Source organism: Garra rufa, chromosome 9 (genome assembly GCF_049309525.1).
Source record: "Garra rufa chromosome 9, GarRuf1.0, whole genome shotgun sequence".
Lineage (NCBI taxonomy): Eukaryota > Metazoa > Chordata > Actinopteri > Cypriniformes > Cyprinidae > Garra > Garra rufa.
The window spans coordinates 11,244,654-11,316,112 of record NC_133369.1 but is presented as its reverse complement, the minus strand read 5'-3'; the positions used below and the strand labels follow the sequence as shown (position 1 = coordinate 11,316,112).

Genomic DNA, 71,459 nt, shown 5'->3' with positions numbered 1-71,459 from the left:
ATACCAGAGTTCGTTTGGAACCGGACCGAGACCACCTCTTCAGCTGGGTCTCAGTACGGTTGTTTGGTCCGCACCCTTAGGGTGTGTTTACACTTGTTATGTTTGGTTCGATTAAAACAAACTCTGGTGCAATCGCTCAGTTAGTGCGGTTCATTTGAGTAAGTGTGAACGCTGCCATTTGAACTCTGGTGCGGTTTGAATAAAATTTGAACGCAACATGGACCAAATACTTCTAAACGAATCAAAAACAGAAAGTAATGACAAGATGCGACGCTAATAATACCGCATATCACGCTACTGAGCCACTCAAAATTACCACAAGGAAAATCTATTTACCACGAATAGCCCTAAATGTAATTAAAGAAAACTAGTATGCATAGGCCACAAAGTGTTGGTGAAATAACACATTAGCGGATCTGAGGGAATAATATGGAATTTTTTCCAGAACACTTATTATATAAAATAAATTCAAGCACTTTCAAATACATGTATGTTCATTTCCAAAAACTTTCCAGGGCCTTGAATTTTTCTTTTTTTTTTTTAGATTAACAAATCCCTGGGGAACCCTGTATAAAATGCATTTTTGTAATAAGAACAGATTTTTTTTTCGTTTTGAAAATATATAACAAATTTCAGAGAATTAAATTTACGAAAAGTAAAAGTACAAATATATATAATGCTGTTCTTTTGAACTTCAAAGAATCCTTAAAAAAAAGCCACAGCAGTTTCCAACTAAATTATTAAGCAGCTCAACTGTCTTTAACATTGATAATAACCAGAAATGTTTCTTGAACTGCAAATCAGCACATTAGAATGATTTCTGAAGGTCATGTGACACTGAAGACTGGATTAATGATGCTGAAAATTCAACTTTGCATCATATATTATTTAGTTATTTCAAATTACTGTATTACTGTATACAAATAACTGTATCTCTGATCAAATAAGTGCACTGTACCTGGCGGTGACTCTTAGCAAATTCCAAACCGAACCCAGAGAGAGGAGGACCCCACAGTCCGGCTGGGCAGGGCTCACAGGTGAAACCTTTTGCTGTGTTGATACACGCACCTGGTGTATAACACGGCTGAGCCTCTGCACACTGATGGGGAGAGACAAGCTAATATGAAACAGGCTTAACAAACCAACACTCATGAATAAAAAATAAAGGCACTTTTATTCAAGACTCTTTGGAACACATAAACAGTCACAGCAGTTTCTAGACCAAAAAGAAGATAAAACCAGCGCTAAAAGCCTTCACCCACCTCATCTACATCCTGACAGTGTGTGCCGTTCCCTGTCATGCCCTCCGGACAGGGGCCACAGCGGTACCCTGGGAAATCGAACGTCTCCATGCAGGCCACACCCTTAAAGCAGGGGTTGGGCTGACAGCGTGAACGCGGCTCATGAAATCCTTCAAAACAAAGAGTCATATTATCATCACTTAGCTCAAGAAATCTAATTTCATGCAAATTATACATACACAAGAATCTAAAGCCTCTGTCTGGCTATATTTGTAATACAATACTAGCATACTGCTTCTTGCATACATAGTATACACTGTATCATGGTCAGAAATAAATTTCTCTGTTAAGGGGCATTATTTGCGTTTATTTCCAGTTATTACATTTGTGAGGGCCATTTTAGAATCACCTTATTATTATAAAAACCATATTATCTTGTCTTTAATGTCAAATAGGCCTACTTAAATTTACCCAATAACTTTAATCAATATTTTAAACTTTATACGCCTGCAATATTATGACAAAAATCATTATTGTAGATTATTGCTCTTTATATTGTAATGATGATTATTAAAGGAGTAGTTCACTTTCAGAACAAACATTTTCAGATAATGTACTCACCCCCTTGTCATCCAAGATGTTCATGTTTTTCTTTCTTCATTCTTCAAATTATGTTTTTTAGAAAAACATTTCAGGATTTCTCTCCATATAATGGGCTTCTATGGTGCCCCCGAGTTTGAACTTACAAAATGCAGCTTCAAAGGGCTCTAAACGATCACAGCCGAAGAAGAAAGGGTCTTATCAAAACTATGGGTTATTTAGAAAAATAAAATACAATTTATATACTTTTTAACCTCAAATGCTTGTCTTGTCTAGCTTGGCAAGACAAGCATTTGAGATTAAAAAGTATATAAATTGTAAATGTTTTTAGAAAATAATCGATCATTTTGCTAGATAAGACCCTTCTTCCTCGGCTGGGATCATTTAGAACCCTTTGAAACTGCATTTAAACTGCATTTTGGAAGTTCAAACTTAGAAGTCCATTATATGAAGAGAAATCCTGAAATGTTTTCCTCAATAAAACACCATTTCTTTACGACTGAAGAAAGAAAGACATGAACATCTTGGATGACAAGGGGGTGAGTACATTATCTGTACATTTTTGTTCTGAAAGTGAACTACTCCTTTAATAGCGATACAGAAAACAATATAAAATGTTTTTGCTTCGTTTTGGGTGCATCACTTTCTGGCTTCACAGACAAACATGCCGTCCATGATGTTAGCCAAGTCTAGCACAAGTTATGCAATAACTCCTGTGATAATCACTGAAACTACAAAATTAATCTTATATTTACATCAAATTTATTTGCAAGCATGCGCACTTAACAACAGCTCTGGCGTTTTCAGCGATGACTAATCTAAGTTCCTCTGACTGGCCAATGCACTCCTAAATTCACCAGAAATTTGATTGGTTATAAGGCTCAACAGTGCAAAAAACAGTGCGTAAAAGCAATCTGATGCAGTGTTAGCGAATCCAAATATAATGCCATTGTAATTCATATAATAATTCATATAATGAATTGACACTTTTCATTCATTTTCACATTTCATTTTAGTCGCAACAGTCGTAATACGTTGTTTATTTTTGCCCCTTTGTCTTGAATTTATGGAGAATTTTCGTTTATTTTGCTGGCATTCCTCTTTAATTTCCGACCCTGCACTGTATACTGCCTACTTGATGCTGCTACTCACCACACATCTGGCACTCCAGAATAGCGTTCCTGATGAGAGACATTTCTTTAACCTAAATAGTGCAAAACCACATAAATCAAACATGTTCAGAACACATTCCCTCATATAAATATACACTGACTCACTCATACCTGTTCTCTGATGTCCTCTCTCAGCTCTCCCAAAATCTGATTAAAGATTATTAGCTGGCCAATCAGAGCTTTAGTGTGGTCACCTGTACAAAAAGAGTCAAATAACTTCAAATTAAAATCAATAAATACAAAACAGAACAAAAACAAAAGTGTATATTATGACACCAATGTCAACTCACCTAGAATAGAATTGACCTCACCATTCACTGAAAAACAACGTTTAAACAAAAATATTTCAGACAAAGGTTTTGCAAGCAACCAAAAACCACATATTCAAGCTCCATGTACAATCTTGTGGTGATGTTGGCTAACCTATGTTATATGAAGAGGCGTCTCCCTGAAAGGGGCAGTCGGTAATGGCCCCAGCCTGGGCTACAGTGCCCCCTAGTGCCAGTTTAATATACTCCACTGCTCCCTGGGAGATAAATCATTTGATTATATTATACAATTTCAGGCAAAAGTTTTTGAACAGCAAGATTTTTAAAGTTTTTTTTTAAAAAAGTATCTTCTGCTCACCAAGCCTGCATTTGTTTGAAAGAAATACATTTTTGGAAAATATTCTACTCAGCTGTTTTCAACATAATAATAATAAATGTTTTTGAGCAGCAAAGCAGAATATTAGAATGATTTCTGAAGAATCATGTGACTGGAGTAATGATGCTAAAAATTCAGCTGTGAAATCACAGGAATAAATTACATTTTAAAATATTTTCAAACAGAAAATATTTATTTTAAATAGTAAAAATATTTCAAAATTTTACCGTTTTTGCTGTACTTTGTATCAAATAAATGCAAGCTTATTGAGCAGAAGAGACGTCTATAAAAAACATTACAAATCTTGGTAGTATATTCTGATATCTGGATTTCAGTTCTTAAACAATCATAACATCTAATCTCTTTTTTATTAAAAATGCTTTATTATTTCGGTGAAACTGAAAAAGGAAATTTACACAGTTCATATCATACTCACATTTCTATCTTCCATGGGGAAAAAAAATACACACTACTGTCTAAAATTCAAATTCTAGGGCCAAGAAGAGTATTTTTATTTAGCAAGAATGCATTATATTGATCAAAATAGTAAAGACTTATACATTATTATTTTTAGTTCAAATAAATGCTGTTCTTTTGAACTTCATTCATCAAAGAAAAAAAATGTATAACAGTTTTCACAAAAATATTATACAGCCCAACTGTAACATTTATCATCTTTTCTTGAGCACCAAATCCGCATATTAGAATGACTACTAAAGGATCATGTGACATCATTCTAAAGTATTGATGCTGAAAATCCAACGTTGCCATCACAGAACTAAATTAAATTTTAAAACGAAAAACTTTTAAATTAAAAAAGTATTCCACTTATTTTAAACTCAAAAAATATTTCATTGTTTTTACTGAATTTTTGATCAAATAAATGCAGTATTGGCATAAAATTTTTTTTACAAAATCATACAGACCCCAAACTTTTGATAGTGCAAGTGTTGTCACATCAAGATCGTATTATGTTGGTCTCACCTGCATCCGAGCGTATGCCTTGTGGCCATTACGAATCTCCACCAGCTCTGCATCTCTGGGCAAAGCGACCAATAGGGGCAGCCTCTGAGCGGAGTCAACCAGACGACAGTTCACATAGAGTTCGAGGCTCAGGTGCTCTCTGCGCAGGCCACCGACACGGAGAATAACAGACTGAGTCCGTCCATCTGCCAGATTTGGGCTCTGCATGTTTACTGTGTGCAGCTTCCCATCTTCACGAACATACCGGACCAGAACTAGAGTAAAACGAAAACCTTTTAGAGATGTTCTGACTAGACACCACATATGAAATCTCTTTGATGTGATGTACACTTCCAGTCAAAAGTATTTGAACAGTAAGATTTTTAATGTTTTCTAAAGAAGTCTCTTCTGCTCAAGCCTGTATTTATTTGTACAGCTAAAACAGTACAATTTTGAAATAGTTTTACTATTTAAAATAACCGTTTTCTATTTGAATATGTTTTAAAATATAATTTATTCCTGTGATTTCAAAGCTAAATTTTTAGCATCATTACTGCAGTGACAAGATCCTTCAGAAATCATTCTAATATTCTGATTTGCTGCTCAAAAAACATTATTATGTAACAGCCAAGTAGAATTTTTTCAGGCTTCTTTGATGAATAGAAAAACAGCAATTATCTGAAATAGAAATCTTTTGTAACATTATACATGTCTTTATCATTACTTTTGATCTTTTGAATTTAAAGCATGCTTGCTAAATAAAAGTATTAATTTCTATGCTTTCTTTCCCCCCCAAAAATTATAACTCCAAACATTTGAATGGTATAATTTTGTATGTGTGTATAATGTTACAAAAGCTTTTTATTTCAGATAAATGCTGATCGTTGGATCTTTCTATTCATCAAAGAATCCTGAAGAAAATGTTCTCAACTGTTTTAAATATTGATAATAATAATAATAATAATAATAATAATACTGCATGTTTCTTGAACAGCAAATCAGCATATTAGAATGATTTCTGAAGGATCATGTGACACTGCAGACTGGAATAATTATGCTGAAAATGTAGCTTTGATGACATGAATAAATTACATTTTATAATAAATATATTTAAATAGAAAACAGCTATTTTAAATAGTAAAAAATATTTCTAAATTTTCTTGGTTATGCTGTACTTCTTTAAAAAAAACATTAAAAGTCTTACTGTTCAAAATGATTGAATGGTTAAAAAGTGGGCATTCCATATCAAACTGGAGCCAAATCTGAATGTAAGTAGGTTGAAACAACAAGCAACAAGTTATTGGATGTTGGTCAACATTATACAATAGCCTACGCAGTGATGTCAATGGAAACCTGTTTCCGACAAAAAGCAAGTTTATTATGATTATAGGTTACAAAACAAAAACAAACATGGTCATTACCTTTGTTGATCTTGCTCATGATTGCAACCTCCAGGTATTTCTTGTTATCCTGCTTGTTGTAGAGACCCAGCAGAACTCCACCCAGTTTAGGAGGCAAACGGAAGGAAGACATCACATACACATCACTGAGAGTCTTCAGAGCTAAAGAGACCTTCTCCACCGCAGCCACGGTCTGCTTCACATCCTCCAAACTCAACACGTCTATCACTGAGAGAGAGAAACAGAGACAGAGAGGAATAATGGAACAGTAAATGAATACTGTCATGTTGTTCCAAATGCACATACTGTTATTTTCGCAGAGTATTTTACTCTTTTTTTTTGTACAATGCGGTTTATAGTGACCACAGCTGTCAAACTCTAATAAGAACCAAAACGACCAATAAAAAAAAAGCTATAAAAGCACCACAAAACCAGTGTATGTGACTCTTGCATGGTATTTAAAGTCAAAAGGTCTTTTTTTTTAAGTAATGAAAGAACATTTAATCCCATTATTTTATCTCAGTGATCTTACAATAGAAATCTTTTCTATTATGTGTCATTATCTTATTTACCATCTCTAATGTAATCCATGGCATTTATTTTTAATTATTCTTAATAGCGCTCATTCCACTCCCAGTTCATCTTAATCTTAAAGGAACACTCCACTTTTTTTGGAAATAGGCTCATTCTCCAAATCGAATCCTGAGTAATATCATTGGTCACATTTATTATGCTCTTGCCCTTTTTGTGCTCCACAGAAGTCAGTCAGTCATGCAGGTTTCGAACAATCAGACTAGGTTTGTGAAATGAATCAACTGATTCATTGAAAAAAATCTGACTTACACAAAAGTTTTCAATTGAATCCCAAGTAATATCCTTGGTCACATTTATTATGCTTTTGCCCTTTTTGTTCTCCACAGAAGTCAGTCAGTCTTGCAGGTTTGGAACAATCAAACTATGTTTGTGAAATTAATCAACTAATTCATTTAAAAAATCTGACTCACAAAAAAAAAAAGTTTTGAATCGAATCCCAAATAATATCCTTGGACACATTTATTATGCTTTTGGCCTTTTTGTTCTCCACAGAAGTCAGTCAGTCATGCAGGTTTGGAAAAATCATACTAGGTTTGAAAAATGTATCAACTGATTCATTAAAAAAATCTGACTCACCAAAAAAAAGTTTTAAATCGAATACCGAGTAATATCCTTGATCATGTTTATTATGCGTTTGGCCTTTTGTGCTCCACAGAATAAAGTCAGTCATACAGGTTCAGAACAATGAGACGAGCCTAAGTTCGTAAAAGGAATCAACCGATTTACTGAAAAAAATCTGACTCACACAAAAGTTTTAAATCGAATCCCGAGTAATATTCTAAGTCTCATTTATTATGCTTTTGCACTTTTTGTTCTCCACAGAAGTCAGTCAGTCATGCAGGTTTGGAAAAATCAGACTAGGTTTGGAAAATGTATCAACTGATTCATTAAAAAAATCTGACTCACAAAAAAAAAAAGTTTTAAATCGAATCCAGAGTAGTATCCTTGGTTACATTTATTATGACTTTTGGCCTTTTTGTGCTCCAAAGAATAAAGTCAGTCATACAGGTTCGGAACAATCAGACTAACCTAAGTTTGTAAAATGAATCAGCAGATTTACTGAAAAAATCTGACTCACACACACAAAAAGTTTTAAATCAAATCCCCAGTAATATTCTAAGTCTCGTTTATTATGCTTTTGCCCTTTTTGTTCTCCACAGAAGTCAGTCAGTCATGCAGGTTTGGAAAAATCAGACTAGGTTTGTGAAATGAAATCAACTGATTCATTTAAAAAAAAAATCTGACTCACACAAAAAAAGTTTTGAATCGAATCCTGAGTAATAACCTTGGACACATTTATTATGCTTTTGCCCTTTTCGCACTCCACAGAAGGAAGTCAGTCATACAGGTTTGGAAGAACATCTTGATGTATTTACTATAGCCTAGTAGTTACTAAAGTCTCCTGGAATAACCTGACTTATTTTTTTTCAGAGCTTTTATAAAACTTAACGAGGTGGAACGTTTCTCAAACATTCTCAAAACAGAGTGAATACGAATTAAAGACAGAAAAAAATGTGAGTGAGAATTAAAAAATCGAGAAATTATAACGTTAAAATATACAGGCCATTATATCGGAAACATATCTACCTGAGAGAGGTCGGTGTAAGTAATTATGAAAGATATGAAAGTTTGAAAAAAAAAATGGAATAATTACCCGGTACATCTTGTTTTTGTGCGCTCTCTGCGAACCAGACGAACATGGACACCAACAGACTGACCCAAACTTTCATATTTGCAAATAACACACGCAAAACTGATGCAGAAAATATACAGAACAGATTCTTCAGCGATGCATTGAAACACGAATATTTCCACTGGAACAAACCTGCGCTGTGCAGGGGACAGGGAGAGAGAAAGAAAGAGAGAGCTGCGTTTACAGAAAGAGAGAATGAGCTGATCTGAGAACTGAATCCGCCCTCCTCATCACCATACAACACATTAATCTAGTGTAAAACACACACGCAAGATTGATAGCACGAGTGGACTCAGGGGGCGTTCACAATGGAAGCGTTCAGCGTTCCAAAACAGAATAAACCGGAACGTTTTTAAAAGATTAACTTTGACAAGCCATCTTCAAATGTTTGACACTTGCGTACAGAAAATGTGGTGAAACAAAATATAAATAAATAAAAATGACCTCAGATTATGTAACGAGTGTCTGCTTTGGTCTTGGGGAAACTACAAATATCATAGCAAGGCCAAATTCTCAAAGTTTGTATTTGAACCCTTCCCAACAATGATTATATGATTTTGATATCAATCTTTTCACACTGAGGACAACTGATTCTGACTGCAACTGACTCATATGCAACTATTAGAGCCAGGGGTGAAAACTTTTGAACAGAATGAAGATGTGTGCATATTTTTTTTTTCATTTAGTACTGCCCTTCAGAAGCTACTTACATGTCCCAGCCCTGAAGGCAAAACAAGTTTCATTTACCCTGATCTTCAAATTCAAAGTTTTCACACCCGCCTCTTAATGCATCATGTTTTCTTCTGAAGCATCAGTGAGCGTTTGAACCTTCTGTAATAGTTGCGAATGAGTCCCTCAGTTGTCCTCAGTGTGAAAAGATGGATCTCAAAATCATACAGTCATTGTTGGAAAGGGTTAAAATACACAAAAATGCTGAAAAACCAAAGAATTTGTGGGACCTAAAGGACTTTTCTGAAGAACAGCAGGCAGTTTAACTATTCAGGACAAACAAGGGACTCATGAATAACTATCACTAAACTAAAAAACAGCTGTGGACCATTCAGGTAACAACACAGTATAAAGAATATTTTCACTTGTGGACTATATGTAAACATTTTTTTTATATGAAATATCTCATTCAGGTCAGTACTAAATTAAAAATAACATGCATTTTGTATGATCCCTCTTATTTTGGTAAAATAGTTAACCTTTTTGCAGATTCTGCAAGGTGTATGTAAACTTTTGACCTATGTAAACAGTTTAACCTTAAACTGAAATTTACTGGCAATTTCTGAGTGATAACTGTTTAGAAGTAAATCCTACACCGTTTTCAGTAGTCCATGATATAATACTTAAAATAACAGACATGGTAACACCATAAGAATTGTTGTAGTGTCAAAAGAACAAATGCAAACACTGGCTTTGGCCATCTATTTTTGCTCAAGTTCATAATTCCAGCGTCAGCTCTTGATTTTGTGCCAGTCTGCTTGCAAACACAATATTCTGGCATAAAGAAAGAAAATGCTGTTGACATTTTAAAGCAAAGCAGTACGAGGGCTGTTCAGTTTCAGCGCCCAGTCCCGGCAGTCTGTCCTGGGGTGATGTTTATTTTTCATTACCTCCGAGTTTCCCTAGAAACAGCTTTTAACAGCAGGTGTCGGGGGAACAGTTCTGTCATACTTGAGCTTTACTGGACCCTGCAAGCTGAAAAAAAAAAGGTTCAGCTTTTCGTACTACACACCATCCGAAAGCACTTTAAATGAGGAGCTTGTTAAACGGCCCTCTTCCCAGAAGGGAAAATATGAGTTTTGGGTAAAAATTTTCACAATGGAGTCATGAATCAAACTTTTACACCCTGAACAAAACCAGAACCAGTTTGGTCCATGACACATAGTTCAGAGCATAACCCCACCCGCCGCTTCCCCGTCTCAACCCCTGTGTGGAAAATGAGCACAATCCAAATGCATTTTTCCTTCTCAAACAGGAATTCTTTCCCAGATGATTCTTCTGAGGTCATTAAACGATGTCGTGCAGCTTCGGGGAGCTCCTGATTGCTCTGGATCTAGTGGTGGGAAGGGGTTCACTGTGTTTCCACATACAAATACAAGGAAACAAACAGGAGCCAGAGAGAGATTCCAGTCTGGTGCTGTAACACACAGCTGTGTCTCCCCAGGGCACTAATTCACACAGTCCTCGCTCAGTCGACTCTGATGCTCGGAAACACTGCCGGCAGGTAAACTGTGGCTTAAAGAGAATACCTTTCTCTCTTACAACCTCCAGCTCGCTCACAGTCCTCAGGGTCACTTGTTACAACAATGCACCAGATAAAATCAGCAACTCCATCTGTGTCAACGCAGCAGTGCATCTGCAGAAAATAAAGAAACCCACTACAGAATCAGGATCATTCAGGACCATTTATTTGCCCCTTAAATTATGAAAATAGAAATCCATAAGCAATAGATATTTACAGCCCGTAACACCTAGTGAAAAGAGATTAACTGACTTTTCAGCACATGAAAGAATACACACATATCAACACGTCAGTGAACTAGTTTTGAAGCTCTTTAGATGATGTTTAGGAGATGACTTCAAACTGTAAGTAACAATAGCCAAATCAGCCATATTCAATCCACTGTTTTAAACAGTTTAACTAGAGAAAAAAAATTCACTCTCATCTAATTTAACTGCAATGGACCTCATGGAAAGTTACAGAAAACGAAACATCTTGGCCAGTTTTGTGGTCTGTCAGCAGGATTCCTTTGGACAGTAACTTTTGGCTTTAAAAATCTGTTACTGTTATATATGCAAGTGTCATAATCCTCATTAATGTAAGAAAGTTTCTCTCTTTATCCTGTGCAGCAAGCTGACAAAGTTCAAAGCGTTCAATTATCAAAAAAATTTAAAAGCTGTTATCTTTAACTCACACTTGTGTTGTTGTAAACCTGTATGATTGTCACAAAAGAACAGATTTTGAATCATGTTTAAGAAAGTGTTTACACTTAAGACAGTGTGTCATTTGGTACAATATTCAAATGTGCAATCGACAAATTAGTGATGCCGAACGCTATTGGTCCTCACATATGATGTGAATATGCATTTGCATATTTGAATAAAAGACTACCAGTCAAAAGTTTTTTAACAGTTAGATTTTTACTGTTTTTTAAAGAAGTCTCTTTTGCTCACCAAGCCTGCATTTATTTGATCCGAAGTACAGCAAAAACAGTATATATTTCGAAATATTTTTACTACTTACAATAACTGTTTTCTGTTTATATTTAATATAACTGAATATATATAAAAAAAAATGTAATTTATTCCTATGATTTCAAAGCTAATTTTTTTTAGCATCATTACTCCAGTCTTGTTTCTCGAGAAATCATTCTAATAAAAATTCTCATTCTCAAAAAAACTATTATTATTACTATGTTGAAAACAGCAGAGTATAATTTTTTTCTTTGATGAATAGAAAGTTCAGAAGAGCAGCGTTTATCTGAAAAAGATTATAAATGTCTTTCTCATCACTTTTAATTAATTTTGAGCATCCTTGCCAAATTAAAGTATAAAAAAATGACACCGACTCCAAACTTTTAAATGGTATGGTGTATAATGTTACAAAAGCTTTTTACTTCAGATAAATGCTGATCTTTGGATCGTTCTATTCATCAAAGAATCCTGAAAAAATTTATTCAACTGTTTTAATTATTGATAATAATGTTTCTTAAAGAGCAAATCAGCATATTAGAATGATTTCTGAAGGATCTTGTGAAACTGAAGACTGGAGTAATGATGCTGAAAATTTAGCTTTGACCACAGGAATAAATTACATTTTAAAATATATTCAAACAGAAAGCAGTTGTTTTAAATAGTAAAGATATTTGACTGGTTTTGCTGTACTTACAATCAAATAAATGCAGGCTTGGTGAGCAAAAAAGACTTTAAAATGAACATTAAAAACTTTTGACTGGTAGTGTATATAGTGCAAATAAGCTCCAATAGCCAAGAGGGATATTTTTAGCATAAAACATATAGCATATAAACTAGCTCATGGCTGCGGAAGAAAGCAGTTCAAACTACTTTTTCACCTTTTTAAGCAAAAAATATGCACTTTAATTGTGAGGAAATAAAAGATTTAGCAAAATATGTCCTTTCGTATTTCACACAAGCAACCAAGTCGCACAGGTTTGGAATGAGACATGAAGAATAAATGATTTGCTTTTGATGATTAATGTCTTTAAGACTCTAAACTTGATTAAATATATAAATATAATAAGGTATTTTCCTATTTTACTCAACAGGATCATGTTAACATTAGTTAATCTCACAGCAGATCAATACTGACAGCAGAGCAGAGAAAATGATTGTTGCAGGTAGCAAATAAAATGCGCGTTAAAACAAGAAAACGCTGAGCTTTAAAACAAACAAGGCAATGGCACATAAGAGATGCAAATCTCTGAATCTCATTATCATAAAGCTATCAAAAGAGTTTAAAACCCTCAGTTGGTCCACATAATGAAAGTTGAGATGCGTGACGACGAAGTTTTAAGTGCTTTCTCATCTAAACTTAGCTTAACTTTAGTAGCTATGAACAGTTTTGCCTTTTATTTTTCTGTAAAAAAGGAAACACCGGTGAATATGCCCAGTCAAACGACTAAAGCAAACAAAGTAGTTTAACAAAAATACAAAACCAAAGATTATCATGCAATTAAAGCCTAAAGTCAAGGAATAAATAAGCCATTATGTTGTTCCTGTATGTTCCTCCACCAAGTAGACGTGACCATCCCACTGCAACTAAAAGTCCTACTTTCATTCACTCCTCCTCTTCTTCCTCGTGGGAGGGGCCTATGAGAGAGGCGGGGCCTATAGGCTCCTCCTCCTGCACATGCTCAATAGCGACTAAGCCGGTGAGGAGAGCGTAGCTCAACATCGCTGCTACTGCGACCAGCACTGACAGCAGCTGCTTGCGTCTCTTGTATGGCTCGTTGTCAAAGTCGCCCCCCTGCTGCGTGCCGGACACCGGACGACTGACGCCCTCTGCAAATAGAAAAGACACTAACATCAGGACTCAATGACTCTTATTCTACAGACAGAACAATGGATGTTTTGTCCTTTGCATGCACTTAATTGTGGTTGTTGGTTACCTTTACTCTCGCTGGGGAAGTACAAGCTCAAGATGTTAGAGCAAAATGTGTTCAAGTTGTCCAGATTCTTCAAGTTCTGCTGCAGGCGGCAGTTAGGCAGCCGGATTTTAACAAGCGGAGCTAAATGTCCAAACACATACGCATCTAGAGAAGATGGCCTTTCAATCACACACAAAGACATGAAATGTATATTAAACCTAACTCATAATCAACTGAGACAATGCTCAAAGATCAACCATCATGTGTAAAATACTTACGAATCTCCAAAGAAAAATTTGTTCGATCCCAGGCGCTGAGAAAGAAGATTCAGGCACTCCAAAGCATCATGGTAAAGCTAGAGAGAGTCAGAGAGAACAGAGACTGAGAGGATGTAGACAAAAACAACAAGATTTTCAATCTTATTTCCATGTAAGAGCGGGAGCAGCCATTTGTAAAGTTTATGGGTCTGGCTTCTGGTATCATCTGCTTCCAGCTATTTTTAGTTGTACAAAACAGGTTGTTTTGCTGCTTGATATTGTAAATTGCACATTTGCATCCAAACCAAAAGTCATAAAGACTTGAAACTTGGATCGATGGTAGTACTCACACTGCTGACAACGTCACCAAGGCTCACCCCAATCGGCGTGACGGGAGCGCTCCAAGGTATAAATACCGCTCATAACTTCTAAACCATCAGTCGCAGGCTCAAGGGTCTCATGTCGTTGAAAAGAACTTCCGAGAACTTTTCAGAACATTTCAAGGGAGTAAACGATTGTACATTGCATGTTTTTTCACACATACATGTGATATTCCTATCATACAATAGAATTCCTCATTCTGGACAACTTTGCCTCTAGTCTAGAACCACTGCTATCAATCAAATCATTTCTTAAATGATTGAGAAGATGTAAAAAAAACTACTTTTGCGAACTAGTCCTAGGTTTTTCGCTCAATTGGGGGGGAAAAACACTGCAGTACAATTCTCTGGACTCTCTAGGTCAATATTTATCAAAAAAAGTTGACATTTACCCTTTGGGAAGCTATAACGGGGGCATGTAGAAATGTAGCATGTCCAAACTAACCCAAAATCCAACAAAGCCTGAAGGAAAACATAGTGAGCACACGCTCATCGGTAATTCTAAACTAGCATGCAAAGTTTTAAGGAGATCGGACCACACATGGCGCTATAACAATTATTAACATTAAAAAACATAATATCTCTATGGTAAATTACCTGGATTTGCCAAAAATGCTTTTTTTTTTTTTTTTTTAAATCATTGATTCAGGTGGTTACAGGCTTGCTAAATAATATATTTTTTTATATGTGCTTAAATGTCTTAAATCGCTTGAACCCCAATAATCGCTGCTTGAAGCTATATTTCTTCTTGTTATTTCCCTATAGTGGCTAATATGCTGGTGATTAAGTATATTCTGTGAATAAGTCTTGCATTCATAGAAAATGGCTTAGTTCCATGTAAAAAAAAATAAGGTGAATAGATTCTTATCATTTCCTCTACTCATGTCAGTTATTATGTTTTATATCTCAGTATCTAGCCTTATTACTATCATATATCTCTTGCAAAAGCGTTTCGGTTCTAATTTATGTCCATTGTATGAGTCAATGAGAACCAAAACTGTCTGGTTACCAACATTGTTCAAAATACCTTATTTCAAGTTCTGTAGAAGAAAGTCACACAGATTTGAAAAGACACAGGGGGTAGAAAATTTTGACAGAATATATATTTTTTTGGTAGACTACTGCTTTAAAGGGGACATTGAATGGCCATTTTCAATAAGTTTGTATGATTGTTTAGGGTCTTCATGAAATGTCTGTGAAATACTTTGGTTAAAATTACTCAAGGATGTAAAACAACACCCTTTTTACCTTGTCAAAAACAGTTCTGTTCACAGCGAGCCATTTCGCTGCATGCCTCTTTAAATGATAATGAGCTACTGCTCACTCCGGCCTCATTTCTATTTATTGTGTATTTGGTTACCATCAAATACAAAACTAATCCACTGTATCCTTAGTGCCCCTGATGTCGGGAGAAAGTGAACACTCATTCACTTTTATATCCAACTACAAAACACCTGCACTGCTTATGAGACAATGTTGTCGCTACAGTGGCTCTAGCCTGGAAAAAGCCTGAAAATGGCAGACAGCGTACAACTGTCTGAGAGCGGAAATATGCTAATATGTCAGTCAGCAGCCAGGCCGGGGCCATCAGAAAATCAAAACAACTTGATAATTGAGACTGTTTAGGTTTTTTGGGGATTAAAAAAAGCAGTGAATGGATTTTTATCATTGTAGGGTGGCTGTGTCCACACACTTATATGCAAACACTATTTAAAAGTGAATTTAGCATCTAATGTCCCCTTTAACACTGCATTAAAAGTAATTTTTTTTTTTCAAAAGCAAGAATAACATTCAAGATATGAGCAACATATGAGATCACAAGCATGCACATTGTGACTCACAACAGTGTCATAAACAAGCAGAGTTGTTTCCCAACATCAGACCAGCAACTATCCAGAATAGAATTCTCTGCCAGAACGGAACTTCTGCTCTGTGTTTGAGCCCAGATTCCACACATCTGCTAGTTTATCAGTGTCCTCTTCAGGGACCAAAACACTGTTTCCTCTGGCTAACAGTCTAACAGCCGCCCTGGGGTCTTGAGGAGGGCGTTAGTGTCACAACAGACACCGCCCACCAAAACAAACACTATCAAGCACAGTATTCAGAATCCCACCAACCTCTTTCTCTGCCTCTTCTCCTGCCTCCAGCGAACTGTTTCCCCGGATCAGGCGGAGTCGCTCAAGCTGCCTGTTCTGCATGCAGCCCGGCATGAAGAAGTTGAGGGGGAAGGACATATTCTCTCCGTGCCAGCGGCGTGTCACCTGCACATAGTTTTTAGAATCGATCCATAAAGCGTAGATCTGCAGGAAGACAAGAGTTTGAGCATGTATCCAACAACATTTTTCTCATAGAGTTTAAGGTTTCGAATCTCACCAGCGCAGGTAACAGACGCTCCTCAAGCAGTGAAATAAAGGCCAGAGTGTCTGCGCCCTCTTTGGCTGAGAGATCATAGTCTGCATTGTATTTCTGAAACACAAATTGGCAGTATTACTATTACGTTTACTACTGTTAAAAAAAAAACAAACAGGTACAGGCAATCTCCCTAAACAGGAACAGGACATTATTGTAGAAAATATGCTTTGTGACCAACATAAGTTTATGATTCTTACAAATTTTGTTCAACAAGATAATCTTCATTAACAAAAACAAGATAAAAATTTGGAGGCTTAATACTAGAAACAGAAGTAAAATAATACCTACAAGTTGAGAAATCTGAGTTAGAGTAGTTTGCAAGTTTTCCTTTTTCTGACAACCTCCATTTTGCCACTTTTTAGCAACAGCTTTTTCCAAGCTTAAAAATGTCACAATATAGTATTACACGTGTATTTTAAGCTGTAGAATAAATTGTGAAAATATCTTGAGCTTGTGTTAACCTCAGACGTTATTCCAGGCATTTAACCAACAACCTATTTTAAAAAAACCATTGACTTTGGGAATATGGGTTTAAACCTGGAACTTATTTCCAGGTTTTTGGTCTCGGGCTGCAGGACTCTATAGGAAAAGGATTTTAGCATCCAAAAAGCTGTGTAGTGTTTTGTGAATAAAGCAGTAAGCATTGATCTGATCTGTGTTAGCTCCTGACTCTGGGTAGAACCACACTACTGCTGTAGAATAAGAAAGAGAATCTATAAACTTGTTCTAGAAAAGGTTTTAATTACGCACCTAATTAAAACCTTTCCTGAAAACACGTGTTTACTGTGTCTCATTCTATTTAAATTTAATGGATACCTTCATTGTGCAATCAAACATGATTAATGAGGAAATTAGGGGCGCTTTTATAATGGCAGCAGGCTTCACTGGAAAGGCTGTGGTAGTTAAACGAATGAAACTAAGCTTGTTTGGTACAAAATGAGCTCATGAAGGGTGAAATAAACAGGGACACTTGCGCTTGATGAAAACCAAAATGTGATCATGACAGTAGCAAGTTTTTGTGGGCGAGAGATAATCACCTGTTTCCTTAACTGAATGATGATCTGACTGGGTTGGGAACAGCTGCCTTCATCTTTGGTCCTTAGAGCAGGAAGTGAACCTTCAGAAAAGATAGCAGCATCAGTTAAAAAAATATTTGGTCAACGACAGTCCATTTAAGCTTTCAATTATTACTCTGGACATCAATAATAGAAATGCATGATCTTTAGAAAAACATACCAATATTGCATAACCAACAAACACTACAGTGTTTAAAAAGATGTTTTGAAAAAAGTCTCTTATGCTCACCAAAGATGTATTTACTTGATTAAAAATACAGTAAAATGGTAGTATTGTGAAATATTATTAAAATGTAAAATAACTGTTTTCTATTTCAATATGTTTTAAAATGTAATTTATTCCTGTGACACAAAGCTGAATTTTCAGCATCCATTACTACAGTCTTCAGTGTCACACGATCCTTCAGAAGTCATTCTCAAAAAACATTTATTATTATTACTAGTGTTAAAACAGTTGTGATACATTTTCTTCAGGATTCTTTGATAAATTTAGTGTAAAAGAACAGCTTTTGGAGATATAATATTTATAGTTACAATTTAAGTCTCTTTTGATTCATTTAATGCATGACTGCTTAATAAGTATACATTTTCCCCCAAAAAAATTTAACAAATAAAATGTTCTTCTAAATAAATAAGGCAATTAAGTAATTTGTTTATTTATTAAGGTTTTAGTAGCTGTGTCTGGTAAAATGTGATAAACAGGCTAGTTAAATGCAGTGCTTTCTTTATTTGTACTAATTTCTTTGTAAAGACTGACAATGTGAATTTTGTTCCTGTAAAGTCAAAAGGTCTACCCAGTATAAAACTGTTGAAGGAACATTGGTCTTCAATATTAAATTAGCTTTCAGGAGCCAAGGAAAATAATAATGGAGACAGACAAGAATGTGGAAAGATAAAACATACAGATGCAAGTTATCAGCAGCTCGGCAGGAAAGAGGAAGAGGCCTGTGAGCTTCAGTTAAAACACGCTAAACGTTCATCTTAATGAATGCGGAGTGTTTGCCAAGAAACAGATTGTTAAAACTGGGTCTGCTTACCTGTGGGGCTTCTCCAGGGGTTAGAAATCTTGTGGATTTTGAGCGGAGCTCCAGCGAAGCGAGCGTATGCCTGGAAAATGATATAAAACATCATTAATATGTACACTCATTTCATTTTAGAGCTCTGGTTAACTATGTTTAAACTTTCAAGTTTAGACATGAATCTGGTTAGTGTGTTGCAGGGTCAGAAACTAACGATGGCTTGTGGCAAAAATGCCACATAAATTCAAGACAAAGGGGCAAAAAATAGCTCTGCACAATTAAACGATGTATTACGGCTGTCACACTTAAAGTGAAAATTGTAAATGAATGAAAAGTGTCAATTTGCAAAATTACATTTAGATTTGCTCACACCGCATTGAATTGCGGATAACCAATCAAACACGTTTCTGTTGAATTTAGGAATGCATTGGCCAATCAGAGGCACGCACGCTCCCAAATTCCCCCATCATAAACAACACAGTGCAGATATGATGTAAATAAAAGAATAATTTCATAGTTTCTGTGATTATAACAGGCGTTTTTGCATAACTTGCGCTAGACTAGACTAACACCGTGGACCGACATGTTTGTCTGTGAAGCCAGAATGTGATGTGCCCAACCGCAGACACAAAAACATTTTCTATATCGAAATTAATAATCATTAGTATAATACAGTGGTGTGAAAAAGTGTTGGCCCCCTTCCTGATTTTTTATTTTTTTGCATGTTTGTCACACTTTAATGTTTCAGATCATCAAACAAATTTAAATATTAATCAAAGATAACACAAGTAAACACAACATGCAGTTTTTGAATAAAGTTTTTCATTATGAAGGGAAAACAAAATCCAAACCCACATGGCCCTGTGTGAAAAAGTGTTTGCCCCCTAAACTTGGTTGGGCCACCCTTAGCAGCAACAACCGCAATCAAGTGTTTGCGATTACTTGCAATGAGTCTGTTACAGCGCTGTGCAGGAATTTTGGCCCTCTCATCTTGGCAGAATTGTTGTAATTCAGCCACATTGGAGGGTTTTCGAGCATGAACTGCCTTTTTAAGGTCATGCCACAGCATCTCAATAGGATTTAGGTCAGGACTTTGACTAGGCCACTCCAAAGTCTTTATTTTGTTTTTCTTCAGCCATTCAGAGGTGGATTTGCTGGTGTGTTTTGGATCATTGTCCTGCTGCAGAACCCAAGTTTGCTTCAGCTTGAGGTCACGAACAAATGGCCAGACATTGACCTTCAGGATTTTTTGGTAGACAGGAGAATTCATGGTTCCATTTATCACCGCAAGTCTTCCAAGTCCAGAAGCAGCAAAACAGCCCCAGACCATCACACTACCACCACCATATTTTACTGTTGGTATGATGTTCTTTTCCTGAAATGCTGTGTTACTTTTACGCCAGATGTAATTGGACACACACCTTCCAAAATGTTCAACTTTTATCTCGTCAGTCCACAGTATTTTCCCAAAAGTCTTGGGATCGTCAAGATGTTTTCTGGCAAAACTGAGACGAGCCTTTATGTTCTTTTTGCTCAGCAGCGGATTTCGTCTTGGAACTCATGCAGACCATTTTTGCCCAGTCTCTTTCTTATGGTGGAGTCATGAACACTGACCATAACTAAGGCAAGAGAGGCCTGCAGACTTCCACTTCCAGCCTTTCCAGACTGATAGATTTCAATTACTTTCTTTCTCATTTGTTCCTGAATTTCTTTAGATGTCAACATGATGTGTAGTGGGGGGGCGGGGGGGTACTTGTGTTATCTTTGATTAATATTTAAATTTGTTTGATGATCTGAAACATTAAAGTGTGAAAACATGCAAAAAAAAAAATAGTCAGGAAAAAAAATCAACACTTATTGCAACTCATTATATTGCAACTCTATTAGCTCGTTTTAACATCTATAATTAAGGTAGAATTTTAAACAGTCTATAATGACAACAGTTTAAAATACTAATTAAAGTAATTGGGTAACTTTAAGTATTTGACATTAAAGACAACATAATCTGGTGATTATAATAATAAGGTGATTATAAAAATTGCGCTCAACAAAATAAAAAAAGCCCCTGGAAATCAATTCCAGGAGGCAAATATTGATCCTTAATGAAAAAGGTAATTTCTGATCATCGTGTGTTGCTAGCCTTCAAATGTTAAAATGTGGAATTCTGGTCTCTAGATACAACTCCCTCCCTCAATGCAAGTTTACAAGACTTTATTCACCGTTAACCATCTGCTAGGCCAACCAACATTATAACTCTTACGAGTTAGAAAAGCAATTTTAGGTGATCACTTGAGGTATCATTTCTGTACAAATGTACAAACTAAACTAAGTATGAACTGTGCTGTTTTCCTTAACAAGCTCCACTAAATTACAACAAGCAACAACACAGATGATTATAATATACCATGAAGCTGCAAAAAAGCAAGCACACAACCTGAATAAATAACAATTGTTGGCTAACTTCTACAAAACAGCTCCATTTAGCTCTTGGATGGGGTTAGGGGTTTAGGACGGGATGCCTCGTTTTACGACGACATCCGATAAAGAGGGACGTAATTTCACATTCCAGAACATGCAGCTGAAAGCTGACAGATTGAGCGCTTCACACCTGGCTCAGACCTTCAGCACATCGTTTAGCAGATTCTTTCCACTGAAAGCATCTTATATGGCTGATCACTGGGGTTATATTCCCTGGAGCGTTGCAATACTCTTTAGACCAAGAGCCAAGAATGACTCAAGAGTAATCAGCTTTGATTCTTAAAGGACTAGTTTCCTGAAAAATGAACAATCTGTCATTAATTACATTGCCTCAAATAATTTTAAAAGAATCTTCAAGTGATTGTGAAGCTCCAAATGTTATAAAATGGAATAAATAAAGCAGTTTTTTTTTTACCAATAAAATAGATAGAAAATAGCGTAACAAATAACTTAACGGAATAAGTTCCAGACCACTCCCATCACCCTGCATAGGATTATGCCACAAAATGATGTCACTCTCTCCTTTAATGGAAAAGAACTGCATAAAGATGCTTCACATCCTGTTTGTGCTTTAGTAAAATAATTTCTAGGAGATTTCTTTACCATTACTACTCTACTAATACTCTAAAACTGTGACTGTAAAAGAGGGGAAAGGAAAGTGGATTTGTGGAAAAAGCTGAGTATTAAGTTCTGAGATTTTCTCCTTTTCCCGGTTGCAGTGGAGCGCTGAGCTGGAAAAGCGCCGCAAACTCCATCAAAGGCTGACATCATAACCTCAGCTTTATTACTAGATTGATTCCTACAGAATCCTAAATCGTAGCTCGTAAAGTGGAGGGGATCAAGTTTGGAAATAAATCATTTCTATGTGAACAACCGGTACCGTCCAAGGCAAACACGAGGAGGAAAACTACAGCTGGCTGAAATCCACTTTGCCCACAGTAAAAGCTCAGTTCATCAGACTCCTGCTGTACACATAAACACACTGAAATTAGGCCATGGATGACAAAACAGCTTCTCCCGAAAGTGCAGATGGTAATAATTAGTTTGAGCCACTCATAAGATCCTTAAATAGAGTGCCGCAGATGACGATTGGACTGTGCTGATCTTAAGCCCCGCCCCCGCCCTACTGCGGGTCCAATCACAAGTCTGTCGTTAAGGAACAGTGTATTAGAAACAAGGAACAAAACAAAGCAGCCAGCCACAGCAGGGGTTAATTCATCAATGAACAAACGCTAGAATAAATGTTTTCACTAAAAAGTAACATTTCATAGCTTTTCCTAAGTAGTAAGTTTACCATGAAAAAAAGGGACAGTATTTTTGACAAGTTTACACTTAGGTGTTAATATAAATTCCAAGATTCATAAATGTCAAATAAACATACTATAGTTTAAAAATCAAGACTGAAGACTGTTTATATATATTAAATATTCTAAGTATTTATATAATTTATTTTTTTATTTTTTAAATATTATTTTGTATTTTGTTTAATAGAAGCACTCCGAGGCAATTTTTCACAATTATGCCATTTATTCACATTATGGCATAAAAATTTAAGCTCATGTGACTAATATACACTACCAGTCAAAAGTTTTTGAACAGTAAGATTTTTAATGTTTTTTAAAGAAGTCTCTTTTGCTCCATAAGCCTGCATTTATTTGATTCAAAGTACAGCAAAAACAGTACAATTGTGAAATATTTTTACTATTTAAAATAACTGTTTTCTATTTGAATATATTTTAAAATGTAATTTATTCCTGTGATAAATTTCTGATAAATTACTAAATTTTAAAAAGCAAAATTTTTTGTATCATTATTCCAGTCTTCAGTGTCACATTATCCTTCAGAAATCATTCTAATATGCTGATTTGCTATTTAAGAAACATTTCTTTTATTATTAGCAATGTTTAAAACAGCTGAGTACATTTTTTCAGGATTCTTTGATGAATAGAGAGATCCAAATATCAGCATTTATCTAAAATAAAAAGCTTTTGTAACATTATAAACTACCATTCAAAAGCTTGGAGTCAGTCAGTTTTTTTAACAGAAATTCTAGAAATTAATACTTTTATTTAGCAAGGATGCTTTAAATTGATCAAAAGTGATAATAAAGACATTTATAATGTTACAAAAGAGTTCTATTTGCAGATAAATGCTGGTCTTTTGAACTTTCCATTCATCAAAGAAACTTTCTACTCAGCTGCTTTAAACATAATAATAATAATAATAATACATGTTTTTTGAGCATCAAATCAGAATATTAGAATGATTATGTGACTGAAGTAATGATACTAAAAAATTCAGCTTTGAAATCGGAGAAATAAATTACGTTTTAAAATATATTCAAATAATAAAGTTTTATTTTAAATAATACAAATATTTTAAAATTGTACTGTTTTTCTGTATTTGGATCAAATAAATGCAGGCTTAAAAACATTAAAAATCTTACTGTTCAAAAACTTTTGACTGGGAGTGTACATCTACACACTTCCAAACTGATGAAAAATAATAATTACGTCATTTTTTTTTCAAAGTACTTGCATAACAACCAATTACTGTCAAAAATGTTATGATTGTGACAGGCCTAACTTCAAGCTGGCAGTTACCGGGCAAATCTCCAAACATCCTCAAACCTTCACATGCAGTTATAATTTATTGCAACTAAACCCTTTCTGGTGCAGTGAGATAATCTGGAAAATTCTGAATGAACTTCGCATTACTAAACCATCAGACACAGTGAGCAAAACATGCCTGCGGTTTTCAAAGCGCCCAGAGTAGGTGCAGACAGACTGTAACACACAGACATCTTCATCCCAACCGCTGGCGAGCTGGAAAAATCCCACCACACTCTTTAGAGAATCCAAGACACACAGCGCTGATGTAACCTAATCACTTTAACATGCGATTTCAGCAACAGTAACCTGGTTTTGTGCCCACACACAACCTTTGTTGATTAGGAATAAAATGGATCTGAATGCAGTCTCCAAAGCTGCTGATGGGAGATGAGATTGATGGTAACTCCAGATGACAGTGGTGGGTTTGTGGTCTACAGTAGCACAGACAGGTGGCGCCCTGGTGTGACCAAACTGAAGTGGAAAAATAAGGAAAGTGGAGGAAATGTATCCCACATGATGATTCATGCAACAAAAATATCTGCTGATAAGCACCTTGGCTGTGGAACAAACTAAGATATTAAAACACAACATCTTAAATCATGAAAAATAAACAGTGGAGATTAGCGGTTTCAAAGGCAAGAATGATCTGACTGGTATTTAGACACCGTTGGAGTGTGGTCCTGCCACACATATTTGACAAAACAATGAGTGTAAACTTAGTTTAGTATTAACTAAAATAGTAGCTGGGGCCCTAGTGAAATGTAAAATGTAATAGTGGTTACATGTTTTTGTATATTTTGGCTTATTACTAGTATTGCATAAAATAATGTGTTTGTGTGTCACACATTACATAATAATAACAAACAGCTGTAACCGCAGAAGAGAAGCTTCTCACATAAAACTATATTTGAAGTACCTTGTTTTTCACACGCAGTGAATACAAATATGGTATAAATACAATACAAACCATGGTATAAGTAAATAAATATCAGTAGTAGCATAAACATATATGTCATGTTAAGAGACATGGTATGACTATGTGATATCACTGTACCATAGTACCGCCACTGTACTTCAGTAAGTGATCGTTACCGAGCCAATTCTCTGCACAAATACGGAACTTGAGCGGAACCCACCCCGTATAAACATCCGCACTACATGAGCCAGTGATGAAAACTCACCAGCACGATGAGACAGTCGGTATTTACAGACGGTAAACCCAAACCAGCCTTCCAGCAGAACAGCTCACTGGGCGCCGCCATCTTCAGAATACAAACATGTGTGACCCGGAGCTGATGCTTCGACAAATAAAAGTCCCAGCAACTCTTTTGTAAGGTTTCATTCAAAGCTAAAATAACAGTTTAGGCAAATATATGTATATTATTAAGTTGATTTTAGATGTACTTTGAGAAGGGAGTAGCTATGGCTGCTGAAAATTCAACTTTACTATCATAACAATAAATTATATAGGCTATTAAAACATAATAAATTAGATAAACAAACCGTTGTTTTATATTTCAATAATATAAAAAACATTAACAATTACAAAAAAAACCTTTGAAATAAAAAGATTTGAACAGTGTTTGTTTATTGTTTAGCTGCTAGAAAAATCATTACTATACACTACCAGTAAAAAGTTTTTGAATAGTAAGATTTTTAATGTTTTTTTTTTTGTTTTTAAGTCTCTTCTGGTCACTAAACCTGCATTTATTTGATCCAAAGTACGGAAAAAGCAGTAAAATTTTGAAACATTTTTACTATTTAAATTAACTGTTTCTATTTCAATATTTTTTCAAATGTAATTTATTCCTGTGATTTCAAAGCTGAATTTTTAGCATCAATACTCCAGTCACATGATCCTTCAAAAATCATTCTAATATTCTCATTTGCTGCTCAAGAAACATTTATTATTATTATTATTAATTATTATTATTATTATATTGAAAACAGCTAAGTAGAATTTTTCAGGTTTGTTTGATGAGTAGAAAGTTCAGAAGTACAGTATTTATCTTAAACAGAAATCTTTTGTAACATTATAAATGTCTTTATCATCACTTTTGATCAATTTAAAGCGTCCTTGCTAAATAAAATAATTTCTATAATTTCTTTTGAAAAACAAAATTTTACTGACTCCAAGCTTTTGAATGGTACAGTGTATAATGTTACAAAAGCTTTTCATTTCAGATAAATGCAGATATTTGGATCTTTTTTTTTGAAAAAAGTACTCAACTGTTTTAAATATGGATTATAATAATAGAAATGTCTCTTGAACAGCAAATCAGAATATTAGAATGATTTCCGAAGGATGATGTGGCTGGAGTAATAATGCTCAAAATTCAGCTTTGATCACAGGAATAAATTACACTTTAAATTTATTCAAATAGAAAACAGTTATTTTAAGTAAAAGTCTTAGTGCTTTTGCTGTATTTTGGATAAAACAAAAACAAAAACGCAGGCTCGGTGAGCAGAGGAGAATTCTTTAAAAAACATTACAAATCTTACTGTTCAAAAACATTTGACTGGTAGTATATACTGCCACTGTGCAGGAATATATCAGTTCTGACTTACACTTTTGTAGTAAGTGTATTGTGTTTTGGCAGGAAGTTTGGTAACCATGGCCTTATTTGTAAGGTAATTAAACTGAACTTGCGCGCCCTTGTGTTATACATTATCAGTGTTTGAAGTAGGGGAGAGCAGAGATGTCATATCTCGGCCAAATGGACAATCAGCCGCATGTGTTGCAACTCTCCATTCCAGACAGCTGCCAAGAATTCAAGAGCCAAAACGACATGCACACATGATGACATCATCTCCAGAAACTCAGGGGACTGATACAGTCCAGTACATTCCTGTTTAGGACATGAGCACCCATCCCGTCCGTTGTGTGAACTCAAAGTTAGCTCTCTTCCTTTAAGGTACTTTTACTCAATCTATGGCCTGGAAAAACACACATGTAACCACTTAATGTAACTGTGCGTTCCCATTTAGATAATTAAGTTTCATCGAGGGTAAAGACAAGGAAATTTCAACATATTGAGAAAATCTCTGGAAAAGGGCTTTGGGCATCATTGGGACATTCCAGAATGCTCTGAAACTCTTCCAAGAATAGGCTAAAGGACAAAAGGACTTGCACATTGTATATCACTTTTAAAGAAACATGCATTATGCATAATTACAGTTATAATTATTATTCAGTGTAAACTAATGAAAACAGCTTAGATTATATATTCACTCCAGGGTGTCAGACTGTGTGTGGTAAAATGACGTCCTTCTTCCTCGAGCAAACATCAGGGTGGCATAAGCACTTCTCTGAAGCCCTGTGGAAAACCAAATGACCCGTTTAACAACTCAAATTTCAGACAGAGACAAACATTCAAACCTCAAGTGAATAAAACATCACTGATCTGAGAGGAAGAGTTCTTACCACAGCGCCTATGACCTGGAGGAAAAAATAACAAGCGGTTTAAAATATTTATATGAATGCAGATGATTTTGTTGAACCATCTGACACAAACATGCCAAAATTGTTTTAACTCGAAGGCAAACTGGAAACACAATAAAAGACAGTTATTACTTTATTTATCAGATGGGATACTTTTAAAAGGCCGACAGATGTGGTTATGGCTGTTAAATGTTTTGAGGAGAGACATTCACGCACACACACACACACACACACTGGAATTCATTTCATAGGTGTAATGGTTTTTATACTGTACAAACTGCATTTTCTATCCCCTAAACCTACACTTCACACAAATTTTTCTGCATTTTTAGATTTTCAAAAACTTATTTCTGTGATTTGTAAGCTGTTTTCTTAACGGGGACCTAAAAATGTTCCCACACAAGGTCAGAAATGACTGGTATTACTTCACTTGTGGTGACATTTGGTCCTCATAATGTAGGGAACATCAGGTACACACACACACTTCTGCTGGATAATGTCACTGCTGATGTCACAAGTGATGTCATCGCATAGATTCATTTCAGCAGAGGTGAGATGTGCTATTTATGGCGAGAAGTTATGAGCATAAATATATAATGACTTACACCATGTTCAAAAAGAAAAAAAAAGCTGTAATTTCTCAGAACAGAAAAATTAAACAAACATTAATTTAATGATAATTATACATACAGTAGTCAACATTTGAAATGGTTAAAAAAAAGCTTTAAAGTTGTCCTGTGGGTATTATTTTGGTTTTAGTTCAACTTTGTTGATTACTGTTGATTACTGTTTATGGAATTTAGGTGCAAGAAGTGCACCACTAAACCTCATTTGAATCTGTATTTACGTTAATTCTTTATATCCACAGTTTTATCTCTCTATTCAAAAGCAAATCAGATTTATATACTACAGACATTAATGCACACCTACAGAAATGATTCAGATCAAAGTTGCTAAAGGGTAAGCTTTTTCTTACCCTTTCATAAAAAACATTGCGGAACAAACAATTTATTGCTTAAACGCTGCTCTTTCATTGCTCGTGTCTCAGTTGTATTTAAGTCTTACGTTTTCTCAGAAGCCACAAATCAGTCAAATATTAAGTGAATAGAGCTATAAAATCTACAGTTGAAGTCAAAAGTTTATATCCAGCTTGTAAAATCTGCCAAATGTGTAAGAGGGATCGTACAAAAATGCATGCTATTTTTAGTTAGTACTGACCTGAATAAGATATTTCACATAAAAGACATTTACATAAAGTCCATAAGAGAAAATAATAGCTGAATTTATGAAATTAACCCTGTTTAAAAAGTTTGCATACACCTGATTCTTAATACTGTGTTGTTACCTAAATAATCCACAGCTATGTTTTGTTTTGTTTAGTGATAGTTGTTCATGAGTCCCTTGTTTGTCCTGAACAGTTAAACTGCCTGATGTTCTTCTGAAAAATCCTTCAGGTCCCACAAATTTTTTGGGTTTTTCAGCATTTTTAGTGTATTGAAACCCCTGTTCAAAAGTTTTCACCCCTGGCTCGTGTAATGCATCGTGTTTCCTTCTGAAGCATCAGTGAGCATTTGAACCTTCTGTAATAGTTGCATATGAGTCTCTCAGTTGTCCTCAGTGTGAAAAGATAGATCTCAAAAGCATACAGTCATTGTTGGAAAGGGTTCAAATACACAAAAATGCTGAAAAAACAATCATTTGTGGGACCTAAAGGATTTTTCTGAAGAACAGCAGGCAGTTTAATTGTTCAGGACAAACAAGGGACTTATGAACAACTATCACTAAACAAAAAAACACAGCTGTGGATCATTCAGATAACAGCACAGCATTAAGAATCAGGGCCTTTTTCATGAATTGTATGTAAATGTCTTTTATGTGAAATATCTTATTCAGGTAATTACTAAATAAAAACATAACATGCATTTTGTATGATCCCTTTTATTTTGGTAAAATAATTAGCATTTTGCAGATTCTGAAAGGTGTATGTAAACTTTTGACTTTAACTGTATGTGGATAGCATACTTCACATTATAATACCGGAAAAACTGATATTTGTAGACATCAAAGGCTGTTGACAACTCTTCTGAAGCTGATGTGGGATCACTAGGTTTTTTGTCTCATAAGAAGAATCTGAAAAGCAGGAGAGATTAGCCAAAGTCTCATTTTAATGTAATAGTTGTACTAATAGAAACATTTGAAATCTTGTTTGTGATTTTTCTTATGGAGGTTTTAGAAAATGCATCTATTTTCACTCCTCAGAGACAATGAGGTGCAGGAGCTCCACCCACCTGTGTGAGGTACCTACTCAGGTGCTCAAACAATAAAAAGACTGTTCACTCTGATAAAGAGCCACTTTTTCCAGAGTCCAGAACATTAGCTGATGTTGACTCAACCTGCTGGCAGAGATCACACGCTGAAGGATTACTCATCTTCAAAGATGATGAAGATTATACTAAGAGCCTCAACCACCTTAGTTGCTGGTTGGATTGTATTTTTTATTGGTAAGTAGCAACTATGTTTTATAAATGTGATGTAAATATGAAAAATCAATGTGAAATATGAAAAAACTGACAATTAACTCCTACCATTGAAACAGTTTAGGATAGTTGATCCAAAAATGAAAACTCTTACATCATTTACTCACCCTCATGTCGTTTCAAACCTGTATGACTTTCTTTCTTCTGTGGAGCACAAAAGAAAAAACTTCATTTTAAGTCATTGTGTTTGTTGTTTTGAACACTAGTGAATTTCCTCAAAATATCATCTTTTATCATTTTTGGGTTAAATAAAAACCTTAAATCCTTATATTAAAATCTGATTCAGGTGTAAACTCTGTCAATATCTCTGCGGTGGATTCCCCAACTGAAAGCACAGATGCCTCGACTCCACACTCTTTGACTTCAGTTATCATGGATCTCAGAATCACAAACCGTGTTTATAATGACTCACTGACTGACCAGCAATCAGAAGAGTATACAACACTCAAGCAAGAGGTTGAACAACTGGTGAGGGTCTCTTATTAATCATGCTTGTTTATGTAAAGCACTCATGGGATATTTACAGTATTCTAGGATATATTGCATCCTCCAACAGATATACAGTATACTATAGATAAAAGTAAATGATGTAACTGATTAGTTCAATGACTAGTGGTCATCTAGAACTCTTTCAGAAAATATACCTGAAAAAACCCATGTTACTTTGATATATTAAGGTACTGAATGATTGAAATTACAGAAAAGATCACAAAACCAGTCATAAGGGTCCAGTTTTTTTAAATTAGAACATTTGAAATAAGCAATATATAAGCTTTCCATTGATGTATGGTTTGTTAGCATAGTGCAATATGCAACTATTTTATAAATCTAGAATCTGAGGGTGCAAAAAATAAAAATATTGAAACAAGCCTTTAAAGTTGTCCAAATAAATTTTTTAGCAATGCATATAACTAATCACAAATTACGTTTTGCTATATTTATGGTATAGGAACAAAATATCTTCATGGAACATGATCTTTACTTAATATACTAATGATTTTTGACATGAAAGAAAAATAGATAATTTTGACCTATACAATGTATTTTTGGCTATTGCTACAAATATACCTGTGCTACTTATGACTAGTTTTGTGGTATCATGTAAATACCATTGTTTATGTTAAAGTACCTTGGTAATACCATATTATATCAATACAGTATCATATCATGAGATTACCACAGTATTATTTGTAAACGTACCAGATTAATTTGCTATAATAATGAAAATATATTACAATGTGTGCTGTGCTTCTAAGAAACCATGGTGTTATCATGGTATTATGAACAAAATAAACTATGCTAATAAAGTAATTTCAATGTGTTATCAAGGTGATAAAGTGAACTGATTAAATGTATATTTTGAGTGCAATAAACAGTAAGTTGGATAACTTTGGATAAAATAATTTGCCAAAAGCATAAATGTAATGGAAACCTTAGTACCTTACTATGGTGCCAAAATGGGGAGACATTACGCTACTAGTGCGATTATCAAATAAACAAAATCACAATTACCAAGGTTTCTGCTATCAATTGGTGACTATGGTCTATCTCTAATGAATACTGATTTTCCCCTGTTGTACTTTTCCAGTTTGCAGATATTTATGAGCGATCATATGACACCACTCATCTGATATATTTGGGGACAGATGAGATGATATTCAGGTTTGATTAACTCATAATCTTACCTTTCTATCCAATATAACAGAGTGACAGACTATCTGATCTTATAATGTTTCTCTTGCAGTAATGGGTCTGTGATCGCCACTTCTCGTCTGCTGTTTGGACCGACCCAAATCAATCCAGAGCTTGTGAGAGGAATCTTTTTACCTGCCTACAAACAGATTCCATCGCCGGCACTAGAGATCGACCTCAGCTACTCTGAAAGTAAAATAACATTTTACAATTTAAATTTACAGTGTTTTCACATTGTTCATTAAACATTAATTACTGACCATCAAAACCAATGGAAGCTTATTTCTACCAATAAATACAAACATAAAATAAGTAAACTTTTTATCTCACAATTCTAATTATTCTTTTACAATTGCAAGTTCATATGCTTGTTTTTTTAGTTACAGACTTTATTCTCTGAATTCTGAGTTTACATCTCGCAGTTTTTTATTTTTTATATTTTTTTCCATTTTTTAGACACCTGAACTGATCGTATACACATGCGGAATTCTGAGAAATAAAAAAAAGAACTGTAAGATATAAACTTGGAATTGTGAAAAAAGGCCGCATTTATGTTTTACAATTCTAACTTTTTTTCAGAATTCTGAGTCTACATCTTGCAATTGACCCTTCGCAAACAGCTTGATTGACAGGCGATCTGACCAATCATAACGCTAAAGCCACCATTTTGTCTGACAAATAAATCTGACAGAAGAGTAGATTAACTTTTCTGAACTTAAACTTGAAAAATTATTTGTATTGGCGTATTGACTTTCCGCGATTTAAACAAAATACATTCTGATGTTCGTTCATGTTTATTTTGTGCTTTAAGTAAATAAGAAAAAGACGATCGGTTCACATGTCAATTGATCTAATAAGGCAATACAGTGATTTTGTCAGGACACATTAGAGGAGTAGTTCACTTCCAGAACAAAAAATTACAGATAATGTACTCTCACCCTGTTTACATCCAAGATGTTCATGTCTTTCTTTCTTCAGTCATAACAGAAATTATGTTTTTTGAGGAAAACATTTCAGGATTTCTCTCCATATAATGGACTTCTATGGTGCCCCAGAGTTTGAACTTCCAAAATGCAGCTTAAATGCAGCTTCAAAGGACTCTAAATAATTTCAGCTGAGGAAGAAGGGTCTTATTTAGTGAAATGATCTGCTATTTTCTAAAAATTGACAATTTATATACTTTTTTAACCTCAAATGCTCATCTTGTCTAGCTCTATGTGAACTCTGTGTATTCTGGTTTAAGGTAGATAGGGTATGTTGAAAAATTATCTCATTTTCTCCTCCAACTTTTAAATCTTCCTACATCGCTGCAGAAGTACCCAGTGTTTACAAAGTGAACACGCAAAGAAGATCAAACGCCCTTTAGAAAAAAGGTAAAACAGCGATGTAGGACGAATTTGAAGTTGGACAAGAAAATAAGTTGGGAGTTTTTGACCTACCCTAACTGCCTTGAACCAGAATGCATAGAGTTCACGTAGAGATAGACAAGAGGGGCATTTGAGGTTAAAAAGAATATAAATTGTAAAATCTTTTTTTTTTTTTTAAACCTTATAGTTTCTTGGATGGGATCGTTCAGAGCCCTTTGAAGCTGCATTTAAACTGCAACTTGGGGGCACCATAGAAGTCCACTATATGGAGAAAAATCCTGAAATGTTTTTCTCAAAAAGCACAATTTCTTTACGACTGAAGAAAGAAAGACATGAACATCTTGGATGACAAGGGGGTGAGTACATTATCTGTAAATCCTTGTTCTGGAAGTGAACTACTCCCTTAAAGAGCCACAAAATGATATTTATTATTTATTATATCATTTTTTTATTCTGTGGCAGAAATAAGCTTCCCAACAAAACTAACAAAAACATCATTATCAACTAATAAATAGTACATTCAATCCCACCCGCAGATGAATTACCAACTGAAGAACCTTTTGAAGAAGAGAAGAACTTGAGCAGACCACCAACGACAACACATAAAGAAACCCCCTTTACGACCACGCCCTCCATGACCAAACCCCTCACTTCCACTCCGGACATCATTACGGACTCTGAATCCTTCACCAGCCGTCTTTCATCCACACTCTCACCCAACATGTCCACGTCCCTCCCATTGGGCTCCAGTGCGGTTGTAGGAAACATCACAAACTCCATCTACTCTACCACTTCCATACCCTTTAACACCACCATAATGTACCCAAACACCACAACCAACTCACCGATGGATAATACAAGTATTTCTGCAGCACCCAACAGCACCACCAATGCAGTAACCAATGGAACCACAACAAAAGTTCCCAATGGGACCACCACAGCAGCACCCATTGATACCATCACTACAGCTTCCAATGGCACCACCACCATCGACACCATCACTACAGTCTCAAATGGTACCTTCACCACATCCCCCCAAAGCACAATTACCTCCATCCACAGCACTGTTGGGAAACCGACAATCAGCTCCACCATGTTTACAACAGCACAACCCTCGAAGACCACAACCAAGAACCATCCACCTACTACGGCTACTGTTTTGGTGCCTGGATGGGCGGTTGCCCTGTTAGCGCTGGCGGCTGTTAGCCTCTTCCTCCTCATCATACTCATCATTCTGGTGAGTGATCGAGGGTTTAGAATCAATGTAATATAACCTTTGGTTTTATAAAAGAACATGGTACTAGCTTTTAAATAAAACAAACCCGTTTGTGAAATGTCACTTATTTGATTGTGTATTCATCTGAAAAAATAATAAAACTGACCAACTTTTATAAGTAAAGCAGCAGTACATTATGGTCATTTATTGTAAATACTTCAAAGAATAGCCAAAGTGGTACACTTCAGGGGTGTTTTTGTCAGTGTTAATCATTTACTGTTAAAGGACAACGGTGTTCCCCCTCTCAGGTGGTGCTCTGGTGCTGTTGTCCAAAACGAAGAGTTTTCGTGAATGAAGCTGAAGAGATGAATCCTCCCATGTACTTCAATCCAGACATCCCTATGTATTCAACGCAAAGCACATTTGATACATCCAACGGCAAACAAGCGGTGCGATGCTTTTCATAACTCATTATAATGCAGCTTAGCTTGTATTTTGTTTCTGTACAGTTTGGTCATGAAAAAAAGTGAAACTAGATTTTATAACAAAAGTGACTTTGAATTATAACCAAATTTTGAAAGTGAATGCGCTATGAACAGAATTGACAAACTTGCTATGCTATGCTGTAATGCTTATTATTTGCTGTTGCATGTCAATTATTTTTGTTGAGCTGATGAAATTGTGAGCTCAAGACAGTGTTGTTATTGTTAATTAAATCTAAATCTGTTCAAATAAAACTGTTAATTAAAATAAAGCGGACATAAAATATGAATATTATAGTATTCCTACAAATATTAGATAACTTAAAGGGATAGTTCACCCAAAAATGAAAATTATGTCATTATTTACTCAACCTCATGTTGTTTCAAACCGGTATTACCTTTGTTCATCTTCAGAACACAAATTAAGAAATTTTTGATGAAATCCGAGAGCTTTCTGATCCTAGATATCTACGCAACTACCACGGTTAAGGCCCAGAAAGGTAGTAAAATTGTCATTAAAATAGTCCATGTGACATCAGTTCAACCGTAATTTTATGACACTACAGGAATACTTTTTATGTGCAAAGAAAACTGAAATAATGACTTTATTCAACAATTTCTTTAGTCAACCATTTTAACAATGTCCCTACTACCTTTCTGGGCCTTGAACGTGGTAGTAGCAGTTTAGGGTCAGAAAGCTCTTGGATTTCATCAAAAATATCTTAATTTGTGTTTCGAGGATGTACGAAGGTCTTACAGATTTGGAACGACATGAGTAATTAATGATTAATAATAACAGAATTTTCATTTTTGGGTGAACTATCTCTTTAAAAATGTAAACAAAAATCAGTTTCATTGGCAACTAGCTTAAAATAAGTTAGAGTATTAAACTTAATAACAAAATCACTACACTCTCAGAAAAAAAGGTACAAAAGCTTTAACTGGGGGCAGCACTCTTTTGAAAGGTACTAATATGCACCATTTAGGTACTAATATGAACACTTTAAGGTAATAATATGTACCTTTAAGGTCCTAATACACACCATTTAAGTGTAAAAGACGTACAAAAGACAGAAGTAAGCCTATAGGTGAGACTTCCGGTTCATATATTATAGGGAAATAATGAGAAGGATAACAACGTGCAGTAAATGGAAACCTGTTTGCACTACAAACCATTGTGTTCATATTTAAGATTAATTAATTATACATTAAAATAATACGCTAAGACAGACCAATTTGAAATATCAAGCAGCAAAACCAGCTGTTTTGTACAGCTAAAAATAGCCGGATGTGAATGAGACCGGAAGCCAGGCCCATAACATTTACAAATGGCCCACTCTTACAGGAAGAAAAAGGTGGATAGAACCAAACAATACAGAACAAAAACATAACCACAGCATTTTTTGATGCAGTATGAAGGTAGCAGTAAGAATTTAAGCATTAAATCCTGACAGACTCAAAACGTATTGATATTTACAATAGTTATCAGTTACAGGAATTGGTCTCAAGTTAAAGAAAGGATTAGCTACGGTTACCTGCTCCGACAGACATAATGGATCCGCTCTTGTCTGCTGGTGTATGAACGGGACAATTTGAGAGTCACACCTATAAAAACAGGTAGTGAAAACACTCACTGTGTGAATGCAGCACAACAATACAACAAGCCAAGGACTGTATAGAAATGCAAACATTTTAACTATACAAATAGAACTGCAGCTTTATTGTGGAAGGAAACAGAGGGGTTTTCAGATGGGTTCTCCACCAGCATCTCAGTCCATGTAAAACACTGACCCCACAATCACAGATCAGAACTAGGGAAAATTGGCTACTGTTACCTGGCGTTCCAGCGTCCCCGTCGCCTGCACAGGCCCCTCTTTGTGCGGCTCTGACTAAGAAACCTGAAGCGTGGGAAACTCGACTCTCGTTCAGAGACTGTGAGGCCTCCATCTGCGTCTCCTCCATCGTTCAGTAGCCCCGGCGTCACCGCTCACAATGCCCTGCCTACAGTCGAACAATAACGGGAGCCAGAAGAGAAAGACTTAAATTCTGAATCCAACCCTCATTGAGGCCTCCAGGGCTGAGTGCATCCGAGCAGCAGGTTTTGGTGGACAGCTGATCGGAGCAAAGAGTGATTACCTGAACGGAGGCGTTTGTTAGGGCTCTGGCATTTATATTAATAACAAGCTGGATGATTCACAGTGATGATATAAACAAAATTATCTAAATCACCCACAACAGCCCAAGATATTCAGTACAATTCATGCTACACAAGACCTCAAAAGGTGAAAAGTATTTAAAACATTCTTTGAAAATAAACAAACAAATTTTAAATAAAACTGTAATAAGGTTAAAAATTAAATAAATAAATAAAACCAACAACAATATTTTACATAATCTAAAATGTAGGAACAAGAAAGTAAAGAAAAAAAAGCTCTAAAAATAAAACATAAAATACACAAAAATATAAACTAAATACAGTTGAAGTCAAAAATTTTGCAGAAACATACAAAATGCATGTTATTTTTTGTTTAGTACTGACCTGAATAAGATATTTCACATTAAAGACATTTTTATGTGAACATTTACATTTAGTCCACAAGAGAAAATAATAGTTTGACCCCCGCTCAAAAGTTTACATACACTTGTTGTTACCTGAATGATCCACAGATGTTTTTGTTTTTGTTTTTTTGATAATTGTTCATGAGTCCTGTCACAAGGAGTCAGAGACGTGCGGATCCATTTGCAAGGCTTTATTAGAATAGTCAACAAGCAGGAGTAAACGCCAGGAAACAGGAACAACGTAGGTAATCCGGGAAACAGTTCAATAATCAAGCAGTGGTCGCAAATGGCAGGCAGCAGGAATCAATAACGGGGTACACAGTCCAGAGTCATACACAGATAATCCAACAATGGCAGGAAGCAGGAATCAATAACGGGGTACACAGTCCAGAGTCATACACAGGCAATCCAATCCAGAGAAACACGCTTAGAATAATGACCATGGGAACAATTAGACTTCGCAAGGTGGCTGTGTGTGAGAGTGGCTTAAATACATGTGGGTAAATGATAAACAGGTGTATGCAGCAATCAGTTCTGTGGGAAATGAGGAACAGATGTGTGCAGTGATTGGTGCAGTGGCTTATGGGGATTGTAGTCCATGAAGTGTGGTGCAAGAGTTCATGATGACAGGGAAGACCAGATACGTTACAAGTCCCTTGTTTGTCCTGAACAGTTAAACTGCCTGTTGTTTTTCAGAAAAATCCTTCAGGTCCCATAAATTCTTTGTTTTTTCAGCATTTTTGTGTATTTGAGCCCTTTCCAACAATGACTGTATGATTTTGTGATTATATTTTCACACTGAGGACAACTGATGGACTCATATGCATCTGTAACAGAAGGTTTAAACGCTCACAGATGCTTCAGAAGGAAAACCGATGCGGGGGTGAAAACTTTTGAACGGAAAGACAAAATAAGTTACATTTACCCTGATCTTAAATATGTATATTAGGGAAAACTGATTGTTTATTGAAAAGTGGAGAAGGGGTAGGTTTTAATAAGCTTATGCTTCATCCAACTCCTTTTCGGACATGTTGGTTTCATTTTATTATTATAAATTGTTTGGTTTGTTTGTCTTTTTTATTTTCTCTCAGTTTACTTTCTTTGTTACTTGTTTTATGTTTATGTTCGAAATAAAGCATTATACTCTCTTTTACTCTCTATCTTCAAATTTAATACCATTGTGTTTCCTTCTGGAGCATCAGTGAGTTTTTGAACCTTCTGTAATAGTTGCATATGAGTCCCCCAGTTGTCCTCAGTGTGAAAAGATGGATCTCAAAATCATACAGTCATTGTTGGAAAGGGTTCAAATTCACAAAAATGCTGAAAATCCGAAGAGTTTGTGGGACCTGAAGGACTTTTCTGAAGAACAGCGGGCAGTTTAACTTTTCAGGACAAAGAAGGGACTCATTAACAACTATCACTAAACAAACAAACAAAAAAACAGCTGTTGATCATTCATTTATCAACACAGTATTAAGAATCAAGTGTATGTAAACTTTTGAACAGGGTCAATTTTATAAATTCAACTATTATTTTCTCTTGTGGTCTATATGTAAATGTCTATTATAGCATGCATGCACTTCATTGTCATCTAATGTCTACAGACTTTTGTTTTAACAGGATGTGAGAGAAAAACCTCCGAAAAACCGGACAGGAATGTACGTGGTGAACAAATGAAGGACACAGGTATAGTAAAACACACAGTGAGCATGTAAACACACTTTTTCTGTAAAAAAAAAAAAAAAAAACTCACAAAAAAAACTCACTTTTAACTTCATCATTCAGGTTCTCTGATCCCCAACATTGTTCCTCCTTCTGTGTGAAATAACAAGGCCTGAGGAAACCCTTACGTTGGATAAAAAAACTGTCATACAATCAGCACTGCACTGCAGGATGCTGAACGGACAGGGAAATGATTTTATATGCCATTACTATCAATTTAGAATTTATTTTCCTACTATATATCTTTGCACAAAGCAATTTGTAACTTTAAAAAATGGGATTGAATGATGACAGTAATGTGATGTATCAACAGTGATTTAGTGAAATTAAAAAGAGTTTCTGAAAATGGCAATGGGGTGACTACGTTTTTTTTTTTTGTTTTTTTTTTGACAAAAGAATCTTAACCCTAAGATTTTTTTATGACAATGCCTGGTTGTACCACAGATCAAAACTACGAGTTTTCACTAGTTTGGGCATTAGGTGACAAACTTAGTACAAGATAAACTGAACAAAAGTAGACAACTCTGTGTCACTTTAGGTCAAATTCTTTTTAAAAGCAAAGAGGGCAAAAATGTACCAGGAATTAACTTGATTGAGAAATCAAGATACAGAATATTTGAACAACAAGGACATAAATGTTTCAGAGGAAGGGTGAGGCAAGTAAAGCTCTGCCGATTATCTCAGCGGTCAAATGTCATCTGTGATGAAATTTCATTTTTCCCATATTTTCGTGTCTGCGGTTTAAACTGACCCTGAATTCACACACACAAACTGTTCAAGAAATATCCAATTAATAGGTGTATTTATCAGGATTCATTTATTCTGCATATGAAAGTGTCTGATCATTGGGGGGTGGGGTTACTGAAACAAAGTGAATATTATGCTGGTTTTGTGATTGAAAGAAAAAGTAAAATTATAAAAGAGAAACACTGTACCGCATTAAATTAAGTTTAATTTGTCAGTTTTACCAGAGGAATTTTCTACCACCCTCCTGTCTTGGACCCAGATGTTTTTTCGGTTATAATTAATAAAATGTTGAAAATGTTGAATGCTAACAAGATTCAAAGTGATAGTTTACCCCAAAATGAAAATACTGTCATTAATTACTCATCCTAATGTTGTTCCAAATCCGTAAGACCTTTGTTCGTCGTTGGAACACAAATTAAGGTATTTTTAATGAAATCTGAGAGGTTTAAAATAGTCCATGTGACATCAGTGGTTCAACCTTAATGTTATAAAGCTACAAGAATACTTTTTGTGTGAATAGAAAACAAAAGTAACAACTTTACTCAACAATTTCTTCTCTTCCGTGTCTTCGATGCGCGTTCACGACAGTACCACAATGACATGAAGGTGAGTAATTAATGACAGAATTAAAATTTTTAGTTGAACTATCTCTTTAAATTAACATTCTGATAATTATCCATCACATTATGAGCATTGAGAATAGCTGGATGGCTGAAACGTCTGCTCTTGCTCTATTAAAATAATTGATTCTTTTTGTTAAAGACTTTGTCTAGTTTTTCAGAGTGCGAACCATCTACAGTCTCTTCTATTCTGATAATTATAAAATTATATTCTGATCAAAACTCTCATTTTAAGCACAACATTTTGATTTGAATGTTGTGCCTGAATAAAATGTCGTGCTAAAAGTCCAGCTCCAGTCCAGCAGGTGGTGCTGTCTTCCTCAAGGCACTGGTTAATTGGTAATGTACATAAACAGAAGCAGTCAGAGAGGAGTCATCAGCCCATCTCAGCATGATGCTCCAGTGTTTTCAACCACAGTTCTAAGGCAAATTTGGTTCCAGTGCTGACACGTTCAATGTCCTCGCCGTGATCCGGGGCCCGGTTACAGAACACAGAAACAGGCAGCGAGATCTCGCTCAGCTCACCGTGTGGAGACACCTCCGTCACACTGAGGACACACAGACAATGAAATGAATACTTATAGGAATAGTTTACGCAAAAATGCAAATTTGCTAAAGATTTAGTCAATCTCTCTGTAGATGAGTTTGTTTCTTCATCAGAACAGATTTAGAGAAATTTGACATTGCATCATTTGCTCACCAATGGATCCTCTGCAGTGAATGGGTGCCATCAGAATAAAAGTCGTTTACATATAGTTCACAAAAGAAAATAGTTGAATTTATAAAAATGACCCTGTTCAAAAGTTTACATACACTTGATTCTTAATACTGAGTTGTTACCTGTGTTTTTTTGTTTAGTGATAGTTGTTCATGAGTTCCTTGTTTGTCCTGAACAGTTAAACTGCCTGCTGTTCTTCAGAAAAGTCCTTCAGGTCCCACAGATTCTTTGGTATTTCAGCATTTTTGTGTATTTGAACACATTCCAACAATTATGCATTAAGAGCTGGGGTTGTAAACTTTTGAACATAATGGAGATGTGTAAATTTTTCTTACTTTGCCTAAATATAATTTTGTTTTTATTTAGTTGCATGTTTTCCAGAAGTTATATTTATCCTAATCTTCATATTCCAAATGTTTTCACCCTCGGCTCTTAATGCATAGTTTTTCCTTCTGATGCATCAGTGAGCGTTTGAACCTTCTGTAATAGTTGCATATGAGTCCCTCAGTTGTCCTCAGTGTGAAAAGATGGACCTCAAAAGCATACAGTCTTTGTTGGAAAGGGATCAAATACACAAAAATGCTGAAAAACCAAAGAATTTGTGGGACCTAAATGATTTTTCTGAACTGTATATATCCATATTATTGCTTTCTCCAGTGAAAAAGAGAGAAATATGCACAGATCAAGCACAATTTAAAAGTGAAAACAGTCCACGACTGTTCGGAAACAAATATTCGGAAACATTATTATGGATTATGAACTTAAATTATGCATTTTGTCTGGAATTGATGGTTCAAAGTTAAAAAAACACAACATTTTGCTTCACAAGACATTAATTGTTGGGGGGGGGGGCGTGTGTTTTACTTGTGGATTATTGTGATGTTTTTATCAGCTGTTTGGACTCTTATTCTGAAAGCACCCATTTACCGCAGAGTAATGCTAAATTTCTCCAAATCTGTTACAATGAAGAAACAAGGCCTGATAGTGAGTACATTTCCACCTATTTTAATTTTTTTGGGTCAACTTTTACTTGGCTAGATGATTAATGATGCTCTCAGTACCTGACGGTCTGTGGCAGGTCAGCTGGTATTTGAACAGAATCGTCCTCACCATCTACAGCTGATACCACAACTTTCACCAGACCTGCATCGACCCACACACAAGCACTGACTTCAGCAGGATCAGCACGCAAACAAGTCTGAGAAAAGAGGACAGAGACTTCAAATCAGCAAAAAATGTTGTTGTTTTTAATTGTGGATGACTTAAAGTTGTACCTGTAGCTGCAGGTGTGATTGAGAGCTCTTCAGAAGTATGTACGTCACAACGTGATGTCTCTTAGGCAGTCCTCTAGACAACATGGGGGGATACACTGACTGGACAGGGAATACATAACATTAAATATACTACCTTTCAAAAAGTTAGAAGTTCAAAAAATGAATACTTTATTAGCAAGGATGCATTAAATTGATCAAAAGTGACACAACACAACTGTTTTCAAAACTAATAAGAAGAAAAAATGTTTCTTGAGTAGCAAATAAGCATATTACACTACCAGTCAAAAGTTTTTAAACAGTAAGATTTTTTATGTTTTTTTAAAGAAGTCTTCCGCTTGCTGTGTCTATCTGAATATATTTTAAAATGTAATTTATTCCTGTGATCAGTCTTCAGTGACACATGATCCTTCAGAAATCATTCTAATATGCTAATTTGCTGTTCAAGAAACATTTTTTATTTTATTATTATTATTATTACAAGAATCTTTGATTAATAGAAAGTTCCAGATCACCATTTCTATGAAATAAAAAGCTTTTGTAACATTAAACACTATACCATTCAAAAGCTTGGAGTCAGTATTTTGGGGGAGGGGGGGTTAGAAATTATTACTTTTATTTGGCAAGGATGCTTTAAATTGATCAAAAGTGATGATATAGACATTTATATGGTTACAAAAGATTTCTATTTCAGATAAACGCTGTGCTTTTGAACTTTCTATTCATCAAAGAAACCTGAAAAGATTCTACTCAGCTGTTTTCAACATAATAATAAATGTTTTTTAAACAGCAAATCAGAATATTAGAACGATTTCTGAAGGATCGTGTGACTAGAGTAATGATGCTGAAAATATTTCAAAATTTTACATTGTACTTCGGATCAAATAAATGCTTCTTTAAAAAAACATCAAAAACTTTTGACTGGTAGTGTAAAACTATTTCTGAAGGATTTAAAATATATTCAAATAAAAATCATGATAATATTTAACAATATTACTATTTTTACTGTATTTTTGATCAAATAAATGCAGCCTTATTGAGCATAAAATACTTCTTACTGTCTCCAGACTTTTGAATGGTAGTGTACTTTCAAATTTTGGTGTCATTTTCTCATCCTCACATCATTCCAAATTTGCATTCTTTTCTTTATTCCATGAAACACAAAATGAGATGTTAGGAAAAATATCCAAACTGCTCTTTTCAATACAGTGAAAGTAAATGTTTTTTTTGTTTTTTTTTACTGGCTAAAAGGTTGATTATATCCAACCACAACTAATGACATTTGAGAGTTACGGCGGAGATTATTAGTAAACCAGGATGTTTAGTGTTTCACTCTGCTCCTCACATTCATTTAGTGTGTGGCTTTAAACTACTTGTACTTGATTCATGTACCAAACCTTTTATGGTCCTTTTAAATGTCCTTTTCCATTCACTTTCCAGGTATGGAAAAGAGCAGTCTAGGATATTCTCCCTACATCTTTTGTATTCATGGAGAAATTCTAAATAATACAGAGCTGGAACATGAGGACATGACGACAACATCAATGGATGAACGTTTGATATATATTTGTTTCCTGAAAATTAAAGTAAACCTTCTAGATTAACTTGATTAGATTTACATCTTGAACCAACAATTTAATGTCAATGATTAAAACTCTGAGATGGACAACAGATGTGTGCAGCACACAGCTGTTCCTGGTTACACAATTACGGTTTGCAAACAATCAGCCTCGATCTGTCAAATTCAGCGTGCAGTCAGTGGCCCCTCTGGACTTTGGTTGCAGGTCTCACCAAAACAATGGGCTATAAACACACCTCCCACATGCCTAACAGCTGAGAGGAGATCTCTTCAGGGCTCAGTTTCAGACCGGTCTCCTCCTTCAGTTCCCTGAGTCCTGCATCCAACAGCTAGATTTAGACACACACAGAAATCAATGAGCAATGGTGCCATTCATTCATTCATTCAGAAATTATTTTACATGTTTAATATACAAATTATATGTGACCAGTCATAAGTAGCATGGGTATATTTGTAGTAATAGCCAAAAATACATTGTATGGGTCATAATTATCGATTTTTCGTTTATGCAAAAAATCATTATGATTTTAAGATCATGTTTTTGCAAAACTGTTAATATATTAAAACCTAATTTGAGCATTGCTAAGAACTTCATTTGGACAACTTTAAAGGTGATTTTCTCAATATTTAGTTTTTTTGCACCCTCAGATTCCAGTTTTTTAAATAGTTGTATCTCGGCCAAATATAGTCCTATCCTAAAAAACATACATCAATTGAAAGCTTATTTGTTCAGCTTTCAGATAATGTATGAATCTCAATTTCAAAATATTGACCCTTATGACTGGTTTTGTGGTTGAGGGTCACATATTACAAAGAATCACATATTAAAAATAAAGTAACAGTAACATTCTAAATACTAAAAAATAATAAGTAATAGCTTTTGAAGGAAATTGTTGCTTTTTTTCAGCAAGGATCCATTAAATTTATCACAAGTAACAATAAAGACATCTGTAATGTTACTGAAGATTTCTATTTCAAATAAATGCTGTTCTTTTGAACTTTTATATATATCAAAAAAATCCTGAAAAAAATGTGTAACAGTTTCCACAAAAATATTAAGCAGCACAACTGTTTTCAGCATTGATGATAATAATAAGAAATGTTTATTGAGTATCAAATCAGCATATTAAAATTATTTCTGTAGGATCATGTGACACTGAAAACTGCGGTAATGATGCTGAAAATTTAGCTTTGCATCACAGGAATAAATTACTTATCTTAAATTATATTAAAACAGAAAACAGTTATATTAAATTGTAATATTATTTCACAATATTACTGTTTTTACTGTATGTTTAATCAAATAAATGCAGCCTTGGTGAACATAAGAGACTTCTTTATAAAAAAAAAAATAATAATAATTTCAAAAACTTACTGACCCCAAACTTTTGAATGGTTGTTTGTCTATAGAAATCTAGTTTTAAAATTTTAAACAAATACAAACAGAAGATAAAAATGAAGAACAAATATTAACAGTTCTTCACAATATCTAGGTCAAATAAGTATGTTTGTGATTTGCACAAATATTATGACAAACTTGTGGAATTTGTGCTTTTTAAAAATACTGGATTACTCAGTTTGCTATGCAGATAATATAATATTTTATATAAAAAAACATGTTTTAAATTAGAATGCAAAACATCTCATTGAACCCCATTGTATATTAATTATATATATAAAAAAAATCACCAATCACAAACTAAATCCCTCAATTTATTTTAAAATTACTTGACAACATTTCTTAATGACTGACTGATTAATTGACTGATTTACACTGTTTATGTAACGCAGCGTGTACCTTTTCATCCAGCTCCACGTGGCCACCTGAACAAACAAATGACATTCATTAGTCCTGAACCCCACAGTATTCTCGCACACACATGCTGACCACATTTCCGTGACTGTTTTAACTTCAGCTGATAACATCGCAGTCTCTGATGGAAAGTAAGATTTGAGAAAGAGACCATTTAAAAAAAAAAAAGTTTAAAATTGACCTCACTCGTCTGTAAATTGAGTACATGTGAGTGGGGATCTGAGGGTGATCATTTGGGTCGCTGTGGAATGATACACTCACCGGGCGGAACCCAAACATTGGGGAAGATTCGGAGGCTGGAGGCACGACGCGTTAGCAACAGTCTCTGATTGGCCGACTGCAGCAGCACAGCCACGCCCACGTCTACCCCCCGGCTGAGGGTGTCTGGGGGCAGGGAGTCTGCCTCTGAGTGAGACAGGTATTTGATGGGGCAAAACGACGCCCTCTAGGGTTAGACAATGAGTTTGATTCACAGATAGAAAACTACTGGATTAAAGGGATTGAACTGACTCAGATGGCTGTAAAATAACTCTCACCTTCAGAGGAACTCCTCCATCACCCAGCCGGTCACATACAATAAATCTGTTATTCTCCAAAGAACAGCTCACAGTTGCCTGATCCTCAACACTCCCGACAAAGTGGCCGGTTATGCTCTGGGAAAAAAAAATTATACAAATATATGTTAACCTGCAAAATGAACACATACTATAGACTCCTATTGCTTTGAATACAGCCTGGTTGTATACCACATCAAAATCTTACAGTAAAACCAGTCTAAAGTAGCACAGCAGCAATAGCCAAAAATACATTGTATGGGTCAAAATTATTCTTTTATGCCAAAAATCATTAGTAAAGATTATGTTCCATGAAGATATTTTGTCAATTTCCTACTGTAAGTATATCAGAACTTAATTACTGATTGGTAATATGCATTGCTAAGAACTTCATTTGGACAACTTTAAAGGCAATTTTCTCAATATTTTGATCCTTTGTATCCCGGCCAAACATTGTCATATCCTAACAAACCATACATCAATGAACTTTGACCCTTATGACTGGTTTTGTAGTCCAGGGTCACACATTTCAAATTTTAAGTTATAATATAAAAAGTTATATTCAAAAAGAAAAACACACACACACACACACACACACAAATGAAACATCGATTATTATTGCTTTATTTAAAAATTGCTTTCAAGTCAATTATAAATTTGTAACCAAGTAAATTCACAATACAATGGTATATATTTCTAATATATATATATATATATATATATATATATATATATATATATATATATACACACACACACACACACACACACACACACACACATATATATACAAGTTACACAGATAAAATTATTATTACTCTAAAATATTACACGGTAAAATATATATTTTTTTTATATACAAAGATATATTTGAGATCAGCTCTCTCTCTCTATATATAGTAGCATTTTGTATATTTGTAGCAATAGCCAAAAATACATTGTATGGGTCGTTTTTTATATTATTTAATGCCACAAATCATTAGGATATTAAGTAAAGATAATGTTCCATTTAGATATTTGATACATTTTCTACTATATAAATATATCAAAACTTAATTTTTGATTAGTAATGTGCATTGCTAAGAACTTCATTTGGACAACTTCACAGGCGATTTTCTCAATATTTTGATTTTTTGCACCCTCAGATTCCAGATTTTCAAATAGTTGTATTCAAATATGTCCTATCCTAACAAACCATACATCAATGGAAAGCTTATTTATTCAGCTTTAATGTGATGTATAAATCTCAATTTCACAAAATTGACCTTTATGACTGGTTTTGTGATCCAGAAATATACATATAAATTATTATTTTTATACACAGATATATTTGAGCTCAGCTGACCTGCACGAATCTTGCGCACTGCGGAGCGGCGTTTTCCTTCGACAGATGAACCAGAATCTTTCGGACCTTCTCCATACTGTATGACAGCATAACAAAATACGATAATTCACTTTTTCCTAATTTTTTGATACATTATACTGTAAAATAAAATATTAATATTGAATTACATAGAGTATTCATCAGGATGAATCACTTAACTATCCAGAAAATCGTCAGAGAGCGTAAATGAGTGTTTACAGCAGAAAGACACTCATACTGTCCAGACTCTGGACCTAAACCCCAGACCATAACAAACACCATCCAAACCGATACTCCGGAAAATGGATTCTGATTTTCAAAATAAAAGTTTATTTACGCTGCAGAACGGCTCATCTCATGAATATTAACTAGAAACCTTTCTGCAAATCAGAAAAACATACTGGTTTGACGTAATGGTACGTAATACATATTAATGAGCTTCGTCCGATGTTTTAGAATAAAAGTCTGTTTATACAACCTAGTTTTTTTATTATTGTTAATTTACAAAAAATTAGATTTTGAACACATTTGCGGGACTAAATTATTTGCTTTGTGTTCATATTCATATCTGCTGATTTAATTGAAATTGTGAAAAATAAAGCCATGACAGCATCAGATTGTGTATTAAATCAAATTTATTTGAAATATCATTCAGTCAAATACAAACACAAACACAGCCATATTACTACATACTACATGTTTTCATTTTACTACACATCAAGAGTTCACCGAGAACAGGCACAATGTAAATCTCACATGCTGTCGTAAAGACAAAGATCTACAAACACAGAACAGACGACACATGCTTCCACAAGAGGATTTTACATCACCAAAGTCGAGCCCTTGACTGAGGGTTCATCCTCTGACCTTTAGTCATTAGGGTGTCCATGATTTTGGTCACAAGTGGTGGCACTTACAGAGTTGGCAGTCATCATAGCTTTCCTGAAGAATCAGTAAGGATAAAACGAGATGACAAAAAAGCCAAGCGGTGCTGTTTAGTTAATCACTGGTGTTTAAATTCACATTACTCTGCTTTAGAGGAGTTTCATTGAACATGGGCCACATTTATCAAGGCTTTTATTTTAAGGTTTTTTTGTTGTTTTTTTGGTAAGCATATATATAAAATCATTTGGCTTGCTTACAACCTTGTTACTTTTTTTTAGTTTAGAGAGTTTTCAAATTGCCATTCAAATGAGCAAATATTAACTTGATAAATGTAGCCCCATGTGTCCTCATGTGGCTAAAAACAAACATGTTGACCGATATAAAGATTCATGCAAAAGGTGGTACAAAATGCCATTAAACAAGACGGAATCACAGAACCTTCTTACCGTTCACATTCACCATAATTCCTGTTTCTGCTACTTAAGTAATTTTACATATCCCAAGAATGATAAACACACTTACCCCTCTAACATACATCGATAACACCGGATCTGCTCTAGATTTCTGGGTAGACATTTGATTAGAATTTCATGCTAAGAAGCTTTAGTTTGTAAGAGATTGAAAATGAATGAGGTACGGATAACTATTAAGTTGAGCATTCGAAATTACAGCAGTTCTACAGCCTGTAAGAGCAACAGCCAAGCAAAAAACGAGATTTTATCCATTTTATTTTCAAAAAACTATTTACAAGTTCACAAAAGAGTTTTTTTCTGTAGTTGTGGCTGTTTACCGGTGAGTGGTTTGTAGGTGAAACAGTCCTCTTCTGCAGTTGGTGAAAAACTGTGCTAAAACTGTGCCCTTCTGCTCTGAACGGCTCTTATTTTGTCAGTTCCCGGCATGGATCATATTCTGGGTCTGAGCACCTACACCGTAATGTTGGTTTGCTGTTGAGTGAGGGATGGGTGTCATCTCCTGAGGGGAAACAGTGAATTGGACAGTAAGTTTTCATCACAAGTCTCCATGAAATCAAAATTGAATTTTTTTGGCTTTTAGTATGAATATGTTAGCCTTTAGGTTATCAATGAGCTAGTGTACTCAAAAAACAATGACAAAATTCGCATTTAGAAAATATGTGACCCTGGACCACAAAACCAGTCTTAAGTCGCTGGGGTATATTTGTAGCAATAGCCAAAAATACATTGTATGGGTCAAAATTATTGATTTTTCTTTTATGCCAAAAATCATTAGGAAATTAAGTAAAGATCATGTTCCATGAAGATTTTTTGTAAAATTCCTACTATAAATATATCAAAATGTAATTTTTGATTAGTAATATGCATGTTAAGAACTTAATTTGGAGAAGGTGATTTTCTCAGTATTTTTATTTTTTGCACCCTCAGATTCCAGATTTTCAAATAGATGTATCTCGGCCAAATATTGTCCTTTCCTAACAAACCATATATCAATAGAAAGTTTATTTATTGAGCTTTCATATGATGTATACATCTCAGTTTTGTAAAATTTAACCTTATGACTGGTTTTGTGGTCCAGGGTCACATATAAGCATTCAAACATACGTCCGCCAAAACGGATAAACGTGCCTTTATGGCACTATGAAATACAGTGCCTTGCGAAATTTTTTATACCCCTTCATTTTTTTCACATTTTGTTATGTTGCTGCCTTATGTTAAACTACTTTAAATTACTTTTTTCACCACATCAATCTACACTCCCTACTCCATAATGGCAAAGCAAAAAATAGGTTTTTAACATTTGTGCAAATTTATTAGAAATAAAAAACTGAAAAGATCCCGTTGCATAAGTATTCATACCCTTTTCTGGGACACTCAAAATTTCGTTCAGGAGCATTCATATCACTAGATGTTACTACACTTCGACTGGAGTTAAACTGTGGCAAATTCATTTGAATGAGTGTGATTTAGAAAGGCACACACCTCTCAGAAAAGGTCTAACAGCTGAAAATGCATATCAGAGCAAAAACCAAGTCCTGAGGTCAAGATAACTGCCTGTAGAGCTCAGTGACAGACTTGCGTTAAGGCAATGATCTAGGGAAGAAAAAAATCTGCTGCATTGAAGGTTCACAGAAGCATTATCCATAATGGAAGACGATTGGAACAACTAGGACTCTAGAAAATGTCTACCAGCCCCCATCCAAGCTGACAGAGCTTGAGAGGTGAAAAGGTGAGGCAAAGAATGGCAGATAATTGCCAAATGCAGATGTGCAAAGCTTGTCACATCATACCCAAAAAGACTTGAGGCTCTAAAGGTGCTTCAACTATGTACTGAGTTAAGGATATGAATACTTATGCAACGCACTGTACGTACCTTTATGGCACTAACAGAAAGGGCGTAGACTCCAAAAAGAGACACAGCCAAACCAATGACACATGCAAGCACCAGGAATCCGATCAGTGTCACCAAGATCCCATTCACTAAGAACTGAAATACAAAACACAAATATAACAGTATATTCCAACAAAACTGTATATACAAACACCCCAGTATTTACAGTTGAGGTCAAAAGAGGTCAGAATCTGCAAAATGTTAATCATTTTACCAAAATAAGAGGGATCGTGCAAAATGCGTGTTATAAAAGTTATAATAGAAGTTATAACAATGACCCTGTTCAAAAGTTTACATACGCTTGGTTCTTAATACTGTGTTGTTACCTGAATGATCCACAGCTTTTTTTGTTTAGTTATAGTTGTTTATGAGTCCCTTGTTCATCTTGAACAGTTAAACTGCTCGCTGTTCTTTAGAAAAATCCTTCAGGGTCCACAAATTGTCAAATTCTTTGTTTTTTCAGCATTTTTGTGTATTTGAACCCTTTCCAACAATTACTGTATGATTTTGAGATCCATCTTTTCACACTGCGAACAGCTGAGGGACTCATATGCAACTATTACAGAAGGTTCAAACGCTCACTGATGCTCCGGAAGAAAAAACAATGCATTAAGAGCCAGGGGGTAAAAACTTTTGAACAATATGAAAATGTGTACATTTTTCTTATTTTGGCCAGATATCACATTTTTTTCATTTAGTACTGCTCTTCAAAAGCTACAGGAGATACTCACATGTTGTTCAGAAGACAAAATAAGTTACCCTGATCTTCAAATGCATCATGTTTCCTTCCGGAGCATCAGTGAGTATTTGAACCTTCTGTAATAGTTGCATATGAGTGCCAACAACACAGTATTAATAATCAACTTTTGGGTAATTATTATAAATCTAACTATTATTTTCTCTTGTGGACTATTTGTAAACGTCTTTTAGGTGAAATATCTTATTTAGGTCAGTCCTAAATAAAAAAAATAACATTAACTTTTTATGATCCCTCTTGTTTTTGTAAAATAATTAACATTTTGCAGATTCTGCAAGGTGTATGTAAACTTTTGATTCAACTGTACATGGTAAATCACAATTATATGTAAATAATAACACAAAAAACAACATGAATATTCACAGAGAGGAAAATGGAAAATGTTATACTTCAATTCGTCATATTCCAAAACTAATTTAGTGATAGACTTTAATATTTGGCCATTTGCTTTATGCACAATTTCTATTATAACACTGTTTTTTTGTAAAGACAATGTAAAGTATATCAATAAATGTAATTTCCTGTATTTATATTCCATTTATCTTTACATCAGAGTGTTATTTTAATCATTTTCTTATGTTATTTTGTCTTTTACTTATGTGATTTACTGTATTTTAGTTAGTTGCACAATTTTCTAGTTTTTGTTCTAACATTTCAAAGGTTCAAAGGTTTTATTAGTCTAATATTTATCTTTGAAATTTCTATTTTATATTATTTATTTTAAATTAATTTAAATAACATAAATGAACATTAATTAATAATTTAATATAAATAATTTAAAATGTATATTTTTAGTTTACTCTTTATTATATAGCAAAAATGTTTTGAATGGTTGTAGTTTTTTATGAATTATTGATTTATTTAACAATAACAACACTGAGACATCAATATGGCTATGCCACTCTTTAGTTACTGGTATCATATGTCATTGAAAAACCCATATTGGTCAACCACTAGTCTAAACTGCGCATCCAAAAGCAATGTTATTTAAAATGAATAAATGCATGTTTTCTCCTTAAACACTTGAAATTGTACATTAAATCTAAAAAGTCTAAAACTAGGAAAAAATGAGATTAGATTATTCTTGAGCTGAATTACTTAGAGTCTCACTATGTGTTTATATTTTTCCCACTGCGTCGTAAAGCTTGTAATGTGACTCACCTCTTTATGTCCCCCTTTCTCTCCTTCTCCACAGCAAGCCCAAACAGAGTGAAGTGGGTCACAACACCACTGAAACAAGCAGGACAGAGCCTGGAGTCACATCTCTCTTTCTACTCACACACACTCAACCACAGTCTGCCGTCTGACAGAGACCGACGTTCAGATCGATGAACGGCTTCCTGATTCCTACTCTCAATATCATCTGCTTTTCTGTTCCACGTACAGGACAGGCAGAAATAAAATTGCCAGCTCTCAAAATTCGACTGAAATCATGAATGAACAAAGAAAGCGGGCCGGTTGAAGTATAACATTTTCCAATTTTTTAACAGCTCAAGACATTGTTGTGTTATTTCTAATAACTGAGCATGACATTATTTATCTAAAATCTTCAGTCACTTGTGGGAATGAAGGTGTCTTGGCTCGAGGATGAGCAGGATGGGCGTCTCTGTTTGTTTACCTCTGTGTCCCTGTAGTAGTACGACTCTCCTCTGAATGGGATGTGTCTGGCCATGAGCCCAAATCCAACAATATCAAATGCTGCTGTTAGTAACTGCAGAACAATGGTTGTCAGCACCTGCGACAAACAAACGGACAATAAATACAATTCTCATTCTTACAACGTGTCTTCACAACATCAATCGGCCATATTGGCGGCACTGAACGTAAACAATGCCACTGAACGAAACAAAACTTGCATATTATGCTAATTACTGCTGCTGAAAATGGTCAATTATTGTCATGTTTTGGGTTGTACTAATCGGTCAGACTGGGAAAAACATTTGGAGAACTATAGACTGCCAGAAGAAAAAAAATCAAGGAGAAAAGTGCAAAAAACTGTCTGAGGAACAAAAGGCATTTGTGGTTGGCCAAACCCAACCAGGATTTCCAGGGCAAGAATTTTGACAACATTCGTGTTTGTTCTTATCATTTCCGGTCAGGCTAGGGCTGGGCAATTTGGCTTAGAATCAAAATCTCGATTAATTGAGCATTTTAACCCGATTACGATTAATGAACGATTATTTTATTTATTAATAAAATTATATTTAATTATATTTATATAATATTTATTTTTTTGCCCTCATAGTTCACTGACAAGTTTTGTACAGTAAATATGCTCACATATTACAAGCGAGAGATTTTTGGATGAAGGGTGCATTACTTGATTTTAAAATAATTGAAGGAAACACACTATCTACGATCTATGATTATTAATTGAACATCAGTGTTGAACAACTGAAATTAAAGCAAGCATTGCTTAAAACGAAAAGTCACATTTTTCTTAAATTGGTGAAAATAAATAACTTGAACTATTGGAAACAAAATAAATAATTTTCAATGTTTTTCATATTAAAAGTAGAAAATAAGCAGTATCTCCTCTAAATAAAATTACCCTTGTATATCCTGTAAATACTTTTTACTGTATAAATACTGTTTAAGCTCTCCATCGACATGTCGGCGGAATATCGGAACGGAGCGCTAGTGTTTTTTAAAGGGAAAGTAATTGAAATAATCTTCCTGGAAAAATTTTAACGATTATAGGTTCTGAATGTCGATTTCGATTATTTTTCGATTAATCGCCCAGCCCTAGGTCAGGCTAATATTTTAATTAATTCTGCTCGTACGTATCTTTACCACCTATTAATGTTAGTTTGTCAAAATATTGTGCCCTTTCCTGCTTGTTAAATCCTTCTCTATATGATTTAGCAGCTTCCTCATTTATTTTAATTTAGTTTAACCTGATATACTAAAATAACTAGAAATAAAATAAAATTATTAATATAAATAATTTAATATATAATAATATTAATAATAAATGACATAATTTAATAGAAAATACAAAAATATATCAACACTACATAGACATTTAAAAACAAAAACAACTACTAAAAATGAAAAGACAACTAAAAGTTACTAAAAGTTTGAATAAAATAAAATAAAATCTAAAATATGAAAATAGAAACAGATTCAAACTGAAATAAACTATATAGATATATAAACAAGCAAAATATATTAAAAACGACTAAATAAAACTTTATTAAAATCAAAATGTATTCAAAATATCAATAAAACCAATAGTATCTCAATGATACTAAAATGACACTGTACCAAACTACCCCAAATGTCTGTCAAGTAATGTCTTGCAAACTAAGCGGCCAAATTAATATGCAAAAAGGACCTTTGTTGTCAAAAGTTTAATTACACAAGTCTACTGTTGCTGAGACAGCACTTAATGTGGTCAATATAGGACGAGGAGGTGCAAGGTCCTTTCTGATTTAAATTAAGAGAGCAAGACTGACATGATTTGTGACACTTTCTAACTTTCAGATGATTTTCATATGTATTCATACTGTACCAGACATTTAGATGGCTTCCTCCCAGTGTGCACCAGGACAACCCCAGTTATGACAAGCTGCAGGAAACAGAGCCATATGTCACAAGACATATTTTAAACATCTTACATGTATACAAACGAGTGCGTATTTGTACCTGAGCACCGTTGACGATGAGGATGATGATTTCACGCTGGATATGATAGTGTAGCTTGTACACAATAGAGCTCAAAATGACAGTAATCACCCCAATTACGATCTCAATAGCCTAAACCAAAGTACACAAAATGTTCCACTTGTAAACAAACTGCAGTTTCTACCTATATAATCAAGGTATTAATAAATCAAGTTTGTTTAAGTGAATTCATAATCATTTTATCTTGATTTTATTGAGTTTTTGCTGTCAGTGTGTATATGTGTGTTGCATCTCAGATATGGGTGTGTCCTTGGATGCTGGCCAGATGTCATTTATGAAATATACTACGTTCATTCATATTTAACTGAAGCCTAATTGTTATCTTTTATAGGACAGCGTTGATTGAATTACTAAAAAGTCATATGCAGCATACCAATACTATGTAAACAATGTGCTCAGACTATAAAATCAAGCGTCATTTTACACGCTAGTTGATAAAACATCTGTAGCTAATGATCCAGCTGCAAATTATCGACACAATAATATGATAGTGTGCTGTAGGGAAACTCACGCCAAGTGTCTTGGGCTCTGCGCTCTTAAACGCTTTAATCTGAGACGCGTACAGCGACATCCTGATAGATCACCAATCACTCATCAATACCACACGATTCGCTGCAAACACAGTCACGACAGCATACATCAACAAAACCCCGTGGATACGAGCCAAAGCGTTGTTCATGCACATTTTGAATGATATTTTCAATCCACTCACTCTTTAAAGTGTAGTAACGTGCTCGTACGTGCTGAGGAGCGCTCGCTTACCTTTGCGCACTGGCGTTCTGCAGCAGAGTCTGAGCGCTCAGCGGCTCTCCGCAGTGTTGATGTCATGAGGGGAGGCGGCGGCTAAACAAGGAGAAAACCAGGTTGGCTCGGTCCCGAGCAGAACTCACTCATTCCACCGGCCCTTATTCCAGAAAACATCCCTGCAAGCGCCCGAGAGCGGGGTATTTTTAAACCGGTTATGAATTATGTAGAGGATAAGAGCTGAGTCGAGAGTGTGCTTGGAGAAAGAGCAAGGTTGTAAAATCGTGAAACATCTGTTTATATTCTTCTTTCTAAATAATGTCTGGCATATATGGGGTGTGGATGAGTGTGTATGTCTAGAGTAAAGAGTAAAGAAGAAGTGGCTCTCAACCAGGGGTCCGGGGCCCACTAGGGGCCCTGAGAAAACTTTCATGGCGTCTCAAGATGACGTTAAATGATTTAAAGTAGGATGAAAAGCTTTAAAGTAAGCTGAACATCAATTAAGCATCAAGATGTGTGTTTTAATTCAAGGCCAAACTTGTGACAAACTAAAATGCAATTTTCAGCGTAACGCTGAAACCCTATTGTAATTGTTAGAATGGCCAAAAATCAGCCATGTCCACTTAAAACTGATGCACAGACCAAACCGTAAGTGGTAGAGTCTTGAATCTTGAAGCGACAGTAGAACTCATACCGCGAATACCATCACCAAGGCTCGCCCCAATCGGTCTGATAGGGGCGCAACAGCGATCAAAAGGACAAAGTCGCTCATAAATCCTAAACCATATGTCAAAGGCTTATAGGAAAACTCCACTTTTTTTGGAAATAGGCTCATTCTCCAACTCCCCCCGAGTTAATAAGTTGAGTTTTACCATTTTGAACTCCATTTAGCTGTTCTCCTGTTCTGGCAATATCACCTTTAGCATAGCTTAGCATAGATCATTGAATCCTATGAGACCAATAGCATCGTGTTCAAAAATAACCAATGAGTTTCGATATTTGTCCTATTTAAAACTTGACTCTTCTGTAGTTAGATATTGTGTACTAAGACCGGCGGAAAATGTAAAACTGCGATTTTCTAGGCCGATAAGATCCTCATAAGATTAGGAACAACACTTCCATTCCTGCGTATTAGTCAAGGAAGTTTGCTGCTGCAACATGGCCGAAGCAGGCGCAGTAATATCACGCAGCACATGTGCAAATGCTAACCTAGCTGGGAACTAATTTCAGGCGCTGCGTCCATATTACGACAGCAAACTTCCTTGACTATTATGCCAGAATGGGAGTGTAGTTCCTAATCTTATCGGCTTAAAGTGGAGTGTTCCTTTAATAATAAAATGAATTCTTAATGAGATCAAGTCTAAATTGTGATATTAAAAGGAGAAATTCTGACAGTCGAAATTATGAGATAAAAATTCTCATAATCGAAATTTTTGATGCCATAATTATGACTTGCTATGTGTCACAGTTCTGTCTGTTTATGTCTTTGGTTTCGCCCATTGTCTCCCCCTGTTGATTCTGTGTGATTTGGTTTTTCCCTCGTCAGCCCTGATCACCGTCACCTGTGTCTTATGATTAGTCTATCCTTAAAAGTCTGTCTGTGAGTTCAGTTCAATGTCGGTCGTTAAATGTTCTGAATTGTGTGTGGATTATCTTGCCTGTTCCTGAGTGTTCCAGCCTGTTTATCTGAAGACTATATTAAATATTAATGTTTATTGTTTACCTCGTCTCTCGTCTCGTCAGTCCAGCACGTATCGTTACAGGAACGACCGACCGAAAAAGTTTACCCGGCACTTTCCCCTGCGTTTATTTTCCGTCTTTTTTCCCTCAGTGTTTTGTTTTTTATTGTTTGATTGATTATGGACCCTACTGTTCGTCTCATCCTCCTGAGGCAGGAGGAACGCTCTCTTGAGGACCATACACGTGAGTTCATCTCCCTGGCAGAACATTCCCACTTCCCGGATAGCAGCCTATGCATCTACTACCACCTGGGACTGAATTCCACCACCAAGGCGCTGCTATCCGGGGAGGGTCCTCAAGAGAGCCTGCCGGACTACATCGAGTGGGTGTTGGCGTCCTGCCAATCTTCCTGGACTGTCGGCGTCATCGAGGAGGACGTCAGCCCCACTCACGACCCAGAACCCAGCCAAACATCACCCCGACATGCGGAGTTACAGCCTGAGCCCACCGCAGATGGAGTGCCAGAGCCGAGAGCGACAGAGCCTGACCCATCTGACCAGGTGCGAGAGCCGGCATCAACATCCGTGACGGTGGATTGTCACTTGGAGCAAGAGAGGGCGAAAGAGAGCCCTGCCCACTGCACCACCGCTGAGGGTGAGCTTGGATCCAATTCTGGGGATTTAATAGACTTCTTCTCAGATCTTGCCCAAGACAACTCATGTGACTTAATTGACTTTTTCTCTGAGCCACTGACCTGTATAGACTTCCCTCCCACCCGCCCTCGTCTGTCTGAATCTGCCTGGTCCCCGCTGGTTCCGCCCAGCCGTCCTGAGTTCCCGCTGGTTCCGCCCAGCCGTCCTGAGTTCCCGCTGGTTCCGCCCAGCCGTCCTGAGTTCCCGCTGGTTCCGCCCAGCCGTCCTGAGTTCCCGCTGGTTCCGCCCAGCCGTCCTGAGTTCCCGCTGGTTCCGCCCAGCCGTCCTGAGTTCCCGCTGGTTCCGCCCAGCCGTCCTGAGTTCCCGCTGGTTCCGCCCAGCCGTCCTGAGTTCCCGCTGGTTCCGCCCAGCATTCCTGAGTTCCCGCTGGTTCCGCCCAGCCGCCCCAAGTCTCCCAGGTCAGCAGTCAGTCCCCCAGCTCACCCTCAGCCCACCACCTGTGCAGTGGGCTCGCCGCGGGACTGCCAGCTTCCATCGGCGTCTCGGCTGGAGGATTCCTCAGCTCCGCCTCCAGCCTCCGAGTCCTGGACTCCGCCTCGGCCCTTCGACCCCGCGGTTCCACCACGGCTCTCGACGCCCTCCTCTTCATCGTCGCCCGTCGATCCACCAGCTCCACCGGGCTCCATCGTCTTTCCGGCTCCGCCCTGGTCAGTCGTCACCCCATCGGCTCCTCAGGACTCTGCTCCTCCGGCTGTGCCTCGTCGCGCCGTCCCACCGGCTCCTTGGGACTCCTCCTTCCTGCGGGCACAGCCTCCATCCTCTGTCGCTCCGGCTCCGCCGCGGATCTCCGGGACTCCGCCTCCGCCTCGGGCGCCAGAGCCTGCTCCATCTTGGCCCTCTGGATCCTCGGCGTCACCCCGGATCATCGGCTCTCCGTCTTCGCCTCGGGCTCCTTATCCATCTGCTCCGCCTCTGTCGGTCGGCCCCATGGAGTCGGCACGCCTTCGTCCACCATGGTTCCTCCCTCCGTCGGCTCCACAGTGGGCCGTCATCATGGCTGCGGTCTGGGTCGGTTCCTCCTGCCTTATGCCCCACCCATGTCCTCCCTGGCTCCTCCCTCCGTCGTCGCCCCTCTGGACTGTCTGGTTTGTCACATGGACTTTTGTTCTGGTCCTCCTCCGGGGGTTGCGTCCTCCGCCGGAACCCCCTCCTTCATTGACTCTGGTATCCTGGTTTTTCCGCCCCTCTCGTTTTTTCTTTTTTCCACGGCGCGAGGACGCGCCTTTCCGGAGGGGGGCGTAATGTCACAGTTCTGTCTGTTTATGTCTTTGGTTTCGCCCATTGTCTCCCCCTGTTGATTCTGTGTGATTTGGTTTTTCCCTCGTCAGCCCTGATCACCGTCACCTGTGTCTTATGATAAGTCTATCCTTAAAAGTCTGTCTGTGAGTTCAGTTCAATGTCGGTCGTTAAATGTTCTGAATTGTGTGTGGATTATCTTGCCTGTTCCTGAGTGTTCCAGCCTGTTTATCTGAAGACTATATTAAATATTAATGTTTATTGTTTACCTCGTCTCTCGTCTCGTCAGTCCAGCACGTATTGTTACACTATGTCATAATTTCAATGTTTTAATCTTATAATTATGACATAGTATGTCATAAATCTGACTTTTTATAACAATCTTGGACTTTTTATGTCTTTTAATGTCATAATTAGGACTTAGCATTTTATAATTTCACATTTAAAGTCATAATTATTGGATTAAAAAGTTCAGACTATTGCATAGTAAGCATAATTATGGCATAAAAAGTTAAATTATGAACTTTGAAATTAGGGAAAAAAACGAAGCTCACAATTCCAATTTTTGATGCCATAATTATGATTTGCTATGTCATAATTTCAACTTTTTATCTTAAAATGATGACTTAGTATGTCATAAATCTGACCTTTTATAACATAATTTTGGACTTTTTATGTCAAGTGAAACTTTTTGTCATAATTATGACAAAATATATATATTATTATTATAGCATCTCATAATTTCAAATTTTGTGTCGTAATTATGACTTAGTATGTAATAATTTTGTGTTTATTTATGCAAGCACGATTTGACTTATGTGGCTAAAATGGGCTCCCATAAATGATTGCTTAAGCTTTTTCTTCAGGATCTGTATGGAAGAGCAAGATATGTTTTTTGTAGAAATAAATGTGCACTTATTTTGTCAGCAAATTTGTTGGAATCACTTTGAGAATGATCTTTTTTTTTTTCAGCTGATGAACTTTGAAAACATTGACAGCCCATCTGAATCCACAGTGGCTTTAAAGAGCTTGAGTATTTTAAGCAGCAAAAGACATAACAGAAACATGTGCTTATGATAAACAGAATGTTATTGTCAACTGTTGTGGACGCTAATACAGTTAATCATCCTCAATATGCAAGACGAAGAAAAAATAAAATATAGTGCATTTTATTCATTAAATCAAGTAGTGTGCAAAAGGTCCCAAAGAACATGCAGGAATGTGCATACCAAATGAGGATACTGCAAACAATTACAAATCATCTAGTGGAAAATGACTATCCTGTATTATATCACACAATCCCATCAAAAAGAAAGAGCCTATATGGTGATTAAACTTTTGACTAGATAAACCTTGGCCACAACTGTGTTGGCTGTTCAGGGGTTGGAAACGCAATCCACCCCAACCTTCAGGAGACTGGATTCACTGCCATAAGGGTCGACATCAGTTTCATCCTGAAATAAAAACAAAGAAGATTTTCTTAGATCATTATTAGATCTTAATTTAGCAATCAAGGATACACTGAGAAGTTTATGAGCTTTGATCTTCAACCACAACAGACCACTTCCATTTACATTTATACATTTCATACTGAGGTTTGATCTTGGTTTGGTCTCACCTTTTGGATGGCCTGGGCAGAAAAGACGGACAGAGAGATGCACACGCACAGTTCAAGAAAACACAGCACCAGCAGGAGACCCCTCATTCCATCAATCAAACCCTAAATAAAAAATATTGCACATAGCATACAGAAAGTCAAGTTCTGTCCTGTGAATATGTTACAGGCAGGCATATACATTTGCATCTGCATTCATTTAATGTAAACTTGAGCTTGATATCATCACTAGCTACAGACGTACATTAAATGTCCGGAACATGTTAAAACATGACCAGTGACCACTGCCATTACAAGGATCCTCCCCTGGTCTTTTGCTGAGCTCCCAACTGAAGTAGCCTATTCCTGCAGCAGCCAACAGAGTGCAGATCACACTCATGGCCAGCGTAGCTTTGATCTGCATAAACACAAAGAATAAGAATGTATATTTCCTACATAATAAAGTGTTCTTAAAGGAATAAAGGAAATACTGAAGTTTATTCAGACTTTAGAAAGGTTGCAGAATGCTGTAGATATCTAAATATAAGCAGTAAATATGAGAATCTGCTCACCCGAGAAGAAGTGGATCTCTTGTGTGCAGCAATTGCCACGGACCCAGAGATGACAAACTAAAAAAAAATAAAAAATACTAAAAATATTAGATTTCAATATATATTTTATTTGTTTTTCTTAACTTGAACCGAACTACAGATGCTACATATCTGCCCAAAATTTTTACTATAAAGGGTGAAAAAAACAAACTTGACTGAGGGCTGTGGGCCAAAAGTAAATGCTGTATTACAGTTGAAGGCAAAAGTGTACATACACCTTGCAGAATCTGCAAAATGTTAATTATTTTATTAAAATACGAGGGAACATACATGATTTAGTACTGACATTTAGAAAATAACAGTGGAATTCATAAAAATTACCCTGTTTAAAAGTTCACACACATTTGATTCTTAATACTGTTGTTACCTGAATGATCAACAGCTTTTTTTTTTTTGGTTTAGTGATAGTTGTTCATGAGTCATTTTTGTGTATTTAAGTGTATTTGAGATCCATCTTTTCGCACTGAGAACAATTGAGGGACTCATATGCAACTTTTACAGAAAGTTCAAACACTCACTGATGCTTCAAAAGGAAAAATGTTGCATTAAGAGCCAAGGCGTGAAAACTTTTGAAATGTACAGATGCGTACATTTTGCTTATTTTGCCTAAATATCTTTTTTTTTTTTCATTTAGTACTGCCCATCAGAAGCTATAGAAGATGCTTACATGTTCTCCAGAAGACAAAATCGGTTAAAACTTACCCTGATCTTCAAATTCAAAAAGTTTTCACCCCCTTAATGCATTGTTTTTCCTTCTGAAGCATCAGTAAGTGCTGGACTATATTTAAACGCCTTTTATGTAAAATATCTTATTCAGGTCAGTACTAAATAAAAAAATAACATGCATTTTGTATGATCTCTCTTATTTTGGTAAAATAATTAACATTTTGCAAATTCTGCAAGGTGTATGTAAACTTTTGACTTTAACTGTATATCCAACAATAAAATCATATAATAAAATGTACAAATGTACAGTCTGAAAAAAAGTGCTGGATTGTTTTAACCCAACTGTGGACTAACCCAACTTTTGGTTTAAAAATTTAATTGAGAAATTTAATCCAACAGTTGGGTTAGTCTACATTTGACCCAGGATTTTTAAGAGTGTTGGTTTTCTTAATCAAGCTTACAATGCAAAAAAAAAGGGCAAAAAAAAATCTGGCAAATTTCCATAAACTTTCCAAAAAATGTTGACAATTTCTTAGAAAGTTTTAGAAAAATTCTTCCCCACTTCCACTTCAATAAATAAATTACCATATTTATGAATTTATATTTCAGTGACATTTATTGTGTAGACTTTCAAATTTACATAAATTCCAATATTTTGTATTATTAGAGCTCAAAATGTTCACTCACAGGAAGTCCAAGGCACATTACAGCCTCAATATTCAGCATGTCCACAAGTACTATGATGGTGCACAGAGTCATGACCACTACACCAGTAAACATCTGCACCAACTGCATAAACACAAACACACACTGAATCACTTTCCTCTAAACAACAGGAGAATGTTTAATAGAAAATATATTTAAAATTAATATATATTATGAACAAGTTACCATTACAAGACACTTAAGGCTAAAACAGTTACAATCCAATCTTTTTTCAATATTTAATAATGTTGTGAAATTGCATCCAAATACAAGCATCCAGCTCTCACCCCCAGTGACAGAGGCCTTCCCTTCAGGAACATTCTGGTTTTTGGTGACAGGTTGGACTTTTCTGGTTCGACCGAGCTTGACTTTAGGTCCGGAGAGTCTGTTTTTCCCTCCAGTGGGATAATATGAGTCACTACCCTCACTCCATTCCCCTCGGTAGTCATTGAAGAAGCCATATCTCACAGAAATATGAGGCTTACCTTTATGCTGTAACAACAAGGAAGTAAAAAATAAACGAGACATATGGACTAGCTGGTCAAACCTGCCTGTAGTTTCCTGATATTCCTGATTGAAGTTGCAAATCTCATGTCAATGTTTAGTTTGTTTGAGAATGTTACTGTATATACAGGATGACTTAGAATACAATTACAATTTATACAACAGGTGTTTTATCACACACCTTTCTTAACAGTCATGTGTGTCAAAACCTGAGCAGCCATGGTATATAGTATCGGATAATCGTCTGAATATTCATATGAATAGATCATATGAATATTCTGTACACAAAGTACTAGACTGTATACCATTCTTCACAAACTTTAATGTCGCAAATGCATATAGTAAACATAAACAGCAAGACATATAAACAGTAAGCGTTGTGTAAATGCTACTTCAAACGTCACTTTTTTATTTGCAATAGGATATCTAAGAATCATGTATAAGTAGATAGATTACTATCTACTATCTCTTTTATAACGACGATAGCTAACGTTGCCTAGCTAGGCAGCTTGCCAGATTTTAAGTTACAGCCATCATGACAGCCTGTTTATCATTTTATTATTGTGAACTACGTAGAAGGAACCTACCAGCGCTGGAAAAAAACGTTTGTATCTAAACAAAATAACATACTGTAACTTGTTTACTTACCGAGACTGATCAGTTTACGTGCGACTCATTTACCGACTGAACAACAGAAAAACCTTAACGGGAAATAAAACTTCCTTCTCCTCCCACTGATTCCATTTAACCCCTTCAGACGCAGAGACAGAATTTCTGTCAGAGTCCAGTAAAATGAAAGTGCAGTGGTTGTTTCTTACCAATTGTAAGGTGCCGATTCCAAAAATCGTGTCAGTTTTGGTCACAAAATATTGTGTGCATCAAGTCTGACATTATTATTAGTGTGGAGTACTGAAAGGTAAACTGGTTTAACTGACTGGTTTAAAGGTTTGAAAGTGAATAACAGTTGAAAACATTCATTAGAAATTTAGAAAAAGAATCAAAAAGTAATCAAATGTAATCAGTTGTATTACTTTCATAAAGTAATTTAAACAGTTACACTACTTATCACATGTTAACCTTTTACATTTCCAAAGTAACCACCTATTTATGTTAAGAAAACTTTCCTGGCTAACCAATAGGGAACGTTTTGGGAACCAAAAGCTAACGTTCCCAGACCGTTCTTTGAACCAAAAAATGTTAGCTGGGAACCTTCCCAACACTGCACATGTACAATTGAGGTCAAAAAATGTACATCCCCCTTTCAGAATCTGCAAAATGTTAATTATTTTCGCAAAATAAGAGGGATCATACAAAATGCATGTTATTGTTTATTTAGTACTGACCTGAATTATAGGGATGTGCATATCGATCCTAAAGTATCGATATATCGATACTGATGCGAGTATCGAAAGTATCGATACTCAAATTGAAAATATCGATACTAAGGTGTGTTTTATTTACCAGTGATTTTGTTTATTTAACAAAAAGCCAGGAGTACAATGTGCATTTAATTGGATGCATAACCTATGTTAGAGAATAACTGTTCATGATAGAACACTTTTCCTACTCATCTGAACGCACGCAAATGATGCAAGACAGAACCAATCAATCACAGAGAGCATTCACTCCCTTTAGACAGTGCATTCAAACAGGGCTGTGTTTCCTAAAAGTATCATAAGAAATCATTGATGCTTTTGGGAACGACAGCCCTGTAATGCTTATCAGAGGACAGAAAATAAAAAAAATGTTTGAGCTATTTCTCAATAAACAAACTGAAACTGAAGCTTACATAATTTGCATTTCACAAGTGCAATTACATTTCTTTAAATTAACACTTAAAGTTCATTGATCATGTTTTGTAGTAACGTTAATATAAATTATACACTGGCAGAATAAAAATGTTGTATTTTATGTGTGCAACAGCCTGTCACTGGCAGCCCCTTATGAAACCAAGTATTTTCAACTGTAGGTTTTGTAGTTACCACTAAAGTAAACATATTTTAACCACGTGTAGAAAATAAAATTTAATTAGTTGCATATTAAATGTTAAAATGCATTTCAAATATAAAGTGTAAAAGGTTATTAAAAAAGGGCATAATCAGTGTGCGAATTATACCTTGACAATCGGGGGGGTCAGCTTTTTATAGCTGTTTTTGTACAAGCGTGTACAAAATAGATATTGTGTGCAAAACTAATATATATGCGATATGTTAAATACTAGACATGCAGTTTGCTTTTCCAACGAGCATTATCCAGGGTTTTCTACTGGCCCAATCGGGCCAGTGGTTCAGATTTTTACTTGCCCTGACAAAATTTTCACTGGCCCAACCAACCAAAAAAAAAAAAAAAAAGTTAATAGTTATTTTTTAGCCACATTTTAAATAATGTGTCAAAAGCCAAATATAACTGTATATTTCCTTAAATACAGTTGACAATTTTAAAAAATTATAATTGTGATGTAACTAAATTTATGCACAACAGTATGTCCAGGTTGATGGTCCCAGATCAGCAGTTAACTATAGCCTATAAATGGAGTACTCCTATTAAAGGAATGTTGTTGCAAAGAAGAAAATTAAACAATATTAGTAAATAGAGTGTTATTAAGCAGAATTTATGTTAAAAGTTTTGTTTTTACGGTGGTCGTCCAAGATTTTTTTTACCTTTGTTTTTACCTTTTCATATGTTTAATTAGGCTCAGAGGTGCCATGAGTGCAATCAAATTCATAAATTCATGTTATACAATTTTGAATACAGATATCTGCCAGCAGGTGGAGGCAAGAGACTGATTTAATTACTGAATCATATTATTCATTTGATTCGTTCGAATGGATGGTTCATTCGGGAATAAAGCAAGTGACTCTTAATGAACTGGAAATTGAATCATTTCACTAGATTCGTTTAAAAACGCACGTTCATTCATAAACGAAACACCGCTGTGTTTGAATGGAGATGCGCAGCGGCTCAGTTGTGACTTGTTTCAGACCACTTTTGACGACGAAATAGAGCAAAATCAGGCAACAGTGTTATAGTCAGACAATGTAAGTCACTTAATAATAACTTCTTGTATTTAAAAAAAAAAAAAAAAAAAAAAAATATATATATATATATATATATATATATATATATATATAATAACTTGTATTAAATCAGTACCTCATTTACAAACTCCCACAAAAATTATTAAAGTGCCCCTATTATGCCTTTTCAAATATGATATTTCATGTAGTGTGTCATGTAGCTGTATGTGAACATAAACTATCTGCAAAGTTGTGACGCCGACAGTGCACTATAAATTAAGTTTTTTTCTAACAAAAAAAAGAGTCGGCTCACATTCGCCTAAACGAGTCGTCAGCAATTCGAATCTTTTTTCTGTAACGGCCACACGTCACGAGCTACACATTTGCGTAATGTCCGCCCACGTTCAATTTCGCGAACAACTTGCCCGCCCACAAACAGTAGGCCTACCATTTTCACGTGGATTAACGTTACATCATGTCAAGAAGACGCCCTGCGCTGTGGGAGTGAATTTGTTTTATATGCCCTTCCGAAAGATGAAACTACCAAGAATGAGTGGTTAACATTAATTTTTTCAACACCTCAGCAGTCCAATGCCAATCTTGTGTTGTGTTCGCGTCATTTTACTGATGACTGTTTTTCCAATCTTGGGGAGTAACGTTACAACGCGAGATTCACCAAACCCTTTGTTTTAAAAAATGGATCAGTGCCCAGTTTATTTGGACCGGCTTGCTCCTCTGAACTTCTACCTGTAAGTATGATTAATAATTGATGATTGTATTTTCTAGCGATCGTTCAAAATACGTCTTTGTGTACGTTATGGTGTGTAACAACCCCGCACATGTCTTGGTAACCGGCTAACTTGCGTTTCTGTAGTTCTGTTGTTCAGCTGTGAGTGCAATGTAGTCTAAAAATTGTGATTGATGCAGCTTGACTGTCTGTCTGCCTTAGTTTAATATTAGTTTAAGTAATGATAATGATAAACGATGGCTTAACGCAGTGTTATGGGTTGTACGTTACAGTGTTGAAGTTCACAACGTAGAGGTGTGCCCGGTTCGCTTACAAAAGCAAATTGCAAGCACTTTCCACAGTTATAATATGACACCCACTGAGAAACGTCCTGCTCCAGTCGTGCTTGCAAAACAGTTTCTTGTCGATGTGCCACTTCAACCGTTTCATCGTCAGACTCCGGCTCGAATTGATAGGGTAAAATCGAGGCTATCTTTTCTATGCATTAACAGGTCTCCACAGCTGTCATTCAGTTATGCCAATGGGCGTTTCGTTTTGCGCTGAAGCGGTAGACCAATCAGAAAGGACTGCACCATCTGACCAATCACAGCGGTGAGGGCTCACTGAAAGGAGGGGTTTAGAGAGACTGATTCTTCGAACTGCTTCACACGAGTCGTTTACGAATCATTTAGAAACGGGGTAAAATTAAATCTAATTTTTGAGAAAACTAAAGTGTTTTTTGAACTTGCATACATGTAAACCTGTTTTAAGAGACTATTACAACAATATTAACTACCTTTAACATGGCATAATAGGGGCACTTTAAAAGTTGTCACTCATCTTAGTTTGCGATGTCACAAAGCTCTATTATAATCAACGGCGCTCTCTATAACTTACTGCACAATCTGTCTCTTATTTACACTCTCTCTACACTTTGTTTATGAAAGGATTCGTGAGATATGTCTGTAATACATTACTCAATGTTGCAAAAACATGTAGAAACCTTTGAAGCTCCCCTGAGCGCAAACACAAATTTGCTGATGAGGTCAGTCGCACATGGTGCTCCTAAATATTTTTTTCACAGTCGCACATACTAATTTTTAGTCGCAAATGCGAGTTAGAAACAGACGTTTTCTTTTTAGCTACATGGCCCGTTCGGGCCAGTGACGATCCTGTCTACTGTCCCGAGCGTCTCGCACGCTGACCCCGGGCCATCGGGCAGTCCTTATTGTCGAGCACTGATTATCAGTAACGTATATAGGCAGAATGCACATAGAGGGGAACATTGAGCGGGTGTGTCGCCGTGTAGTGATGATAGAGACAGGGGGAGAGAGTGAAACCAGAGCGATCGCAGCTGAGGAACAAGCCGCCAGAGAGGGCAGCTGCCTCGTTTTGTCGTTACCTGGGCGGGCCGCCCAAGTAAAGTCTACGTATGGGAAACGCTGGGTAAGAAGTTCACATCCCTATTTGACTGATAAATTGATGATTATGAAAGATCGCGTTTACTCTTTCACTGTTTAACTTCCGAGCATAGACGTCTAAATATAAAACATGAGTGATGGGTGGTCTAATTTTACTTTACTTTTAGGCAATGTTTGAAAAGTATATAATATATAGTATATAAGTTCGTATAACAAGAAAAGGCGTCTTGAACACTCGCCGTGTCTATCGGTAGGCTTCCTATTCAGCAGACTGAATTTTCCCGCTTAGGCTGCTGGGGCGATTGGTATGAACCCCTATAGGGGTGGTCACAGGTTAATTTTATATTTATGTTAATTTACTATTTTTACTATGAGTAATATTTAAGATACAGATCAGTGTGAACAATTTACCACTATTTACAAGGAAGACCCCCCTTACATCTTGTGTTTATGTCCTTCAGGGGGGATAAAGCATTAATTAGGGGGGTCAGACCCCCCCAAACCCCCCCGTAATTCGCACCCTGTTCTGCGGTACAATCCGAGAGAGACTCGCGCCAATAACAGAAAGCTGATTGGCTATTGCATGCTGGTCTCATTTGTAGTTTAAATTCAGCAAATTATATTTGGAATTGTGAAATAAAGAACTACAACACCACGGAAACAACAGAAAGAGAATTTAAATGAGCATTAGAGGTAGCGTTACATGGACATCGGAAAAATAAGACCTGTGTAAAATTATTTAAGACCTAGAACAGCGAATTTAAGACTTTTTAAGGCCTAAAATTTTGATTTTTAAATTTTAGACTTTTTAAAACTTTTTAAGACCCCGCGGAAACCCTGTTATATCAAAAATATAATTTAAATATATTGACTTTATTCAACTAGAAAAATATACTTTGTGCCAGGTTATATAAAATTGTTTTCTTCGACTTAGAAAATATTGTTTAGGTCAAGTTAATTATTTTTCATTGGCTAAAGTAAAAAAATATAGATGTGAACCATTACCCTAAAATTTTTTAGTTATATGAATGAAAATATTTTTTCAGTGCAAGCTTAAACATAGTATTCAAGGGATGTGAGCAGTTTGTTTTAAATGAATATTTTTAGCTTTAGGAGTGTGTGAATATGAATGTGAAATCATGCTAAGTGTCATCTTTTGTCTTTATTGGCTGTTGATGTTTCTGCCTCATTTCTTTAATTGGTGTCTTTGTTTCTGATCAATATCTGAGTTAAATATGAATGCAGAGACTGAAGGTGAGTCTTTCCCTGATCTCTGTGATAATGAGTCTATAGTTCTGCTGATTGGATTAGAGTCGCTTTAAATCTGGACAAATTCCTGTAACTGCTTACATCCTTTGCATATTTTATCTTCTAATGACGATCCTGAAATCTGAATAAAACTACAGTGATTGAGTCTTTAGTCAGTCTGGATGACTGCAGTGACACACAGTAACATCTCAATCAAGAGTCTCCTGATCTTCTCCTCTTGAGTTTACTACAGGTCTAACTGGATATTGCTGGTATTTTGGTTTCAAAACTTGTAACTTCACTAAAATCATAACTCTGATAGTACACAATTATACTTTTTAATGAATGCACTTTGTATCTTGTATTTATAAACTGAACTGTTCACTGTTAAAAGGGAAGATGAGGAGTAGCAGTTAAATATGTTGATATGGTTTTTGCCAAGATGCAGAAAAGGTCATAATCAAGTTTAATAAATGAATGGCAGAGAGGATGGCAAAAGGAAATCAAGGGTAGACACATTTTTCTGTTCAATCTAAAGTTAGAAACAAATGTTTTTGTACTTGTCCATCCTGTAGGGACTCAGTTAAACTAGATTGAGGTTGGGGCATTGTGGGTTAAATACTTTTTTGTATATTGTAGGAAAGCATATTATTCTCTTTTTTTCTCTCCTTTAATATTCACTCACAAAGACTGTTGATGCCGATCAAATACCATTATATGAGTCTTAATTTGAAGTAAATTTCATTTTTTTGTGCAGATCGGCTTTAAAAAAAAAATAAAAATAAAAAATAGCGCACCTTGTACACGCACAGTAATAGACCTTTTTCACAGAAACCGGAAATACGCAATCGCAGGGTATGCGGACTTCCTGTGTAATGTCAACACAGCAGAAAGCCGGGTAATTTAAAATTAAAATGGAGAGCGTCTACACAACTTCCCTCGCTGGTTTGCCAAAGATAACTTTTGCCGACCTCATAAGAGTCGTGTAAGAAAACTCCGTCACAAAGAGGAACAAATTGGATAAAGGATATACATTTTTCCACTAAGAGTTTATCCGCGTTTATACACGCTTAACGTGGCTTAACGTACGTAAAAAACGACCAGGAAACCCCAAATTTCTGTCATACCTTACTTGGAACAAACACTAACTACTGTCAAAAGAACGAGCCCTTATTCCACAGATAAAGTGCATAATATCACGTTTTTCTCCCCCATAGAAGCCCATTATAAGGAAACAGCTTGGTTTAACTTACCTTAACAGCGACCAGGGAAGACCAAACTTCTGTTAAATTTCACTTATAATAAACACTTTCTGTTCTCAAAAGAATGAGCTCTCATTCAGCATATAAAGTGACCCCCCCCCCATAGAAGTCCATTATACAAAAAAAAAAGCTTAACGTAGCTTAAAATTTTACTTATAATAAACACTTTCTTCTGTCAAAAGAATGAGCTCTTATTCAGCATATAAAGTGAATAATATCACGCTTTTCTCCCTATAGAACTCCATTAAGGAAAAAGCTTAACATGGTTTGTTATAATGGACTTTTATGGGGGCGATC

The 71,459-nt window shown here is 35.8% G+C and overlaps 5 protein-coding genes across 10 annotated transcripts in view; all 5 read right to left on the bottom strand.

Moving 5' to 3' along the window:
• The window catches only part of thbs3a (thrombospondin 3a), a 27,054-nt gene extending 18,529 nt beyond the window's left edge, over positions 1-8,525 (bottom strand). The window contains exons 1-9 of the mRNA XM_073846611.1: positions 8,270-8,525; positions 6,043-6,249; positions 4,643-4,896; positions 3,437-3,539; positions 3,304-3,330; positions 3,125-3,207; positions 2,994-3,045; positions 1,263-1,411; positions 959-1,099 (exon numbers count right to left, since the gene is read on the bottom strand). Of these exons, the coding sequence (XP_073702712.1) occupies positions 959-1,099; positions 1,263-1,411; positions 2,994-3,045; positions 3,125-3,207; positions 3,304-3,330; positions 3,437-3,539; positions 4,643-4,896; positions 6,043-6,249; positions 8,270-8,345 (1,092 nt within the window). The 5' untranslated portion in view covers positions 8,346-8,525. The remainder of the gene's footprint in view (positions 1-958; positions 1,100-1,262; positions 1,412-2,993; positions 3,046-3,124; positions 3,208-3,303; positions 3,331-3,436; positions 3,540-4,642; positions 4,897-6,042; positions 6,250-8,269) is intronic.
• A 3,821-nt stretch (positions 8,526-12,346) lies between these two features.
• mtx1a (metaxin 1a) lies at positions 12,347-24,928 on the bottom strand. Its single transcript, XM_073846800.1, has 8 exons — positions 24,841-24,928; positions 18,588-18,657; positions 17,512-17,591; positions 16,436-16,528; positions 16,180-16,362; positions 13,704-13,780; positions 13,447-13,604; positions 12,347-13,339 (listed from the first exon to the last, which is right to left on the bottom strand). The coding sequence occupies exons 1-8, from the start codon at positions 24,919-24,921 to the stop codon at positions 13,116-13,118; spliced, it is 966 nt and encodes a 321-aa protein (XP_073702901.1). The 5' UTR covers positions 24,922-24,928; the 3' UTR covers positions 12,347-13,115.
• Positions 24,929-39,466: 14,538 nt separating this feature from the next.
• On the bottom strand, positions 39,467-47,627 carry nudt17 (nudix (nucleoside diphosphate linked moiety X)-type motif 17). Of its 4 annotated transcripts, XM_073846984.1 has the most exons (9): positions 47,491-47,627; positions 47,324-47,399; positions 45,961-46,077; positions 45,686-45,869; positions 45,410-45,435; positions 43,848-43,940; positions 42,036-42,134; positions 41,823-41,959; positions 39,467-40,591 (listed from the first exon to the last, which is right to left on the bottom strand). In XM_073846984.1, the coding sequence occupies exons 2-9, from the start codon at positions 47,396-47,398 to the stop codon at positions 40,420-40,422; spliced, it is 903 nt and encodes a 300-aa protein (XP_073703085.1). In that variant the 5' UTR covers position 47,399; positions 47,491-47,627; the 3' UTR covers positions 39,467-40,419. The 4 variants fall into 4 exon arrangements, with proteins under 4 accessions (XP_073703085.1, XP_073703084.1, XP_073703087.1 ...); XM_073846983.1 differs by having other exon boundaries at positions 47,324-47,627; XM_073846986.1 differs by lacking the exon at positions 45,961-46,077.
• A 331-nt stretch (positions 47,628-47,958) lies between these two features.
• LOC141342964 (uncharacterized) lies at positions 47,959-55,916 on the bottom strand. Of its 3 annotated transcripts, none has more exons than XM_073847554.1 (8): positions 55,797-55,916; positions 55,546-55,646; positions 54,996-55,106; positions 54,862-54,918; positions 52,966-53,082; positions 52,509-52,577; positions 50,573-50,686; positions 47,959-49,198 (listed from the first exon to the last, which is right to left on the bottom strand). In XM_073847554.1, exons 2-8 carry the CDS (start codon positions 55,603-55,605, stop codon positions 49,112-49,114), a joined length of 615 nt encoding a protein of 204 aa, XP_073703655.1. In that variant the 5' UTR covers positions 55,606-55,646; positions 55,797-55,916; the 3' UTR covers positions 47,959-49,111. The 3 variants fall into 3 exon arrangements, with proteins under 3 accessions (XP_073703655.1, XP_073703654.1, XP_073703656.1); XM_073847553.1 differs by having other exon boundaries at positions 55,747-55,871; XM_073847555.1 differs by lacking the exon at positions 52,509-52,577 and having other exon boundaries at positions 55,747-55,871.
• A 4,562-nt stretch (positions 55,917-60,478) lies between these two features.
• LOC141343325 (membrane-spanning 4-domains subfamily A member 4A) lies at positions 60,479-64,231 on the bottom strand. The gene is made up of 7 exons (XM_073847916.1): positions 64,136-64,231; positions 63,271-63,475; positions 62,966-63,067; positions 61,574-61,630; positions 61,267-61,419; positions 61,026-61,127; positions 60,479-60,861 (listed from the first exon to the last, which is right to left on the bottom strand). The coding sequence occupies exons 2-7, from the start codon at positions 63,442-63,444 to the stop codon at positions 60,784-60,786; spliced, it is 666 nt and encodes a 221-aa protein (XP_073704017.1). The 5' UTR covers positions 63,445-63,475; positions 64,136-64,231; the 3' UTR covers positions 60,479-60,783.
• Positions 64,232-71,459: the final 7,228 nt, after the last annotated feature.

Excerpts from the sequence above, each read along its gene's own strand:
- mtx1a (XM_073846800.1), bottom strand. The coding sequence starts at position 24,921 with ATGGCGGCGCCCAGTGAGCTGTTCTGCTGGAAGGCTGGTTTGGGTTTA. Across the intron at positions 16,529-17,511 it reads TCATTCAGTTAAGGAAACAG|AAATACAATGCAGACTATGA; the intron begins GTGATTATCTCT and ends TTTGTGTTTCAG. Across the intron at positions 13,605-13,703 it reads AAATTTTTCTTTGGAGATTC|GCCATCTTCTCTAGATGCGT; the intron begins GTAAGTATTTTA and ends TGTGATTGAAAG.
- nudt17 (XM_073846983.1), bottom strand. The coding sequence starts at position 47,413 with ATGCTGTCATACAGTATGGAGAAGGTCCGAAAGATTCTGGTTCATCTG. Across the intron at positions 45,436-45,685 it reads CAATGTTTGGGTTCCGCCCG|GTGGCCACGTGGAGCTGGAT; the intron begins GTGAGTGTATCA and ends TTGTTTGTTCAG. Across the intron at positions 42,135-43,847 it reads AGCTGTTAGGCATGTGGGAG|TCAGTGTATCCCCCCATGTT; the intron begins GTGTGTTTATAG and ends TTCCCTGTCCAG.
- LOC141342964 (XM_073847554.1), bottom strand. The coding sequence starts at position 55,605 with ATGTCGCTGTACGCGTCTCAGATTAAAGCGTTTAAGAGCGCAGAGCCC. Across the intron at positions 54,919-54,995 it reads TCATCGTCAACGGTGCTCAG|CTTGTCATAACTGGGGTTGT; the intron begins GTACAAATACGC and ends TGTTTCCTGCAG. Across the intron at positions 52,578-52,965 it reads ACTACTACAGGGACACAGAG|TGGTGTTGTGACCCACTTCA; the intron begins GTAAACAAACAG and ends TGCTTGTTTCAG.
- LOC141343325 (XM_073847916.1), bottom strand. The coding sequence starts at position 63,444 with ATGGCTTCTTCAATGACTACCGAGGGGAATGGAGTGAGGGTAGTGACT. Across the intron at positions 63,068-63,270 it reads GAAGGCCTCTGTCACTGGGG|TTGGTGCAGATGTTTACTGG; the intron begins GTGAGAGCTGGA and ends GTGTTTATGCAG. Across the intron at positions 61,631-62,965 it reads TAATGTGCCTTGGACTTCCT|TTTGTCATCTCTGGGTCCGT; the intron begins GTGAGTGAACAT and ends ATTTTTTTTTAG.